This window comes from Ptychodera flava, unplaced genomic scaffold, assembly GCF_041260155.1.
Source record: "Ptychodera flava strain L36383 unplaced genomic scaffold, AS_Pfla_20210202 Scaffold_159__1_contigs__length_68620_pilon, whole genome shotgun sequence".
Taxonomy (NCBI): Eukaryota; Metazoa; Hemichordata; class Enteropneusta; family Ptychoderidae; genus Ptychodera; species Ptychodera flava.
Window position 1 is genome coordinate 1 of NW_027248341.1, and position 68,656 is coordinate 68,656.

The window sequence follows — 68,656 nt, forward strand, 5'->3', positions numbered from 1 at the left end:
CCCCCCCCCCCCCCCCCCCCCCCCCCCCCCCCCCCCCCCCCCCCCCCCCCCCCCCCCCCCCCCCCCCCCCCCCCCCCCCCCCCCCCCCCCCCCCCCCCCCCCCCCCCCCCCCCCCCCCCCCCCCCCCCCCCCCCCCCCCCCCCCCCCCCCCCCCCCCCCCCCCCCCCCCCCCCCCCCCCCCCCCCCCCCCCCCCCCCCCCCCCCCCCCCCCCCCCCCCCCCCCCCCCCCCCCCCCCCCCCCCCCCCCCCCCCCCCCCCCCCCCCCCCCCCCCCCCCCCCCCCCCCCCCCCCCCCCCCCCCCCCCCCCCCCCCCCCCCCCCCCCCCCCCCCCCCCCCCCCCCCCCCCCCCCCCCCCCCCCCCCCCCCCCCCCCCCCCCCCCCCCCGCTGAAAAATAACCAAAACCCATATGTCAAATTTACCCGCACGGTTTTGATATGAATTCCGGTACGTGGCGCACTTTATTCGTGTAGCAGAGATGAAAGTGCACAAACTTCTCAGCCACATCCATGCAAACGTCTGTTAATTAGAACGACTGTAAGGCAATTTTGAACTTCATTTCCATGGACAACTCATGTCTATGGACATTGTACAAAGTAAACTTTATTTGAGTGGTTCGCCAAAGGCAGCCCTCCGGTTAAGAGGGTCATGGGCCATTACATAAAGTCAACTTTATTCTAGTGGGCAACCAAAGGTGGCCCGCTGGTAAAAAGAGGGTCGATCATGGCCATTGCACGAAGTAAACTTTACTGACCATGGCCGCTGAAGGCGTCCGATGGTCATGCGGTATTACAATAAAGTCAATTTATTGTAGTGGGCCGCCGCAGGCGGCCCGCCGGTAAAGAGGGTCGATCATGGCCATTGCATGAAGTAAACCTAATTGGAGTGGGCCGCCAAAGGCGTCTGCCCGTTAAGAGGGTCATGGGTAATACATAAAGTATATTTATTGTAGTGGGCCGCCGAAGGCGGCCCGCCGGTAAAGAGGGTCGATCATGGCCATGGCATAAAGTGAACTTTATTGTAGGTATTATGTTTTTGAAAATGTGGTGACCCCCCTTTCCTACCAGTGAAAAAGTGATGACCCCCCCTTCGTGGATTCCAAAATTATGATGACCCCCCTGGATTTGCCGCCCCCCCCCCCCGGCCGTAAAAACTGAACGGTCCCTTAAGATGATTGTGTAACTTATCATTTCATATGGTTAAGGTAATCTTGTATGTGCTTTGTAACTTTCCTAGTGACTATTCACATCAGTAAATCCAATGATTATTATATATCTGTACCACAGTGAGGGCGCACAACATTCAATGTGCCATTTGTAAAATCAAGATGTCTTTGGTTTATTTCACAGCTGAAATAAAGCCAGACAGTCAAACAAAGACGATAAGCTGGGGAGATGATGTAACACTGACAATGACGCCCTCCGTGTCAGAAGCCTCATTAAAATGGAGACATAATGGAATGCAAAAACCGGAATGGAATGGCAGAAGTAGTATTACAATATTATTTGCAAAGACCAGTGATGCAGGAATTATGAATGTTACAGCGATGAAACACAACGAAGTGACGGAAAAAATGGATTCATGAGACTCATTGTTAGAGGTATGAAACACATCATCTATGGTGTTCTTTCTGTTGTTCTTTTGGTAATAAGATCCACTTATTTTAATTTCGTGACATGCGTCAGTTGTCTAACCTATGTACAGACTCGAAGATGACATCATATTTGTGGTTGTTTAATTAGGGCCAGTTGCTGGTCCAGGTATGTTTTGATGATTTGTTCACAAAGTTTGTTCTGAATGTTCAAGTGCAAATTCTTGCTCTACACCCAAAAGCGTGGTGAAACACCTAATAGTATACTATTTTAGCTTGTCGACGCAGCTTGTACTGATATGTGTGTTAAACACCCTGTTGTAGTTAACTGTTAAATTCTTCTAGTCCTGACCAGAATTCATCAGTCAACAATAACAATGCAGTATACACACATACAAGGGTAGTTGACAAGCTGAGTTATTGAATACTGTGTGTCTCGACATACTTTAGGGAAGAGAATAAGATACTGTTGTTAAGGTTGAAAACAAAAATAGCAAAAATAGTGAAAAAAGCATCAAAAGTAATAACTGCTGGCCCTGTAAGGTACTTATCCTCTTAATTTGTAATTTTTGCAGAAATTCACTGATGCACTGTTCTGCAGAAGTTTAGTCTCATATGTCATATTTGTAGAAGTCTATTCTGGGCTTGTTTTACCATACATTCTCAGTGTTCTGCCGAGGCCGCGGCCCTTGCGCCATTGCCGCAAAAATAAAATTGAAGACCCCAAAAAAATCAATCATCGGGTCCGCAAGGCGCAGCGCGCATCAGTCCCACTAAAACTTTCGGTAAAAAAAATACACTTATTTACGTACTATACGCGAAAGGCCAAACGCGGAAGTAGACATTCCACGCTGCTCATGCGTGCATGCTGCTCGTGAGAACATGAGACGTGTTGCTTCCACCAGTCCGGGTCAGCTCCAAAATTGGAGACGCTATACCATAATATTTTCCCCTCTCATTAGCCAATCAGCGGCCAGCGCGCCATCAGTAAAAATTGTATTTCCTGGCAACCTCCACATGCGTCCTTCGTTACGTACGCCATACTGTGTCGAACTCCCGCGCCGTATTCTGTCATAATGTCGAACAGTTGTGTGGCCACTCTGTCAAAACACAATTTCAAAATCGCGTACCAGTTTTATTCTGGCTAAGACAACCAAACCCCATATATCGCTGTGATTCCTAGACTCTGGCTTGAAGTCCTGCGAAATATAAATCGTGTACCTACACAGATCGTTCAGAATACCCCATTTGTATCGGAGATGGCAGCGATACAAATTCTACCGTATGGGGAACAGTTGTGTGGCCACTCTGTCAACACATTTTCAAAATCGCGTACCATTTTTAGTCTGCGTTTGACAACTACAAAACAGGTATCGTTTTAAAGCTCTGACATTGCTCTTCTTTCTTGCAAAATGTTATACGCGTACCTACACAAATAACCTTTATAACAGTATTTCTAATAGAGATGACGAACATCCACAAAATGATTCTCGGTACTTGAGCGAAATCGATAAACTGGGGGTAGAAATGAATCGTCAATATTTCGAATATTTGTTCACTAATCGGACTCCTTGTTGGACATGACCTTCTGCAGAACACGTGGATTATGTTGACTGTCGAAATTCGTCGAAATTCACAAGACAGGGGCTTAATAAGCGGCCAAAAATGCCGATCACACTTGGTGGGTAATTTGTGACCCAGCGTGACCTGTACTTTATTAATGATGTAATCTGGTCGATGATTGGCTGAATGCCGGAATACATTATCATAATGAGTCTCCAATTTTGAGCTGACCGGGACTGTCCATAGCAACCTTCAGTGATTTTTTATTTGCATAATCGTGAACTAGGTTTTCATCGGCTAGATTCAAGTCAGCCAGTCAGCGTCTCTGTTAAACTCAATGCCTCACACTCACAGTACTCTCCGGAAAGGAAAATTGCTTCCGTGAATAAATCAAAACACCGAGGCAGAACAATTCTTAGTTTTTTTGGACCAATTCCGCCCTAAAAAGGCAAATCCAACAACCGGACGAGTGAAGACAATACGATCGAACATGACATCGTGTCTCAGCTGTTTACATCCTCGGAAACTGAAAACCAATGCACGCCGCTGCCATCCACATCGGAAACGCATCAGTCAGAAACAGAGCAGTCTCAAAACATTGAGCAGCCATGCATCGGAAACTCAGCCTTCATTGAGGCAGGCCAGTGTTTCCGTTAACGCAAAATCCTGCGTATTTTACGCAAAATTGTTCTGAAATACGCAAAAAAAATCATGACTGCGTAAACTAATACGCATTGAGAAATGCCGCCCCATGACACGACGTACTTGCCGCACTGCATGTATTGCATTGTATTGCCTGAATGTGGTTCAATGCAGGACAAAATTAGAACATATGCACCTGCTTGCAAGTGACATTTATCATGATATTGCAACATTTTAGATTTTAGCAGACCGCAGCACTTTATGCAACATTGTATTTCATCATCACAAACGTCACGTCAATCAGTTCTGTACAGACGATGGCACTACAGATGCAAAAATTTCGAGAATCGATCGAGTCTACGTTGTTGGTAACACAATACAGTTAATGGTCATTACGTCGCATGTTATTTGGAAAGTGTTTACGGATGACCATTTAGAATCTGTCGGGTTGCATTCTTGAGAGGTCCCGCTGGACTTTGAACAGTATCTGCTTTTTGTTGGCCCTTTGAAAACACTAATTTCACAGTCAGAAGGTCTTTTCTTTGAACATGAACTCATTGGGCTGCTCAACGATCATATACGGGACTTGCATCACGGCATGGCAAGCGTTCAGCTACACCTTGAAGCCCCCCAGGTTGTTGTTTTTTATTAATAGAGCATGCGCATTACAGGAACCCTCCAAGTTCTACAGAAAAGACTGCCCAACTCACATCAGATACTGATTCCTTAGCCGTACGCATTTTGAATACATTTTACGCAAATAAAAACTCAGTTGCGTAAAATCATACGCAAGTTTTGAAATTGTCACGCAGGCATGTTCGACGTCTTCATGAAAAATGGTTACGTGATTTCAGCTGGCTCCACTACGATGCCAAAAACAACCAAATGACTTGCAAAGTATGCATAAAGCATAATAATAAACGAAATACGATGACCCGAGACAACATGAATTTCCGAACGAGTACACTTACTCGCCTTGTAGACTGTAGGTAGGACCATAAAACCGCAGCACTCATGGAATCTGCGAGTTCGAACTTCGAAACAACAACACGGGTATGGCACGTAATAAAGTGTATAATTGTCTGAGAATGACCCCTTTTTTCAACAGCGACCCACTTTTTGAGCTTCCATGGGCCCTCAGACCCCACTGATGCAAAAGCTTGGCAGAACACTTGCATTCTACCAACAGAGTTGAATGGGGCAGTATTTCGGTATGTTGATGATAACGTTAGGTAAACGATAAGGAGAAGCTGTGAGATGAAGCTTTGTATTAATGGTATCTCATGTATAATTAAACTAGTGAACTAGCAGCTGATACAGCTCCACTGTGTTATGTAGAGAATAACTATTTGTGACACGTGTAGATGAAGAAGGCGGGCATCTTTGATAGCTCATTAGTCCCCCGGACACCGTCTGGGGAGACTTAAAGGTTTGGTAATGTCCATGCGTGCATGCGTCTGTGCATCCGACCGTTCTTCTGTTCACACAGATATCTCAGAGATGCCTGGAGCAATTTAATTTGAATTTTGTACAAGGATTACTCCCTATGTCATACCTATACATGTTGATTGGTTTTTGATCAATCAAAAATGCCGCCTGATGGCCATTTTTGTTTCCTTTATTTTATGTCGGTGCGTCTGTTCACGCAAATTTTTCAACAGTGCCGGGAGGAAATTTCATTCAAACTTGATAACATGGATTACCCCTATGTCATACATGCACATTGATTTGTTTTGTGATTGGATCCAAAATGGCCGCATGACGGCCGTTTTGTTTCCTATATGTGATCATCATGTCCATCCCCAGGGGCTCCAGGATCCATCAACTGGGCTCCAGGATCTGTTCATACAGATATCGCAGACATGCCTGAGCCAAGTCTTTTCAGACTTGGCGCAAGGATAATACACTATGGCATACATATGCACGTCCATTTAATTTGGTTTGGCATGCATAATTAGTGCTAATTTGCATAATTAGTGATTAGAGCTCTGTTTCTGATGCGACTGTGCCAAATTTGATGAAACTTTGTACAGATGTTGGTCACACAGAGTTCTAATAGCACACAATGACTTATGTCAGTATTGTGTCAATTAATTGCTAATTTGCATATTTGATGAATTTTTGTAATTAGGGTGATATGTCTTGAAATACTGCAACAAATTTAATGAAACATGGTACAAATCTTCAGCACACAGTCCTACTATAGTGTACAAAGACACTTAGCAGTGTCATGTTAATTAATTGCAAAATTGCATATTTAATGAATTTTGCTAATTAGTGAACTGTGAGAACAACATACAACCAAGTTTCATCAAATTTGATGCAGTATTTCTGGACATTTCATGCTAATTAGGAAAGTTCATTTAATATCCAAATTACATCGGGAAATATTGAATTCAGTTTTATGTAACATGGTACAGATTACAGTGATATGTCTGAAAATGATGCATCAAATTTTATAAAACGTGGTACAGATATTGATCTTCCAATAATGTAATGATGTGCAATAATATGCAGCAGTATCATGTCAACTGCTGATTTGCATATTTAATGAATTTTGTAATTAGGCTATGTCAAGAAATGTTTCATCAAATTTCATGAAACTTGGTACAAATGTTGAGCTTACATTGCTTTAACAGTGAATAAAAACGTTTATCACTGTCATGTTAAAAATTTTCATTTAAATATTAAATGAACTTTCCTAATTAGCGTGAAATGTCCCGAAATAATGCATCAAATTTGATGAAACTTGGTTGGATGTTGATAATGCATAATGCATGTACGTTAGAACGTCTGTGCCCGATCAATGTTGAAGTTTTTCAGCTCATATTTGGTATTGATATAAATACCAAAACAAGCTTATATGATGAGTCTGTGGCATCTGTATGTCTGTATGTATGTATGTGGTTATGCTGGGTTTCCTCCGGGTTTAAAAAAAATCTTAGTAAATTTACGAATCCCAGTTTTAAATTATTAGCAAATTTGATAAAATATTAGTAAATGCTATTCCGGTGGTTAACCAGTCTTTGGGCAGTGTCAATGAGCTTCTCCAAGACGGTTGCAAAGACTGGATGTGCTACTAATGGACATACCAATACATGTAGATTTCGAGCCAATCATTAGTTCCAGAGACCAGCTCTGGAACTGTTAGTTTTTGCTCACTTTCCTTCTTTCCTTCTTTCTTTCTTTCTTTCTTTCCTTTTCTTTCTCTATTTCTCGTATTGCTACCATAGATCATGCTATATACAAATTTCATTGCCCAGAATGCATTGCAACATGCTTATGACGTCATCCCTCAGCTCGGACGGGTTTCACGGGCATTCTTTGTTTGTTTATTAATCTTTTTTTATTTTGCATTGCACCAATATCAAATTGCGTTCAGCTTTTGACAATTCTAGCTTTCATTTGCTTTGTTTTTTCTTGTTTTTATTTTATTTTTTCTCTAAATACCCGCCGTACGTGGCACTATACTGTTACGTCATACGCCTTCCATACTGGTCTGGCGGACATGTTGAATTTTTGCTTTGCGATGACTCTAGCATAGAGACTGTGCCTGATCGTTTAAGAGCTTCGATATTGTGACCTTTAAGAGTGCGATCGCAGTTTGAAGATAGGTTTTATAACTTTATTCTAAGTTTTGCCGAAGATATTTGTATACATATACGAGGCTTTCTTTGTTGATTGTCCGGAGCTGAGTGGGTAGCCATGTGGCCTCGGTTTTCAAGTTCAACGGCCTAGGTCCGATGTCTCCCCTCGTCTGATATACATTTCCGTGCGTTGTCGCCCCCGTATGTATCTGTTGCGTTTTTTTACCTACATGTAGGCATTTGTAATCTGTGTACTGTAATTCCCTGGACTGCCTTGCTTTTAGTTGTATTCTGTTGTTACCGCTATGTATCGTCACGTACTTAGCTGCAATGATTGTAGCGAGAGGTCGCTCGCTGAATTTTACGTTGAACGCGAACCCTACCCAAAGTAGGCGATCGCACTGTTGATCCCTGGTTTTGTGGCGAAACCAAATGGTTTCGGGAAAATTGATTGACCAATCGCCCATGGCATAGGGCCTTGTAGCAGCGTAGGGTTCGCGTTCAACGTAAAATTCAGCGAGCAGCCTCTCGCTACACAATCATTGCAGCTACATTGTACTGTAGTGAGTCCCCGATTGACGCTAGATTGCCTTATTAGTCCCCGCGGACGAAGTCCGGCGGGGACTTATAGATTGGGTCCCGTCTGTGCGTCCGTCCGTCCGTCCGTCCGTCATCAACAGTTTCTCAGACACTGCTGAACCAATTTCGTTCAAACTTGGCACAAAGGCATAGCACTATGACCTACAGATGCACGTCGATTTATTTTGTGATACGATCGAATTTGGCCCGCGAGGCGGCCATTTTGTTGCGATTTTTCATGTCTTTGGACCATAACTCAGACATCCTTGAGCAGATTCTGTTCAAACTTGGCACAAAGGCATAACACTATGGCTTTCATATCCCTGTCAAATAATTTTGTGATATGATCCAATATGGGCGCGAGGCGGCCATTTTGTTGCGATTTTTCATGTCTTTGGACCATAACTCAGACATCCTTGAACAGATTCTGTTCAAACTTCGCACAAAGGCATAACACTATTGCCTACATGTGCATGTCAAATTAGTTTACGATACGATCCAATATGGCCGCGAGGCGGCCATTTTGTTTGCGATTTTTCGTGTCTTTGAACCATAACTCAAACATCCTCGAACCGATTCTGTTCAAACTTGGCACAAAGGCATAACACTATGGCCTACATGTGCATGTCAAATTATATTGCGATATGATCCAATATGGGCGTGAGGTGGCCATTTTGTTGCGATTTTTCATGTCTTTGGACCATAACTCAGACATCCTTGAACCGATTCTGTTCAAATTTGGCACAAAAGCAAAACAGTATGCCCTTCATATGAACACCAATTTATTTCGTGAAATGATCCAATATGGCTGACAGGCGGCATTTTTTTGCGATTTTTTCATGTCTTTGAACCGTAACTCAAACATCCTTGAACCGATTTGTTCAAACTTGGCACAAAGGTAAAGCACGTACTATGGCATGCATTATGCATGTATCAATTAACCTTGCGATAGGATCCAATATGGCTGCAGAACTGCCATTTTGTTGGAATTTTGCATGTCTTTGAAGCGTAATTCAAAGGTCATTACACCCATTTTGTCCAAAGTTGGCACAAAGATCAAGCACTATGGCATACATGTCAATTTACTTCGTGACATGTTCCAATATGGCTGCCAGATTGTCATTTTTTTCGGATATCGCTGCCCGATGGTCATTTTTGGATTTTTCATGTCTTTGAGGCTTAATCATATGCAAATATTCCTTAACCAATGTTGTTGAGACTTGGTACAAAGATAAAGTACTATGGCATACATATGCATGTCTACTAATTTTGTGCTATGATCCATATGGTCAATAGACAGCCATTTGATTTCAATTTTGGTGTGATTTTTTTCATGTCTTTGAAACATAAACATAGGTCACTGTCTCTCGATGGACTGATTTTGTTCAAACGTGATACGAAGATAAAATACTATGGCTGCATTCTTGTGCACATTAATTTGTTTCATTATATGATCCGAAATGGCTGATGGCTGATTACAACAACATACCCGATCCCATAGCACTTCGAAAATTTCACCAAACCATGTGTACAGTATGTGGCCGTCATGACACTAGAGGCAGTGAGGGCATCGTTATGTGTGATGTATTCAAAAGTTCCTTCAGTGGTCATTACCGGCAGAGATGAGTCATTTATTGAACGTTCCTCAGATTACTTTACTATGCAAGTCACAGGCCTGATGCACCCCTTGCATCAATGTCATTCCACAGCGACCTAGACCACAGCTACCTAGACACCAAAGATAATAACAAAATGGACAAGCGGGGACTGTGTCATCAATGATGACTTGTTTCTTACAGCCTTTAGAACTGTTCATATTATCGCTGTTTAACGTGTTGTCGTCTCGCATCAGTTCCGCGACTGATGCAAGCATTGCTTTTTTTCCCCGCTGCTAACATGCTGTCGTTGTGTAATGAAGTGTCAGTACCGCGACTTGGGTATATTGTCTCGCTGTCATTGGCAATTGTAACTTTGGTTTAGGGAAATTAAATTTGTTAATTCATTTGAGTCTCACAACTGTTTCCATCTTTACACAGCAGGATAATTTGTCCTTTTATGTCAAAGATGATAAAAAAGCAGGTGTATATGATATTCTCAGTATGCCACATGTAAAAAACTTATTTTTCAAAGTTTGCTAAAGTAGCACCAATCTTCGTCACACATTCTCTTTTCTTCCGCTGCTGCCTTCCGCTGCCTTCTTGAAGTCAAAATTTACCAATATTCCTCAGAAATGTTGCCTCTATTGCAAGTGTCATATTGGAACTAACTGTGCTAACTTTCAGCCTAGCCCTGGATTTGTTTTTATTCTGTTGTACCTGAAAAAGCCCCTTTCACAAGCAGCAGTGTTTGTTGGCAATATCAGACCAATTTTGAATAATGTACGCAGGTTTGGATATATTTCATCAACTTTCTGATACAAAAGTATGCCCCTTGCATCTTGATTCAGAAATGAAACAATTTTCACACAGAATTTCTTGACAATACTCCACTCATATTTTAGTCTTTTAGAATTCACAATTGGGTCACTATGCTCACCCCCTTTAGCAGGGCTCTCTCCAGAGTTCCAAGAGTACTGAATGGTTCATTAATATTCATGAGCATCAGTATTCATGAAAAACTGTAACATATGCTTGTATGTTTACTTAGGGCTTGATGTACAAATAATAACAGCCATTTTCACTGTGCCTTCAAGGTATTTTTTCAGTTTTAACTCAAAGAGGGGAAAATATTTTTTTCAATATAAATGTGAAAATATTTCAGTGACATGAATTTAAATATCTTTTTGGATATCATTTTAGTATTCTACATGCAAATACCTTTCATTTGATATATCACTCGATAGTTTTAAAGTATGTTTAGAGTAGTTAATAATAAATTTCTAATATTATATCCCAATTATGCAAATTGGGTATCCATGTGATTTATGCTAATTAAGGGCCAAGGCCCTACTTGACAGCTAAATACTTTGCATTTTCTTCAAGTAGAGACAATAAGCTTTCAAATGATGTATGATGTGGCTGTATGATGTGGCTTTATGTGTTTAAAGTTTTAAGATATTGTTATTCAAAAGGGGAAAATAGTTTTTCAATATAAATATGAATATATTTCAGTGAAATGAGTTGTAATATCTTTTTGGATATCCATTTCGTATTCTACATGCAAATACCTTTCATTTGATATATCATTCGATAGTTTAAAAGTATGTTTAGAGTAGTTAACAATGAATTTCCTAATTTTTATATCACATTTATGCAAATGGGTAGCTGTGTTAAATATGCAAATTAGGGGCGTATGGCCCTACTTTGCAGCTCCACATCATCAATTCCTTGAAGTAGAGATAATAAGCTTTCAAATGATGTATGATGTGGCCGTATAGGTGGGTACATTATATAAATGTGAAACAGGTGAGCCTGCTGTTACACAGTAGGTCTGCACGATTGGCATGATAGAATTTGACTTATCTTGAGACCCCAAAATGTTATACATGTTAGACATATTAAACACGTGAGATCCGTACACATTAATCAATCATGCCAAGCGTTCATACCTTTCATGTAATTTGCCGAGCTAATATGCCCTACACACCTAAGGTGCCTAAAATGTCTAACGTGTATACCATTGTAAGGTATAAAAATAACTCAAATTTAATCGTGCACACTTGCCGACCTAACGTGTGTACCAACCTAACGTGTCTAAAATGTCTATCATGTATGTCATTTAAGGTATAAAAGTAAGTGAAAATCTATAATGCCAATCGTGCAAACCTATCGTGTAATGTGCCGACCAAACGTTTACGGACCTAACGTGTCTAAAATATCTAACGTGTATATCATTTTAGGGTCTCAAGTCACATTTTATTTTATCCTAACGTGTCTAAAATGACAGACTTTTACAGTGTGCAGTCATACACGTTTGACTTACATGTTTGGGTTCTATAATGCGCAATCGTACACAATTGCCTATAGCACGTTAGCTTAAAATGAATCATGCATTTTCACCAACTACTTGCCATGGCATAGCTCACAAGTCTTGGTAATATCCTTCAAAATCTATGTCTGGGATTTCTGTATATGCCTTTGTTTTTTCATTATGCACTATTCAAGGTGTCAGAATAGGTGCTTTTCAAGGAATTGTAATTGTTGCGCGATATGATTTGAATGGAGACTCTGAGAAAAAAATCGCGGACATGGATTTGAAGGATATTGCTAGAGCTTGTCAATGCATAAATTTCAATCGGAAATTGGGCAGCGTGTTTGCTAAAGGGAAGGAAAAACAGATTTTTGGAAAGTTTGGCAAAACACTTGTCACGTGACTATTATGCAAATAATGAATGAGTACCGTGCACGGTCGGATTCCCAATATCAAGGCTTTCAGAAAAATAATTATACTTTATTGGGTTTGGGACTTCTGTAACCAAGAAAAAAAAAAAATCAGAAAGTGTCTGTAAGGTATGTAGCTACCTTAAAGACTTTTCATTTGGTAAGGCTAAGATTGTACTGTCAGTGAGAAAATGTAACTATCGACAGTTAATATATATGAAGCAATAAGTAGAATCTGCTAGCTTTTGCCATGTAGACAACATTTCTTCCTGTATTTATACTTTGTTCCCGAAAACTACGTAGGCCTTTTGCTCTGGATGTGAATCCTTTTACATTTATGAACACTGATTGAATGGAGTGTCTGTGATACTGGTATGTCTAAGTCAAAATATGAGTGAGTCATTTGCTCAGGCACTATTTCATGTGGTGCTTTCCTGGTGCATGCCAAATACTTCTACATCAGAATATGAATACAAATCATCACATCAAAATAAAAATTTCACCAAAAGAAGTATAGTCATTCAATTGGATACAGATTGTTAAGACAATTGTTATTTCAATTATGAAACATTTAATTATCAAGAAGATGTGGTTTTTTCTGCTTCCAGTAACAAAACAACATAAATTATTGCCAGTGTTCCTTTTGTGTGCCTGTCTTTAATATCTTGCTGGTGCTAGCTGTAGGAAATGTTGAGAAGTTACTTTCTACATTGGCACTTGCAAATGTGTAATTATACCTGAGAAAAAAAGCAAGAAGGCATTATGTGTCATCATCATTGGGGAACTAGTACAAAATTATTTTATGTTGTCATGTGTAGGTTGTTCAAATGGAAAATGGAGTTTACCAGATTGCCTCTCATCCTGTCCAACATGTTACAATGGAGGTATATGTGACTCAGACACTGGAGAGTGTATCTGTCCACCAGGATTTCAAGGGACTAAGTGTCAAACTGGTAAGTGACCAACCTCACTACTAAAGATGGAACAGCAAAATACATATTAACATCTGATTTTATTGGATGACTTTTGAATTGTACAGTTCAATTATGTTCTTTTACATCAGATGTAACACATCATAGCTGCTATGTACTATAGTCCTCATTTTTAATGGATATTACCTTAGAGAGCGTCAGAAAGACTGATGGCATGCCAAAAGGTGAAAATCAGCAATATGCATGAGTGGTGAAGTTGGTAAAGAGATGGGTGCTAAGATGGACTCATATCTGCAATGTATTTGAGTGAAAAGTTGACGCATTATACAGGAATTGACAATCATGCAGAGATTGAAGCATGGTGTGGCAGCAGTGCGGTGAAGATAATTGTAACAAAGCTAAAGGGTCTCAGAGTCGTTGACCGCGCTCCTCACCAATCTCTGCTGCAGGCAAATTTCTAAATATTCCAAACTAATCTCGAATTATGCAAATTAGAACTAATTATGCATGCCACACCAATATAGACCTGCATATGTATGCAATAGTGTAGTATCCTTGTACCAAGTTTAAAAAGAATTGGCACAGGAATATCTCAGATACCTGCATTCATGAGCCCTATGCATGGATACAGCATTAAAATTAATTTCATCCTTGAACGCCTGTGGATCATACCCGGCTACCCTGTGGATGAATATCAAATACAGGAAAGAAAACGGCCGTCACACAGCCATTTATGATCGAATCATTACAAAAATCGGCGTGCATATATATGTGATAGGGATTAATACATGTACTAACTTTCAATGCAATTTCGCCCGGCATCGCTGAGAAATTTATGTGAATGAACGCACAGTTGTCAAATATAGGAAACAAAATGGCCGCCACGCAGCCATTTTAGACCGGATCAAAACAAAAATCAATGTGTATATGTATAACATATAGAGTAATCTATGTACCAAGTTTGAGTGGCATCACTGAGAAATTTGCGTGAACATACGCACCGACATCAAATACAGGAAACAAAATGGCTGCCAGACGGCCATATTGGATCGGATCGTAAAACAAATCAACGTGCATATGTATGGCATAGGTGATAATCCTTGTACCAAGTTTGAATGAAATCACTCCAGGTGTCTATGAGATATCTGCCGTGAACGGACGGACAGACGGACGCACACACGCACGCACGCACGGACATGAGCAAACCTATAAGTCCCCCCGGACGGTGTCCAAGGGGACTAAAATGATACGTAAACTTCTATAACTTGACATTCGTGTCTGCAATACTGACATCTGGTGGGGCATATATTTTGAATTATCGATTCACATCCATGTAACCTAGAGCAAGGTCTATGTTTTGCAAGTGTTCACGGAATCGAGGATAGATATTGAAACTGGTGTATTTTTCACTTATCTAATTTTTTTTGGTCCGAAGTATTATATGTATAAAGGACAGAAAATGTATATCATTGAAGATGTGGATTACCCAAAATGGGTGAAAACCATCGCCTGTGGCAGAGATCAATGTGGCTGCTGCTGAGACCCCCTAGCTAGATTATAATTATCCACACGCGCACAATCTCTGTTTGGAGATTGAGGAATTGAGTGCCAGATAAAAATGTAGACCACTCTAAGCCTATTGCACACCACTTTGTGAACCACAGCAGTTTATCTTATGGACGACATATTGGGTACTGATATGGTAATTTTTCCTGAAGAACTTGCTTATAATAACAAATCAAAAGGTATAAGTTCACTCATGATGAATATACAGGTATTATGATGAAACATATTAAGATTAGAAAATAATTATTTACGCATATAGCAAATTTGCTATAATATGAAGTGCCAAAATTTGGAGCGCTCGGTTCTGTGTGTAATTCATTTCCAACCAGAAAGTGTAGCCTTTTATAGAAGGCAGAGTTTAAAGTTGCACAATCCTTACTACCGGTACCACCAGAATGAGGCATCATTTAATCATTGCAAATAAAACAGCAACTTTATGTTATCAGTGAGTTTAGAATTAGTGCAGTAATGCAAGACATGCAAAGCCAACCACATGATTATGCTGTTGCCTTGTACCTTTGCAATTCGTAGATTCAAAGAGAGGAGAGGTAAAATAAAAAGGGAAAATTCAAATAGAATTCATTAATTTTGATTCCACCAGAGTAGCACCAGCAGAACAGCAGTTTTCTATGTCTTCCTTTTTTTCGAAGATTGCATAAAGCAAAGTCTCTTGTTCTAGTGCATTTACTTTTCTTCAGACACCATAGCTTTACACTCAAGTATGGTATCAAAGCTGTAGATGGTTAAAAAATCATTAAATCATTTCATCTTTGCCAGTAATGATAAGAATATCATAGTTGATTGTCCTATGAAATAGATGTTTGGCAAGCTGACTAAATTTTCAGGAATGACTGTTTTCTGAACAATACGTTCACAACAAAGTATATCAGAGATGAAAAAAGTCTCAACAAATCAAAACATTTCAACTTGGCTAACATAAAAAAATTCTTAAAGGATAAACTTCCATATATTCTTTCATGGATAGACTTCACTACATAGCATTCTATGGTGAAATTTATCACAGATATCAAGATTGCGTATTGTTCAAACAGCCTGAGAATTCTTGCAATGATTCTGTGACAGTTAAACATACAGAAGGAGCCTCACAGTGAAAGTCATTTCATTCATGCCTTCTAGGTTGTGGTACAAATAGGTGGGGTATGATTTGTGACAGAAGGTGTTCAACTGGCAATCCTGATGGATGTCGTAGATCAATGTACTGCCTAGCTGATCCCTATGGATGTTCATGCAGTGCATCCTATGGGGGACTGGACTGTGCAACTGGTAAGTGACACTGTGAAACTATTAAAAGAAAGTGTGTTGTTGCATAAATTGTGTACTACCATTTACTGCTGAGCTTACTACTACTGTTTGTCCACTCAATCCTATGGAGACAGTAAACTAAGCTGTTTAGAATTGTAAACTCCTGGAGCAGTAATACATATATTTCTGTGTATTTAAATGCTTATTCATAGGACTGAACAGGTATGTGAAGGTACCTGGAAGGCCAATCTGGGACTCCCTGTAGGTAACCAGTCAGATACTCAACATCTTCTTCTAAGCAGGCCCACTTCTTTGAATAAGCCTCTGTAGCATCCATGATGATTTTAAAATATAGTGGGTGATTATGGCTTTGCTATAATTATTGTTAACGTCTGGAGGGACACAGAGAAAAGGGTCAGTAGACCTTGACATGTATGGGTCACCATGGGTCGCCTACTCTACCACTCACTGGATGCACTTGAGACGTAACCTAATCCACCAACTGCCTCATTTACCGTTATCCAAACAGTTACTTGCATCACCCTTTCCACATCATTTATCCATGCACATGTCAGTTCCAGGGGGGTACTGTCATGGCCTGTAGTGGGTGCCTGGTAGCACGTTGCCTGATGCACAGTACTAGGAGCCCGGTACCGCCGTCCAGGCCGTCACGACGCCTCGATGCCCCCGCCGTGGTAGTACATGCATTACCCCGGATTTCGGCCAAACACTTGTCTCCGTGTCGTTCCTTTGCGTTAATTCCAGTTTATATTGGGTGCCTCACAATACTTAGGACCAAACTGGAACAGCTGCCGAAGTTTATCTTTTGTGATGATGTTTACGTTACCGGTTATTATAGGACCATTAGGTTTGTAACAAAAAGAAGATGATATGCAATTACGGTAGAAATAGTGTCCGGGAAAATCTCCAGTCTATACATCCCCAAGACTCAGTTGTAATTAAAACTGTTCCTCCTATAATAATGAATGTTTCAACAGTAGACAGTAGTGATTTTAGGTATATGCAAGGAACATCGAAACTCCATTCTTATTTTGTTAGAACGTAAAGGTTTGTTTAGCAAGGGTAAGAGATCACTAAACTGTGGATTTCTGGTGCTGTTTACAGTTCTATGACCATGGCTTTGTCGTCTTCCCAGATGAGAGTTGAAGAAACCCATGAGATTGACAGATTTTCCCCTAGGACTTGATAGGTTAATCACTGTTGATATGTTGTCATTACAGTCATAAGGCATTCCCGTCCTGAGTCCAGTAATCCAATAGTGTTCACGTTGTTTGCGATAGCTTAGTTTAGAACTATTGAAAGGATGGTAGATTTTTTCAAATGTTGTAACTTTCATATTTAAACTGAATGCAGAGAATTAATAATTTAAAAGTGGGTTGTGTAGGCAGGTATAGGCAGTTTGTTATTGATGTCTGTATACCCGCATATCGCCTTGAGAGTCTTCCTGTCTCTCCCACATATATTTAGGCCACACAAAGTGCACTCTATGCCATAAATGATGTTGTTAGATTGACAAGAGAGTGCTGAAATACCTTTGTGTGGTTACTGCCTTTTGGACGGATTACTGTGTGTCACAGTGTCAGTAACTAGAATATTACAAGTTTTTTAGTCCCCACGGACACCGTCCGGGGGGACTTATAGGTTTGGTCATGTCCGTCCGTCCGTCCGTCCGTCCGTCCGTCCGTTCACGCAGATATCTCAGAGACGCCTGGAGCGATTTCGTTCAAACTTGGTACAAGGATAGTACCATACCTCATACAGATGCACGTCGATTTGTTTCACAATGCGATCAAATTTGGTCGTGGTAGAGGACTTTTTAGTTTTCACCTCCATAGACTCCCATGTATAAGGCAGTCCATAGACTCCCATGTATAAGGCAGTCCATAGACTCCCATGTATAAGGCAGTCCATAGACTCCCATGTATAAGGCAGTACATAGGCTCCCATGTATAAGGCCAAGATAAATAAAAATTTAGTTTCTCATCGTATTCATATTGCAAAAAGGATGCAGTGACAGAGTTTTTAGTCCCCACAGATAAAGTCCAGGGGGCTCATAGATTGGGTCATGTCAGTCCGTGAGTCCATCCGTTCACGCAGATATCTCAGACACTTTGACAAAATGTCATGTGACCTTGGTGACCTTTGACCTCGAATATACATATTTGTCCATAACTCAGTAACCACAAGTGGTAAACCTTTCATATATGGTATGATGGGACACCCTATGACGCCACATATTGTACCTCATTAATTATGTACATATCTAATTTTGAGCTAGCCAATAGAGCTAGAGGTCTGATTTTTGGTATATATGGATAACTTAGCAATACAATTTTTTTGACAAAATGTCACGTGACCTTGGTGACCTTTGACCTCAAATATACATATTTGTCCATAACTCAGTAATCACTAATGCTACACCCTTCATATTTGGTATGATGGGACACCTTATGACACCACATATTGTACCTCATTAATTATGCGCATATGTAATTTTGAGCGAGCCAATAGAGCTAGAGGTCTGATTTTTGGTATATAGGGATAACTTAGCAATACAATTATTTTGAAAAAATGTAATGTGACCTCAATGACCTTTGACCTCAAATATACATATTTGTCCAAAACTCAGTAACCACAAATGCTACACCCTTCATATTTGGTATGATGGGACACCTTATGACGCCACATATTGTACCTCATTAATTATGCACATATCTAATTTTGAGTGAGCGAATAGAGCTAGAGGTCTGATTTTTGGTATATAGGGATAACTTAGCAATACAATTTTTTTGACAAAATGTCACGTGACCTTGGTGACCTTTGACCTCAAATATACATATTTGTCCATAACTCAGTAACCACAAGTGCTACACCCTTCATATATGGTATGATGGGACACCTTATGACGCCACATATTGTACCTCATTAATTATGTGCATATCTAATTTTGAGCGAGCCAATAGAGCTAGAGGTCTGATTTTTGGTATGTAGGAATAACTTAGCAATACAATTTTTTTGACAAAATGTCACGTGACCTCGGTGACCTTTGACCCAAAATATACATATTTGTCCATAACTCAGGAACCACAAGTGCTACACCCTTCATATTTGGTATGATGGGACACCTTATGACGCCACATATTGTACCTCATTCATTATGTGCATATCTAATTTTGAACAAGCCAATAGAGGTAAATGTATGATTTTTAGTATATAGGGATAGACTATAGGATAGAAATTTTTTGACAAAATGTCATGTGACCTCGATAACCTTTTACCTAAAATACACGATTATGTCAATAAATAAGTAACCACAAGTGCTATGTCCTTTATATTTAGTAGGATGGGAGACCTTATGACAACACATGCTTTACCTCGTTAATTATGCCCATATATAATTGTGGGCAAGCCAATAGAGCTAGAGGTCTGAATTTTGGCATATATGGATTAATTAGCAATACAATGGTTTTTTTTTCAAAATGTCATGTGACCTTTGACCTTGAATATGCATATGCATAACTCAGTAACCACAAGTTATTTACGCTTCAATTTTGATAGGATAATAGACCTTAAGATGTCACATCTTGTACCTCATTTATTATGCACATATGTATTCTTGGCTGGCCAATACAGCTAGAGGTCTGATCTTTTTTCCCGATTTAGAACCATAACTTAGACATGCCTCTTGTTTCAAATTGGGAACAATGACATAGACCTCTCTGTCCATAGATCTGAACATATACACTCTAGTGATACTTCTTAATGACCTCATTTCCCTGCTCCCTCAAGACTACTACTCCTATTACAAGTGGGGACTATGTCATTGTCAATGACTTGTTCAGTACGTACTGCACTGTGACACATAGACTTGGTTCAAGTCTGTGATTTGTGAATGTTTGAGTGGGGTGAACGCGATGATTGTGTTGACTGTTTTCATGTGAAACGCGTTGATGGGTGAAACGCTATACAGGGAAGTTTCTCCCGGAATCACAGACTTGGCTTTCCTGCACGATTTGCATTGCTATAAATTATTCATGAGATGATGTTTGTATTTACAGATTTATTATTCATAAGATGACATTATTGTATTTGGCATATTGGGAAGAGGTACCTCTCGATCTCCCAAGATATGTGCATAAAACTCACATGGCGTTGTTGATTAAATGTCGAGTGCGATCAGTCCCATCAAAGCAAAGTCAGCGCGACCTTTGTTCATCACTGAAATCATAATCGAATCAGCCTTCCACTATGCAAGTCATATCGAGTTTCTGGTCGCTGATGTACACAACTTTCAGTCTGTCCGTTCAGTCCTCTTTCGTTCAACTTCTAGGCTTGTGCCATCATTAGAGCATATGTGGGAGAGTTCAATATGTACAGGTTAGCCTGTTCTCGTACGTGTCCGAAGCGATGAAAATCAGAACAATGTGGGGCGACTTCATATGTCAGTGATTTTACCGCTGCCAGTTGGTGCGCAGACTAACACATTTTAACAACGCTTCCTCTATCACATGTTGACAGCTTTTCTCTTGTAATCTCATATGATTTGCAATAGTCAACCAATCAGTTTTAAAATGTGGTCTACAGTATGTGCGAACTTTATGCCATATTTGCTAGGCGTTGTATTTATACTTGCCCTTACGAAAAAGTCCCATAGGACCCAAGTGGGATTTACCATGGTCCAATAGGAGTACCACAGGAACGGTGTAGGACCAGGCTGGTCCTATAGGAATGATGATTTTAAGTCCTATTGGACAATCCCATTGTAAATGAAATTCCAATAGGAACTTTGTGGGACCATGCTTGTCCTATGGGAACAATCCCTGAATGTCCTACAGGACAATCCTTTTGTAAATGACATTCAAGGAGGATTTATTCAATTCTGTCAGAATCATTAGCTTTTGCTGTTGCTCTGACAAAATTATTCTTACCATTCTCAGAGAGCAAAATATTTTGCAAATTAATTTGCAATTAATCTTTGGACTGGTACTGAAGGAAACATGGTTTGTAAAAATGTTGCATTTTGCTATTTCTAGAATTAAATGAAAAAAAATATACAAGCAAGCAAAATACATAAATAAATAAACAAACACTTAAGTCAATAAAATAAATCAATAAATAGGCCCAGCAATCAAGTTTACATGCTGGCTCATGCATACATAACACATAGTTACAATATCATTGAGTTTCCACAGACTGAAGACTATTACAACTACCAGCACTTCAAATTCATAAATGAGAATCAATATCACCTCATTATCTTAGCTATGTCTGATCAACACATATTTTGTACACCTTTTTAAAGTCCTATTAGACTGTCCTATTGGAAAACCTAAGCCCAGAATGCATTTGGGCGGCTGCAGTGCATTATGGGCTAGCATCATCAAAACAAGATGGCCGCTGCAGAACAGACAAAAGGGGTCAGTTGTAGCTCTGAAAAATGACTGTGTGGCAGCATAACCGGGTGTTTTACAGCTTTTATATCACTGTAGTACAGCAAAGTTAGGTAGGACAGATTATTATATGTCAGTGTTTTCCTTTTAAAGACTGAATAGTTACGGAAATAGCCAGGTTTACAACAGTCCTTTGTCTACTTGCCTGCTCATGATCCAGTGTATACCCATTGTGTGACTTCTAGCTTGTTGACTAGGCATTTCAGTCCACACAAAGAATATAAACAGGAGTGAAGTTTAAAGCCAAGGTAGCAATGTAGTTAGTGATTGGATACATATGGTCAAAATGCATTGATATTTATGTGAGACAAACGAGCAATGGAACAATGGGGTTGGACCCCCTGTTACATAACAAACAGGAAGTTGATATCTCAATGATTTCTACTCATGTATTGCCATCATGAAACCTGAATTCTTTCTATGCTGATAGAGCTCATTTGGCTTTTGAATTATTAAAATTATGATACTGAAAATTAAATGTTTTGTGTAACTTTTGGATACATTACATAGCAGCATCAAATTAACTTATCACCTAAAACAAGAGCCAGCCATATAAAGCTGCAACTCAAAAATTTCATGAAGGCAGACCTTAATTTCTATGTGAATATGCTTCTGTAGTCTCAGCCATAATAGTTTAATTAGATAATTGTTACACACAGCTTTGTATAATATTTTTCTGATTATAGAAATAAAGTTTCTTTGTTCAAAAGTATATCCATTGCAAGTTCTTCTTTGCTCCCTAATGAACATTGAAACACCCACTATATAGTTTGTCTTCTTAGCGTCTGTATGTGTTAAATGCAAATGTTATTGTTTACATTTTAATTCTAGTCCAGACCAGAATTCATTCCTCAACAATAACAATGTCTACACATGTACAGGCTGAGTTCAATGGAACGTTCTAATGTTCCAATTGGATTACCATAGGACTGTCTAAAAGGACATATTATTATTAGACTACCATAGGACTGTCTAATAGGACATGTCTAATGTTCCTATTGGACTACTATGGGACAGACTTGTAGGACAGGTGTTGCATTCCTATTGGACTACTATGGGACTGTCTCATAGGACAGGTGTCACATTCCTATTGGACAACTATGGGACTGTCTCATAGGACAGGTGTCACATTCCTATTGGACTACTATGGAACAGACTTGTAGGACAGGTGTTGCATTCCTATTGGACTACTAGGGGACTGTCTCATATTACACATGTCGCATTCCTACTGGACTGCCATGGGACAGTCTCATAGGACATTGCCTCAAAATACTATTGGAAAGTCACATTGGACGGATTCCTATTGGAGTCCAATATGACTTTTTTGTAAGGGTGATGTTGAAGTGGATGTGTTCTTCTTATCGGCCAGAATAACCGGGCAAGGGCTGTCAATCATTTTGTGTTTGCTTTATGTCACTGTGTACACAGTCTGTCTAGCCGCCAGTACTGTGCAAGGAGTCCAAATCAGTGAATCTGGCAGAAGCTAACTCACTTCTATGCAGACTCAAAGGTAACGCGTTCAGCCACTAGGAAAACCTGGCCTGGGCTGCCAAATTCCATACAGGTGTAATAGGAGAGACACAAGAGAAACCGGTACAAATGATTTTATATTTTAGAAATTCACTGACTTGAACCAAGTCTATGTGACACAGAGCAACAACTCTACATTTTCTTTAAGAATATCTTTATCCTACTGCTCTGTTCAGTAATGAATTGTTAACTTTAATTTCCTACAGCTTGCAATAGTCCAAAATATGGCTCTGGATGCACACAGACATGTCACTGTGCAAATGGTTGTAATGTAGAAACAGGTGTATGTAAAGGTGGTGGTTGTTTGCAGGGATAGAGTGGACCCGAGTGTTGTAGTAAGTACCAGTGTGTGTGTTAGGTCACACAACACACTCATTTCATAGCTTGTGATATACATGTATGCAGACATGTCAGTGCCAATGGCTATGGGTATGCACTGCTATATGCTTGATGAGTGATACAATGTGTATGATGAATTACAATTTACACCTGAATAGACATAAAATGTGAAATTTAACACACTTTTCCAAGCAAAATGTTTCTGAATGTAGCACTTGTGATACAGAAATGAAGTATTAACCCTTTGAACCCGGCTCGGACAGAAATGTCCGATGACGTGATAGAGTACCAGGGGGTCAGGGTGCAAAGGGTTAAATGATCTCAAAAGATATTAGTCTATATATTCATCAGTGAGGTTGAGGACTTGGAGGTTAGAGAAACCCAACACATTGCAGGATACCTGGCCAGTTCTTGTGTCATATTGGGCCTGTAAAGAGAAGTGGTATATAGGGCACACATATTGACTTGCTACATTATGAAGGTAACAGCGTATTTATGTTCCACAATAAGAGCTGTTAGTCACCCCAAAACTGTTGGTATCACCGGGCTGCAGACTGAGAGCAATGTGAGGGACCTCTACACCAGTCCACCCATACTCATCTTTATCACAAACCAACAGTCAGACTTCATACAACCACATTGCAAGCATTGATCACATACCTAACTATTTCTCAAATGACGCTGACTAATTCTTTTAATAGTATCATACATCAGACACCAACTTCACATACACATCAATGCAACATCTTCTTCACCATTGTACGGAAATCTGTTGACCAATATTACTTGATCATTATTTCTGTCAGTGGTTTCCAATTTTATTTTTAAACCAAGTTGGGACTAAGTCATTGACAGTAACTTGTTTTTTATGTGATTTACATGTTCTTGTCCCTAGGGGGTGATGCAGAAAAATAGGTATAAGGTTCCTTAATTTGTAATTCATTCACCATTTCAGTTCCTGATTCATGTCCTGTCGGTTTCTACGGTGAGCTGTGTAACTACAAGTGTCACTGCAAAGACAATGCAGCATGTGATAAGACAACTGGGTGGTGTCCAAATGGAGAGTGTGCTTCTGGTTGGGTAAATGTGCATTTAGACTGTCAACAAGGTAAGTTTTTAAATACTGGGTAGCATAAAAATTTTGTGATGAAGTCTTTAATTGTTCACAGGCAAGACAATGTTTTTGCAAGGACAGAAATTAGTGATTATCCTTTTAAACTTGGCAGAAAACACCAGTTTGGGTCAAGACCTGATCAAATACCCTGCTAGACCATTGAGGTAAAATGGTTATTACTAACTGGACTTTACCTGAAGAGAATTTTCTGAGCTACTTCGAATTGAAAGAGAACATCAAGTGTGACTGCTTTGTTACCCCATGTCATACAAGGAATTGCAAAACCTGCAAAATTCGCATAACTGATAACTGTGATACAGACCAACATATCCAGGAAGAAGTACTACACAATGGCTTTTAAACAACTTTCTGGCCAAACAAAAGACGTTATATCTGGCATAGAGTGTACTTCATGTGGTCTCACATACACTGGAGAGACCAGAGACAAACTATCTACGAGAATGTGCAGACATACATAGATCAGGCATTAATTGTAATGTATAAATAAATTTATATTCCTTTTTGTATTCACGTTCTTTTATCATTGTCTTCTTTACTTTTTTGATTTGGGCCTATGTATGGCTGAAATAAACAACACTAAACAACAATAATAATAATATGAGATTATTACGAAAATGCCGCAAAGATGCATGAGGACATTGGCTCAGCGTATCACCTGATATGTAGCGGAGGGCGATGTGCGCGGCGCCAATGTCTGAGTGCATCCTTTGCGGTATTTTTCAGATATCCTTATTATTATACATCTTACATTTGTGACCGGCGCATCATATTGTCGGAGTAGTGACTGTTTTTGTGTAAGGTCAACAATTTTTCTTCTAATTTATAGTCCAAGTGTGAAACACTATCTTGGATGCACTTCTGCAAGTTCTTGATGTGTGTGCACTACACACATGGTAGGCACAGAGCGCATGAGACATGTTCTGGCACTTATCCAATGAGTCCCGTTAAACCGTTCAATAGTGAACACGCAGATTCAGCTGCTGGGATGGGGTGCCTGGAAACCGTACATGTTATGTAACGGGCGTTCTGTACGGCTTTTTAGTGCACGCAAAATTCTATTGTTCTCAACGATAGATGCATAATAATAATTATTATTGCATATCCACCTGCTCATACACTCATTTTACCGGGTAACCGGTCCGCAACATCCGATTTTTGAGATGACAGTCAAAATATTGGAAAAAAATCCATCGTCCTTCAAATAATTCTACACGTAGTAAGGGCTACCCCAAACAGTGTTAATACCATCGGACTTTACAGAGACATATGACACAGGACTGTAATAATCACATCTTGGGAGTGGGAAATTCTTAAGGGGGGTGATGTGTCAATGTTATATGGGCCTTTTTAATTTCCATGCATAAACATCAAAATGATAATATTAACAGTATTCCCAATTTTAGTGATCTCTTACACATACTCAAGCAGCTTTAGGTGTTCACGATATCAGAATGTTTTTAGTTGCTCTTTGTGCTAATTGATATCATTACTGTTGAGCGTTGTAAACTAATTCTTTGGTTGATCTGAAATAAAATGCCTCACAGTATCTTACACAGAATACTGGTATGTTGTACGTGCTTGGCATGCAGACAAATCTTTCAACATTTTTAGCTACTATAGACTATAGTCTATAGAAGCTATTGGGATGGGTATCCGTCCGGCGTCCGTCGTCAGTCTGTATGTATGGTATGTATGTATGTATGTCCGTTTGTGAGGCGTCCGTCCACTCAAATATCTTGAGAACCGCAGTACTTACTGATTTGTATTTGTTGTGTAGATGAAAAATATGATTTTGAGAAACATTGTTTTTAATTTTTGATATTGTTGAAAATAGGCAAATTAATGCCAAAAAAGGTGTTTTTGTAAAAAATCTTCTTCTTCATAACCGCTGGTCAGACAGCTTTGTAATTTGGTATACAGGTCCCTAGGGATAACCCTACTTAGATTTGTTCAAATTGTGATGAAATATGCAAATGTGTATTTTTAAGGAATTTTTTTGTCATTTTTGGTCAAAATTTGACTTACATTGTATGTAATTGTTGTACTGTATAAACCCTATCAATTCACCCAGACAAAAATAATTAATATGATTTAAATAATTGAATTAATAGGAAATCATCAAAGCCAAAATAATTTTATTTTGGAATTATCAGAAAGTTCAACTTTTTTTTGACAGTTCATAGTGAAATGCTTACCATCTTGGAGGATTAAAACATGTAAAGGCAACTTTCCTGAATCCCAACTTTGATATATTCTGAACCACCATTTATGTTATCTAAAAGAAATTGCTCATAATAGTTTGTCATGATAGGGTGGTCAAATAAATAGAGATAGAGAAAGTTCTAATTTCCATTTATGGTTGACTTGGTAAGGATAAAATAAGATTACTTTTTGAGGAAAAAAATAGAGTGGTCAATTAAAAGAGTGGTCAAAGTGATAGGGTTTTTATGGTAGAGCTGGGCTGTAAGATTCCTCATGTGCTATTTATAGCAATTATGCAATCTGTGTAAACAGTGCAATGAAAGTGTAACATGATTCCTTATAATGCTTTTGATGACCTTGAACTTCTTAAGTTACAAACATTTGTCTCTTCAGTGTGCTTTCTCTGAGTACGTACAGTCTCAACTTATTCAACAGAACTTACTTACAATGTTAATTTGAAAGTTAAAATGTGCTTGGTTAATGGGATAAAAATACTGATATGAAAAAACCAGCTCAAGATTCCTTATAACCTGACAAATATGCTGTTTTTATGACGTAAATCTTGATTTAAGCAAGTCTTGTTTACTTTAATTAGAATGTAATTAACTCTCGTTTATTTGCTATTATTGACTAATATAGTCTGATGAAATATGCAAATCTGTATTTTTACGGAATTTTTTTCCATTTTTGGGCAGGCCATCCTGAAATGAGCTATCAAAGATATCCACCTTCTTCATCAATACATGTGTCACAAAAGGTTATTCTCTACATAACACAGCAGAGCTCTGTCAGCTGTTGAGTTGCTTGTTTTTTCAAAACCGCTGGTCAGACAGCTTTAATATTTGGTTTACATGTCCCTAGGATGACCTTAGTGAGATAATTTCATACAGTCAGGAAATACTTAATTTTGTATCCATGTCTATAGTAGCTTCAGGGACTTTGGCCCTATGTTTTTAAATTGGCAAGTATCTTTATATTTGGACAATGGTGTTATACAGTAGATGAAACTTTATTCTGATAGAGTAATGCAACATACTCACTTAATTCTATCCTGTCTGATAAAGAAATTTTTTTCACCCCTTGTCTGTACTAAATGAAATATTGCATTGCACTGAAAGAAAGTGAAGTATTCCCTGCATTATATTGGATACAATTAACTCCATAAACAATGTTTTACAGCAGGATCCACTAAATGCACAACTGAACAAAGACATGGTGCTTAATTTGCAAGATAAGAAAACCAAGTGCAATATCAGTACATTTGACTTTTCCACCCTATATACCACCATAATCTCCACTATAAACTAAGAATAACTCTGTCGTCACTTGTAAAACAAGTGTTCTGCAGAGAAAATGGCAGCAGAAGGTATCACTACATTGTTATGAGGCCATTTCAGTAATGCAAAGCAAAAAATATAATGATAAATAATAAAAATTATTAATTTCATAATTGACGATATAATTATAAATTTGCAAATTAAACATTACAACAGATTGTTGACATACCAATTGACAGAAACTGTGCACCCATTCTTGCTTACGAATTTTTGTACTCACTGAATACTGAATGTGAGTTCCTTCAATTACTATTAAAGTCACTAGGGAGTGAAGACACATGCAAGATGTCTCAACGGCACCTACAGAGACTGTATAACAATTGATTATTAAACATGCCTGGATTAGATAATCCGGGCATGTTTAATAATCTCAATCATGTTTATCAAGATGAGAGAAAGATTACAGAAACAGCAGAGTACGAACTTGGATCTGACATGTACTGCTCTCATATTGATACAAAAGGGTGATTCACAAAGCTATAAGACAATAGGGATTTTGAAATCATAAAAAAATAATATTCCTCATTGCCAGCTTTTGGTATGTGTGTTTCTTGGCTTTTGAGGGCTTGTGATTCATATGAAGATTTCTGAATACGACATTTGCATTAGCATCTAAACTTGTGAGACAGGGATATTTGGAAAAGTAGGCTGATACCATGATTAGACCTTTCAAAAAATTCTATGCTGGATTGGAGATATTGTGGAGGAACACCTTAGGACACTGATAATGGGTCAATCTTATGGTGAGTGAGAGGATAGCTAATGACTTAAAATTGTCCAGTTGGGCCATTCTTGATGGATGTGGCATGCAAGCAGCTAGTATGCATACCTATTCCTGACATCTGGTACCACTGCTAATACAATCATAGGTACAGGAAGGTCCAGCTATTGTAAATAATTTGTAATGGTAATGCTTTACCTTGAATGGATTTGATTTGCAGACTAGTTTCAATGTTGTATAGAGTCAGCATGTTCATTGTATTTTAGTGATTCAAAGCTGTCTCTGAAGTACACAACTGATCAAGTGCATTTTACTTACAGATGGAAGTCTTAAAATATGGAAACTGTACAATGTCAAAGTCAACCCAGGTGAAGAGACCTTTGTTATCTGCGAGGTTGGCAGAAACCCAGTTGCATCAGGTGATGATGTGACACTAGTTGATCAGTCAGGTTCTGCTATTACACGTACAAGTGTTTTTGGCAGAGGGATGTATATTTTAATAAGCAATTATAGCAGTACAACTGATGTTACTAGACTACCGTACACATGTAGAGTTGGTGGACCAGTCAAAACAACTGACAACTTTCGATTTATATGGTAAGGAACTACTTTTTCTCAGTGACTAGTTTCCTACAAGGATAAAATAAAAATGATGGCGAGTGCAGTATGCTGTTTTTTAGCTACTATAGACTATAGTCTATAGAAGCTATTGGGATAGGTATCCGTCCGGCGTCCGCGTCAGTCTGTATGTATGTATGTATGTATGTATGTCCGTTTGTGAGGCGTCCGTCCACTCAAATATCTTGAGAACCGCAGTACTTACTGATTTGATATTTGTGGTGTAGATTAAAAATATGATTTTGAGAAACTATTTTTTTTAATTTTTTGATATTGTTGAAAATAGGCAAATTAATGCCAAAAAAGACGTTTTTGGTAAAAAATCTTCTTCTTCATAACCGCTGGTCAGACAGCTTTGTTATTTGGTATACAGGTCCCTAGGGATAACCCAACTTAGATTTGTTCAAATTGTGATGAAATATGCAAATCTGTATTTTTAAGGAATTTTTTTGTCATTTTTGGTCAAAATTTGACTTACATTGTATGTAATTCTTGTACTGTATAAACCCTATCAATTCACCCAGAAAAAAATAATTAATATGATTTTAAATAATTGAATTAATTAGGAAATCATCAAAGCCAAAATAATTTCAGTGTAGAATTATCAGAAAGTTCAACTTTTTTTGACAGGTCATAGTGAAATGCTTACCATCTCGGAGGATTAAAACATGTAAAGGCAACTTTCCTGAATGCCAACTTTGACATATTCTGAACCGTCATTTATTGTGCCCTGTATGTTATCTAAAAGAAATTTCTCATAATAGTTTGTCATGATAGGGTGGTCAAATAAATAGATATAGAGAAAGTTCTAATTTCCGTTTATGGTTGACTTGGTAAGGATAGAATAAAATTACTTTTTGCGGAAAAAAATAGAGAGGTCAATTAAAAGAGTGGTCAAAGTGATAGGGTTTTTATGGTAAAGCTGGGCTGTAAGATTCCTCTTGTGCTATTTATAGCAATTATGCAATCTGTGTAAACAGTGCAATGAAAGTGTTACATGATTCCTTATAATGCTTTTGATGACCTTGAACTTCTTCAGTTTCAAACATTTGTCTCTTCAGTGTGCTTTCTCTGAGTACGTACAGTCTCAACTTTATTCAACAGAACTTACTTTCAATGGTCAGGCCATCCTGAAATGAGCTATCAAAGATATCCACCTTCTCCATCAATACATGTGTCACAAAAGGTTATTGTCTACATAACACAGCAAAACTCTGTCAACTGTTGAGTCGCTTGTTTTTTCAAAACCGCTGGTCAGACAGCTTTAATATTTGGTTTACAAGTCCTAGGATGACCTTAGTGAGATAATTTATACAGTCAGGAAATACTTAATTTTGTATCCATGTCTATAGTAGCTTTAGGGACTTGGCCCTATGTTTACTGAATAAAGGACTGAATTCTTGTCAAAACTGCTAACTAAATGTATCAGGTATTTGTACATCACAAATGCATGCTAATGCTTTTGGATGATTGCTGCATGGAGACTTAACTTTGCTAAATGATATTGAATGATGCCATTGCACAGATTGAGTGAAAATATACTTTTGTGACCCATCTTGTGATATAAACAAACAAAATTACGGTTGACTTTCTTCATGAAAACAGTTTGTTGATACTTGAAAGTGCATTGCAAACACTGACAAAATGCTGTGAAGCACTGTCCTTACTGAAATTTTAGACATCTAGTAAAATCTACCCCACAACTTGACCGCAACTTTGCTATTATCTATAATTTAAAAGAAGAGAAAGAGAATCTGGTGTGAATGTGACCTGATAAATATCACAAAACAAAATAAGAATATAATGACAAAATAGCCTGAATTTCCAAATCATAGATCTTTTACTAAAGTACTATGAGGTTACAGTAAAAACCAACTAAATGAGTAAAGTGTTTGTGTTTCAATAAAAATACCGTCTAAATGTGAAGCAATAGATACAGTAGATTACTCCTGCTGCACTTGAACACTGTGCACAAGTGGTAGTCAAATTTCGTCAAAATTGATATTTTATTGCTTTCACTAATGTCATTTCCAACAAAAATCTTAAAAAAGCAGGCATACCAGTATGATCACTCATAAACTCTAGAAAGCTTGTTTGTCATCATGATAGTCAAAAAAGAAGCATGCTTTGAAATTCCTCAAATTTAAAAATTCTACCTGAAAGAGTAGTCTCACAACTTCTCTGTTGTGTTTCAAAAGTTTCTTGAAGTGATGCTGAATCAATAAAATCCATGAAGGTCAAAGTCAGCTGCCCACAACAATTACTTGCTCTGCAATTATAGAAGGAAGTCATTTGATGGTACCTCAAAAGTTTCCAAGATGGTGCATGCTAAGCTAGGGGTACATGTAAGGATTTGATTCAGGAAATAGTGTAGAAGCCAAAAAGTGAGATACTCAAAAATATGATAAACTCCAATGGACCCATACTACATAGTTTTAAGGGTTTAGTTTGAAATATCCTACACTCTGCCTTTATGTTCCAAAATTACTAATTTATAAATTGTAAACATGCCTGAGTACGCAGACACCACAAATTTTTATTGCTGTTTTTTCCTTACCCTAGTAGTCGAAATTGAGGAATGTAACTCAGGGGTAACTTTGGAAAGTTTTGAGAGCTGTAGGATTAGGAAAGCCTAGAAAATTTACAGTCTCAAGTGAATGACAAATAAGAGGAACAGTACTCTCATTATAATGACCATTGTCAGAGCATTTCAAGTACCTTAAAAAGTGAAAAAAATTACACAATAAAACTTGGTAATAATAATTTATACTATTCAAAATGGTACCTTTAATTAATTCACTGACATGTTTGTTTCAGTGTTACCAAAATTTGTTGGAAGCAATAAGCCAGACATTACACCTCAAGCAACTCAAGCGACTGTCAATTGGAGAAATGGGAGGAAGGGACTGACGAAGGTGAGGGACCTGTTGAGGCTTACAAAGTGTACTACAAGGAGACAAGCAGATAGTATTTGGACTGAACATAATCAGAATTTTCCAGTGGTTGATCCAGATCAGACAAGTTACAGTACAGACATCGCGGGTCTGGATTGGTCTACTGAGTATGATTTCACAGTGACTGTCAAGAGACCAGGACCAAGAGGAGAAGGCAGCAAGAAAACCTACTCCACAGCAACTACATTGTGTGACGGTAGGTAATTGATTGCATTACAAAGAAAGCACATCAAACCTGAAGATTCTACAAAAACGTTGTTTGAAGTTTCAATTTTTAGTACTGATTTTTATACAAATATGTTTATGGTAATGGCTGTTCAATATATAAATTATATATATATAGCATTAAAACTGAACCCTCCCAGACTTATTCAGATCCAGAAAAGTGTAAAATGTAGCAAAATCTGTGCATGGTTACAAAAGATAAAAAATAGGAATTAAACTAGTAAATAAATATCAAGAAACGAGTAAAAAGGATCAGTTAAAACAGATAACAAGTTACTAACCTTTCTTGCATCATTTACGAATATTAGTATCTGAGCAACAAATATCTATCCTTTTCAGTACCCGAAGAAGGACCAACAATTACTGATGCAACATCTGATGATCCCCATAAACTCCAAATCACTGTTACGGTGAGGCTGCAGTCATCATTTCATGAATTTAACTTTCACCTTTTATTTTAGTTATACTGCATCACACCAGTGATAAAGTTTTGGTAATTTTACTCGTCATTCACATATTGAGAGAACTGATTACTTGGCCACAGATCAAGGAGACAAAATGGGAATGATGTTCAGATAAATGTCATAGCAAGTTAGTACATGGAAGGTGTTTCATGCATTGAAGATGCATGTAACATCCTTACAGCTTTCTTATCACAAGCCTATTGACTGTCATTAATGAACATCAAATGAAAAAGAGCTGATCAAAGACTGAAATAAACATTTGTCTTTCATCCTAAATCTCAAATTTATTCAAGCTGTGTTACTATGTCATTGCTGCATGTTTTGGCCAATTTACTTAAGTTATGGCCAAATAACGCAATGTTGCACCCTGCTTTTATAAAACATGGATTGTTTGTGTTCCATGACATGTTGGAACAGTGACTATAATTGTGCTAATGTCTCTCATGGCATTATGAAATTATATGTATCAAATACCAAAATACACATGTTCAAATAGTTGATGTTTGACATGTCAAGTTTTGAAATAAATTTATTCAAAAACAATTAGTTGGTAAGACAGAAATCAATATTTTATCTCAATTATAGAACATGGGAATAATCTTATAGGAAAATTCCACTATTTTGGCCAATGTCCACTGATCTTCTTGCCTGTAAATTCATTCATTATGATGTCTGTTTATTCATTATTATCACATGCAGCAGCATAGTATGTCATCTCTTGACAAATGATAAGGGATTTATTCTTTGGTCATTCTGCATCATGACAACCCACATCAATGTCATCAATTTTCACTCATCAGAACTTTTATGTGCTCTGCAATGTAAACGGAGTATATGGTGGCCTATATTTCTCCCATGATCAAAATTAAATGCATCTGACATTAAAATTATGAAAAAATACCGCAATTATACGGTGTCGCTCACATTTGATCAGAATTGGTACATACCAGTATGGGTACCAATTAAAGATCAACAATAAATATGTTTCATCTGTTCAGTGGAGGAAAATTCTACGTCAATGTTATGACAATGATTTCTGCACAGTACAACCAGAAAAATAACAAGAAATATTTAAACCAGAAAAACAAGAATGACAAAAATTGGACATGCTGCTACAGAGAAATAGATGTTTTGATCAAAAAAGGGCAAAAATTGTCCTAAAAACACAAATATTGAAATTTCACCACATTTTTTGCAAACAGCTTCTCAGCTTGTCAAAAGATGATCTGCAACATTTTGCGAAATCTATCAGCAATATAAATCACTAGGCCATATGTATGTTGTAGTTACAGCACGCAATCTTATTTGCGCTAGTGATATGGATGTACATTGTATCCTCAGACAGCGTCGAACTAAAAAAAATTATAAATCTGAAAATTTACTCAGAAAAAAAAATTAGCACAGCTTTTCTCATTTGGAAAAATTTTTTTTAGAAATTTACAATTGTAAAAAAATGTTCACAGTTTCATTGTGACCACCCCCTCCACCTCCCAAGATCTAATGGTCCGTCCCTTAGTTAGAGCAGGTCTGTTAATATGTAACAGTTCATAAACAATGACAGGAAATGACTCAAGGTCAGTGGAGTATCCTGTTTCAGTCATTGGCATGCCACCACTCCTGAACATTTGCAGAATTTCCCTTTTTCTTACCTCATTTGCACATTTTTGACACTGACGTGTTCATTTGAACAACGTCACATCTCAACCCCTGCATCTACCTGTACACCAAATACTGAGATGGTAGCTTAGGTGGTATGGGAGCTTTTGCGTGTGATGGACATACATCCGCACATACATACCCACGTACATACATACATACAGACACCACCTACTCACCATATTAAGCTCTTTTTGGTATTTATATAAATACCAAATATGAGCTAAAAATCAATCATAAATATTAGTCTGACAAAATACATCCTCTTTGCAAATTTTGAGTCTTTCTGTTTAGTTTTATTGCTAGTATGGGGATTCATATAATTTTGTATATCTAGATTCCACCACTGCCTGAATTTATGAGCGTTGTATGCTCACATCTTCAAGCAAAAAGTTATCGACAAACATTTGAGTTAATATAAAAGATGTAAAAAGTTATAATACTATACATGGGTCTGTAGCCTACTGACATCAGATTTAAGGATTTTGACATACACAGTAATTTCAACTTACTCTAAGTATTGAAGTCACAATTCACGGGTACTCTGAATGCATCAATTTTGATCTGTTATTTTCAAACACATAGAACAAACTGTCAAAAATGTGCAACAGTAGATGAAAAAAGACATAGTGTGGTTGCAATACTGTATCGTTTCTGTAAGTATTTATCTAATTGTTTGGGATTAACTTCATTATGTATAGAGGGATTCAATTCTTAAAAGGTGGATTGAAATTTCAATGAAATCAGTATACAATAACAGAATCTCTGTACAGTGCATTGTTTTAGCACTAAAGATGAGAATGGAAGAGCATGTGCCTTTGAGAGTAAATGTTAAAATGAAATTAGCATCATATTATTGTATAGCTTGTCGAAAGGGAAACCAGCAATGACAGAAAGAATGGTAGTTGCTTGCCAAGTTCAACCTTTATATTTAAAATAGACACAGTCTTCATATTATTGAGATGGTATCAGATCACATCGTAATAATATGCTTAAGTGTCTGTCATTACCACTTACACTCTTCATAATTTTAATCATTGTGTTTAGGCTTGAGAATTAAAGTTCATTTTATATTTAATGAACCACAGATACAATTTTCATGAGTTTTGGCATCATTGATAAGATGATGAAAATAAAAATGCCAGCTGATACTCAAAATGATAAATTTCCACGGATCTGCAAGAAGAAAGATATTTGACTCAAACACAACGAAGTTCAGAGTATAACCAAGGGATGATGTCTGATCTCTTAATAATGTCAACCTTTCTTCAGAATTTTGCATGTGATATTTAGCATAACATTTGACAGTATCACCTGCTTTTAATTTGCTGGAGGTATCTTGTTCCATATGATGCTTTTTAGTCCCCGCGGAAGCAGCGATACAATCAAATATGGCTGCCGGGCGGCCATTTTGTTGCGAATTTTTCATGTATTTGAACCATAACTCAAGTGTCCCTGAACCGATTTCGTTCAATGTTGGTACACAGATAAAGTACTATGGCATATATATGCACATCAATTTATTTTGCGATATGATCCAATATTTTATGGAATCAAATATTGTTTAAATGCAATGCTGTGCACCAATAATCCTCGAACATTTTCATCAAGAAACTGTGACGAGGTCTCATGACAACCCAGGACAAATTTATGTTCATATGTGTTATAAACCAAAGCAATCCGACTTGTAAAGTTTCTTTCATTAATGATCCCTTCACCTCTAGCTAGCCAGTACAGAAATTTTCGAGAACTTTGCGAGAAAATGGACACTTTCTTGTTTTTTTCCGAGAAGTAAGCGAGAGTACAAACTTTCTCACAAACGATTGACGAGAATTTAATGTTCTCGCAATCAGCTGGCAAGAACTGTGTTTTGTCGCTCAGCATCTCCGAGAAACTGAATTCTCGCAGTCAATCTGCGAGAAATTAGTTTTTTCACTCTGCATCTGTGAGAAATTGTATTCTTCTCTATAAGAATTTCACAAAAATTTCACAATTTCTCGCAGATGCAGAGCGAGAAAACATAGTTCTCGCTGATTGATTGCAAGAATTTAATTTCTTGCAGTTGCAGAGTGAGAAAGTACAGTTCTCGCAGCTTGATTGTGAGAAAGTATGTATTCTCACTTACTTCTCACAATAAAGCGAGAAAGTATCCATTTCTCACAAATTTCTCACAAATTTCTGTAAGTGAATAAGATTTAGTGATTATTTCCTACAACCGAAAACTTTCAAAATTATCTAAACATTATCAATTGTCACAGTAGATTCATAGAGCAGAGTGAATAGTTTATTTACCATCCCTGAGTACAGCCATAGGCTGATATGAAAGACAACATTCTACTATGGTTGCATTAACATTGTCCTGTATGTCTAACTACATTGTTTTGATCATAGTGGTTTTATTGACGGAATCATGATGCATACAGGGAGAGTAATAAGTGGAATTCTGTTTTTACAATGGATATTGGCAGTTAGTTCTATCTTTGATGATATATTGAAGAAGCATAAATAGACCTGGGTTTGTAATTCATACAGTACAAGAAGTTTGGCTGCGATACAGAGGAAAAACGTACACATTTAGATAATGTTGTTCTGAATTTAAATGTAAGACTTATCTGTGAGATGTAAGAAATGTTACAAATGTGATTAGGGTGATGAAATCTGAAAATTCTGATTGTTTACAACAAAATGAAGGTCAAAACCAAATATGGTCCCCATAAAAGATTCCATAAGTTGTATGAGGTCTGAGGTTTTGGATGATTCTCTTCATGATATGATGCATCCCCATAACCACTCTTCTTGAATTCCAGTGTTTTCGACTTACAATGAAATTAAAACTTTAGTGTTATTTGAAATAATAAACTGCCCCTTTGAAAGATATTTGATGGGTAGTCTTTGCCTCCTACCCAAAAGCAATTGCAACTTCATGTAGTTTGTTAGCATTTATTATACATCCCCATTGTAATTTGGCTTCACACTCTATGAATCCCTGAATGTCGTGTTGCATACCAAACTTAAGAAATTTAATCATTTGAATTTTATGTAGGTTCCTGGGCCATCAAAGATAAGATGTGACAGTAATGGATTTATCGAGAGGTTCAGTATAAAATACAGGAAAGCAGGCACACAAGAAGAATATGTTGAAAAAACTGATTCAGATGGCAGTGCCCGATCATTTGAAATTACTGGGTTGGTAGCGTATACAGAATATGAAGTGGTGGTATCATATTTAAACAGAAATGAACAAAGTCCTTTGAGTTCACCAAAAATAGAAAGAACAGATGAAGATGGTAAGTTGAATTTTTTGTAGTTTTAATTTGACACCAGTAGATTACTTGACTTGTGATTTTTTCAGTTGTCTGTATTTACTGAACGCAAACAAAGTCAAACACAGTAATTTTGTGCTGTCAAGATGAGCTACGTCATACTTTATTAGGACGAACAAAAAAACTTGTGCTGTTCTGATAACCTGACCTACCCTACATGTATTTTTTACCTGCTGACCCTAAACTTTTTAGAACTACGTAAACATAGAAGTAAACTAAAAGAAAGAAAAAAACCCAGTAAAATCACGCGTTCGTTACTTTGCATTTGATTTTTGCTTGAACGAGGATGTCTTTTATGTTTTTTTCCTTTTATATGTATGATACATTTTTCTGGAAATGTTGTGGCCAGTGTTTGACCGCCCTGAACCCCTGAAAAATGCATATTTAAAAATAAAAATATTTTGGGAAAAAAAATCCTGCCGACCTACCTACCCTATTTTTGAAAACCATGTTATCAGAACAGCACAATTTATATTTTTTGGCCTTACCACCTCAAATTCTTGTTTGAAATCTTGTGACAGCTAGCTTACATAGTAGAATGGTGGTACACAAGTACCCCACAAACAGTATCCTTCATAAACAGCAATTACTGTCTCATGCTTCCAATAATTGTTTTCAAAACTATTTTTGCTCTGAGGATTCCCTGTTGCATGGACCAGTGGATTGACCAAGAGTGACATAATTGGGAGAGCATTCTTCATAACTGATCAAAACCTTTTTTCAATAAAACAGATTATTGACAGTATATTAATGGCGCAATATGGTGAGCACTGTGATTGCTTGCGACAAAAAAATAATGTTTTCTTTTGATATTATATAGCACAGTTGGAATGTGCATTTATATTTAGGAAAAAATCATGAAACAACAGCTGAGCAATGAAATATTATCTTTATGTTGATACATATTGCCACAATTAGAATAACTAGTGATGAAGTTGTTCGTGGATTAGTGTATCTATTGGTGTTTGGTTGCATGTGCCCTGAATGGTTATCAGATCAGTAGGTCCTTGCATGAAGTTTGTTAACTCTTATACTCATTCTTTCCTAATCCATCCTACACGTCCAACATTAGTCTGGCACTCGCGTTCTTCCCTGTCAAGCAGTTGGAACACGCGCGCGCCCTTCACAGACGCGACGCGGATCCCAGGTCTGGACGTTCTTGCAAGCGACCGGTCGGATTTCTGCCTGATCCGGGTACTTTATAGAACTCCACACATCCGTCATCAGAAACAAATGACAAGTACCATTGCCAAATAAAATTTAAAAATGACAAATGAAAACATACCGCGTATATAGGTCTACTAGCTACTAGTATAATATCCTCTCCGCCCAGTAAGATAGGTATTTCTTTTGGTGGCACTACCTTATGAATATTCATATCCTTGCAAGAACCGACAGTCGCTGTGTCTGGCAGCGCGTCGTCAAAGCGTAGCCTTCGAATGCAGGCCATCGCGGCGCACAAAACAAGGCACAGCGACTGTGGAGAGTCTAGTCCAACATGAGCATGACCATGTTTTGCCATTGCTAATTGAGGCCGGGTAATAAGTTATATCAGCTTACATGTACCTAATTGCTGCCATGTTGTTGCATAAATATTATGTGATTCAGCCTGTTGATTTTCACTTCTGACACAATGTCAAGACTGATAGACATTATGTACTTCGTAAAAACAGTTTATGGCTGCCAGAATTCATACATTCACATGATATTGTATTCCTCCATCTCAAAAGGTTGGATGTATCTGAAGCAAAGGGAGCTGTATGTAGGTGTTGATAAATCAAATTTTATGATGAAACATCTGACTTTTACTTTCGGAATTGACAGAAACTTATGTAAAGCAGTGTATGACTGAGACATTAGACAAAGTCTTCAATGTTCACACAGACATGTAATTCCGCCCTGGCCTGAGTCACAGGCAATGGATATTCTTATTTGTTCAGTGGCAGAGAGACTACTAATAAGTAAAATGTCAAATTTCAACGAACTCACTGGAACGAAATATTTTGACCACTATCAGGCTCATACATGTACTTTTCTTATCGTGTACAGAAGAAATTCATATCATGTGCTTATTTTTGTCATGGATGGAGGCTTTATATGAGAGCATAAGTCAGCTTTCTCATTTTATATTGTGTCATTTACGATTATCAATAATTTTCAAAATGAGAATATATGAGAATATATGAAATTTTTTCCTGAAATTAGTGTTATGATGCGGTAAGTTATGTTTATTTAGTCGTTTACGTACATGGGTCACCTCCATGGATAATATTTTTAGCTCCCATATATGCGTATGTATATATACAAATGTGAGGTATTCTTATAAGGTGGCAAAATGGTGTCTGTGTGTATGTATGTCTGTTAGTCCGTCCAGATCTAAAACTCCTAAACCGCAACGGCTGCCGTCTTAGTATTTGGTGTACAGGTGCACCTAGGGGCGGAGATGTGAATTTGTTCAAATGAACGTGTCAATGCCAAAAGTATGCAAATGAGTTTAAAAAGGAAAAATCCTGCAAATTGCTTAAACTCTGTAGACGTCAGTCAGATTGGGTTGAAACTTAGTACGCAGATTCTTTAGGTATTCTAAATTATGTGTGCACAAATTGGGGTGAAATTTGCATGCTTGTATTTTTAGGGTATTTTTTTCCGTTTTTAGTCAAAAAATCTAATTCTCTAAAATCGCTTGTCTGATCGCTCTGAAAGTTAATATTCATATTCCTCAGGATGACCTCAGTCAGGTTTGTACGAATTGTATTGATATTTTCATATTTGTAATTTTGGGGCAATTTCCCAATTTTTGGTCAAAAAATTTTTTATTAAAACTGCTGATCTTATAGCTTTGATATTTGGCATAAAGGTATCTAAGATTTATCTCATATAATGTATTGAAGCTAGGTTGAAACTGGCGATTTTTTTATTTTTGGGGCAATTTTTGCCTTTTTGGTCAAATTTTTTTTTCTCCTAAATGTACTATTCTGGTAGCTTTGATCATCAGGTTCCTAGGGTTTATGTTAATAAGATATATTGAAATTAGGAGGCAATCTGCAATTTTTTATTTTGGGAGCAATTTTCTCATTTTTGGTCAAAAAAATTTGTTACTCAAAATTTACCAGTCTGATTGCTTTGATATTTAGTAAACAGGTTCCTAGGGTTTATGTTAATATGATATTTTGAAATTAGGTTGAAATCTGGAATTTTGAATTTTTGGGCAACTTTGCGAAACTGTCAATTTTACAGGGATATCTTTCATTTTGTATTTTTAAGATATTTTTGGGGGTAATTTTATACCTACTGGAACTAAGAGCAGTGTTCGCGGTGACTTTTTTCTCCTAGCGTACGGCATACGCATTAGTCTGCTAAGATTGCGTAATGGCTGGATTTGAGTGCGTAATTTCACTTCCGCACTCGATTGATGAAAAAACTGACAGCAAAATACAATGTGCCGTTGAATAAACCTACACTACATATTCGGATTGTACGATGTAACATTATTTTAATGAAAACAGTTTAACGAACAACTTGAACAATGTTGAAACGTAACAGCGTCAAAATACATTGGGCAACCCAAAAGTTAGAGTTATGGCAGCTTATCCAGACGGTTTCTGGACGTTTCGTCACCAAGTCGTTTCTGCACAAGACGTTTCAGCCTTTGAATTTCAGGCCCCAAGTCCGACGTTTCGGCACCGCAACCCAAGACGTTTCGGCACCGCTGAAGGCTACCTGTGGGAACTAGTGCTGGAGCATAATGTTACAAATCAAAGTACTAAAAAGTATAGAGTCAACTAACATTCACGTACATGCTTTAATCCTTGTGAGAACATGGGAAGAGACCGTACGAAAAAACTTCGTGTCATTATGAAATCTGTGACACAAGTTTATCGATATCAATAGCCGCCGACACGGCAAAAGTTTGAAAGCGGTGACGAAACAGCACGGCAAAATTCACACAAAATGCACATTAAGTACTGGTCAGAACGCAAAGGTCACGCTTAGGAATATGACCGATCAGTCAATTACTGAATAGTTTGAAAAAAAAATCGAAACACAGATGCCGAAACGTCTTGGGTTGCAGTGCCGAAGTGACTTGGGCCGGAAATTGAGAGGCCGAAACGACTTGGGCCGAAACGACTTGGTGCCTGAACGGCCAGTTACCATCCAGACACTTCTGCAGTGTTCAAAATTTATTTGGATTCCGACGAGCTCTACCGATGAATCATTTTTTTCACGGACTCGTAGAGCAAAGTTGAAAGAAAACAGATTTGTCTGCTTCGACGCCATGCTGCATGTATGCTTGATCAAAATTGGGAACAGCGAGACGCGATGATCGTGCACGGTCGGCATTTATATAATTTGTCGCAACATTTCTGTCAATCACTCACTTTCAGAAACTATCGCTCGCCTGAAAATTAGCAACGTAATTCATAGGCACAGCTGACATGATAACGTGCCTAACGTGATAACGTGTGGAATAAGATGCCGATTTTTCAGACAACGCCAAGAGAATCCGAAACTTTCCACACAACATGAGTGATTGACAGAAATGTGTTGCAACAAATTTCGTCTGGTTGTCGCCTAAGGTCAGTCGTGGGGAGTGCTTTCGGTGTTATCCTTTGCGTATAGAAAACGCAAAACGATGAAGAAAATGCGTAGAGAGTCAATTTCAATGCGTAAATACGCATGATTTTTGCGTAAACGCGAACTCTGTAAGAGTATATAATGTGGTGAGTTAGTAAGCATTTGATATGGTAAACTGTATTCGGTGATGAAATGCAGTAAAAAATTCATTAGAAAACATAGATTAGGTGATTTTAGCAAGTTTAGTTTCCAACAAATATATTCCAAAATATTTTTAATGTTTAAAGGTGGAGTCTCCCTTTAAAAGGGCGCTACGGAAGCTATGGCGGCGTTCATTGTGTAAGTGGACACCAAACAGGCAACACTCGGGCACATGCTCCAGAAAATGCCACTTTTTAGTTTTTTCTGGCCACAAAAACGCAGACAGACTGCCAAGTGGTCAGCACGAAGCTGCTGCCGATCGAACTCTGTGGTTATATTCAAATTCTAACGCGACTGGAAGACGATTTTTTAAGAAATTCGAGCGTTGGTGGTGGGAAATCAATGACCGTTGGCGATTTGAACCGAACGTCAATCAAACGCTTGTATAAACTCTATTTGCAGGATTAGCAAAAGGTTGAGATCAGTTTTTACCTTCTCGTGTCTATTTATAGACAGAGAAGGTATTAGAGTTGAAAACAGTATGCTGGTGTCAACTACTTCCGTCTGTCAATACTTCCGTCTGTCAAGATCCGTTGATGTCATGCCATTGTGATGGGTCATATCATAAACTGGTGGGGGTGTTCATGGTTCAGGTTGAGATGTGGGAGAACGATTTGAGCTGTGACAAAAATCAAAAGGGACTGAGCGGCATAGCCACAGTGTTTAAGCCTTTCTCCAAGGTTCTTAGTTGACTACGATCTATTACAGACTACACTGAGCTGACATTAGGGGTACTCACTTTGTGTTTGCTCACTCTGTGTGCGCTAGTGTTTGGTACTGAGTTGCGTGGATATCCCCTCATGGCCTCACGTGATATGGGCCTGTTGCATAATCTGCAGATGATCATATGCGATATGCCTCTGAGTCTGAAAACAGTCATTGTATAAGCCTGTCGGCATTTTCCTTGCATTTTTTCTCATTCAATTTTGCAAAATATCGGCAAGTACCTCAATATTTCAAGAAAACTCTTTCTTCCCAATCGTTTCCTGGAGTTTGAGAGTCATATGAACGAAAATGAGTGAAAGTTTTACACAGGAAAATCAGACGTCGGCCATGTTCAATGTTTACAGTACAATCAGAAGTTTATGTGGAGGAAATAACTAACAAACACTGTTCATGATGCCCGCCCTCTAGAGGCAGACCTTCCTTTATGAAGTACCACATTTGATGCTTGTGGAAAGCTTGACCACACAAAGGAGCATTTTAACTTTTAGAAAATGACAAATTGAATAAGAAGGTATTCTGAAAATGTCAAATACTGAGGAAAAATTCGCAAATATTCAAAATAAACAGATCAGCTATAAAAAACAATGAAAATGTTTATGATCAAAAGTTTTTGAGATGCGCACATTTTAACAAATACAGAAATTATTAACATTATAAATATAAGACCAAACTATTTTTTCAGGGATGGGACAGGTTGGAAATGAGGGGTGAGAGACAAAGGCACTCCTATTGCTGCATGTGGATGCAGCCACACCATTTCATTTACAGCATACTTATTCACTGTGTTGTGTTCAAGTTCCATATTGTACTGACTGTCATACAAGGATAACATAAGCAAATCAAATCAAATTAGAAAAGGATCAATGCTGTTGTGTGGATTTTGCTGAACATGGCTGATTTTAATATTTTGCCCTATATATTTGGTATCCAGCAAAGGCATATTTTGATGTAAAGTCAAAATTAACACTACATTGCTGACAATATATGTTACCGTTTCTGCATGAACTTTTCTTTTTTAAATTATAGTATAGTAGTACTTAGAACAGATTAACAATTATCGTGATGTCAACCATAATTTACATCACAAAGACTGTAATTCTGCCAATTTTTTTTATTTTTCAGTCATTTTATAAATTTTGCACTGCACAAGATGATTGAACAAATTGCAATGTTTGAATTTGTAAACTCAAAGAATAAAAATCCTTTGGTCACAGATCAAATTATTTTTGAAAATAAATTTACTCTTAAACACTTTTAGCATATATTCTTTACACGGTCATGTATTTCAAGGAAAATATGCCTATTAAAAACAGTAATTTCTTCACTTTCAATTTTTTTCAATACTATGACAATTATCAGCCATGAAGTTTTACAAACACAAGACCAGATAAGCGTTTTTCATAATTTCCACAGGACTCTTTGGAAAATCCATTAAAAACACTTAAAAGTGACTTAAAATGATCACTTGGTATACATTTAATTTACAGATGCCAGGTTGTGTATATCACATGCACTCAGGTCAGTAGGGAAGTGCGTCATTACTATTTTGGACTGTTAATTCTTATTTCTGAATTATTTAACTTTTTTCCACATTGAACTATCTTTAGGCAATTTACTGTAGCTTAGAATTTTTTGATTGATGTATTTAATCATCTTTTGGGTTCTTTGAGTCCATATCCCACCTCATGCCCCTACATCATCAACTATTTACCAACAACTCCATGCCAACAACCAATTACCTGACCTGGCCACACATTAGAGAAGGTACAGCGTCATTGACGGTATTTTATAATTATTGTTATAGAAATCAAACATCGTACTGGCCAAGTGTTTGACTGGGAGGAGAACTCCACTAATGCGAGAACCAGGGATTGAAAATTGCGGCTTTAAAGAGTATCAAGGTTGTAAATAGTTGACACACTTCCTGCCATCTGGTCATTGTATATCTCATGCAAAGATGGTCAATACAAAGGGGTGGACCATTTGATATCCTGGGGGGGGGGTTCCTGGCAGATTTTGAAAAAAATTCCAAACAAATGTCAATAAAAAAATCAGCCAGAGAAGGTTTGACAAAAAGAAAAGGTGGGAGAATGGGAAAAAAGAATGTACAATGGATCGGATAAAAAAGAAAATGTACCTCATCAATCGAATCTTCCAGATAGCCCTCCCCCCCTTCATCAAATGGTCCACCCCTGATGTATTTTTGTGCGCAATTAACCATGCAGTGTATTTTAGTTTAAGATGTCAAGTTAGGTAAGGATTTGAAAGGAATAGTCAAGTTCACCACAGTTAAATTTCTTAACTCATATAGTGGTGCGGCATAGCAAACCAATTGTGCATTTTGTGATAAAAGCACCAAACTTGCCTCAGATGTGTCTTAATATGTGCTGAACAAATTCAGATACCGAGCCACTGAAAATCTACCAAAGCGTTGCCATGGCAACAATTTTCTCAAAATGGCTGCCAGACAGGTATTTCTCACCTAGTAAATGTCAACTGCAGAAGTTGTTGGGTAACTTTAGGTTGGATATTTTCAATAAGAAACTGTGAAAAGAGTTATTTGAAAATTCTTTTAAATTTTCTTCACCACCTGACTTGTTAAACGGGTAAATACAGACAAAAAACACAATTCTTATGCATAAAATGCACGGTATTAGATCCTATAAAAGGATGACGCTATGTCAGCAGTCAAGAAATATTAGGCCGTGGGCTAGAGGGGTCTACTTGCACCCCCAGGATAAGAAACCTGTCTGCGCAGAAGCCTTTAATTAGGATCCCTAGAATACAAAACAGAATTTTGACAGAAAAAATATAGGGATGCAATAACTGTTATGGTCGACTTTTGAACGGTACCGCAAAATAACCATTTTGCTACCCACGTGCATTTTTCTTGTAGTACTTGTAAGTCATCTGCTAAGTTTTTTTTTAACATAACCTGACTTGTCGGATATCATTAGAAGGAAATTTATTCCTCTTTAAAACGACATATGTAATATGCAATATCTTCGATAGAGTTTTTATGAAATGGGACCAAAACTTACCCAATACCCCAAAAATCTGAAATTCTACCAATTTTTTACCTTGGCATTACACAAAAGGCAATGCTTTGTATGACATCTGTTTATTTGCTACAGGGACTTGTCAAAATGTGAAATAGACTTTTGATAGGAAAGATATTGTGATGCTATAGGTCTACCGGTCATACTTTGAAGGGTTCCGTAAAATTACAGTATTGCCAACTCGCATGCATTTTCGTTAAACCTTTCTTCTTGTAAGTCATATGCTGAGCTTATTTTTTTACATAACCTAGCTTGTTGGTAACATTGGAAAGGGATTTTATTGTTCTTTTAGATGACATATTTTAATATGCAATATCTTCCATAGCTTTTATAAAATATGACCAAAACTTACCCTATACCCCAAACTTTATATTGCAAATTACTGTCACTGCTTATCTCAAATTCTACCAATTTTTACCTAAACATATTAAAAAGGCAATTCTCTGTATGAAATCTGTTTTATTAGCTCCTCAAGGAGCTATTAGAATTGAAAACTAGAAATGGCGGCGTCAAGTTTTACTTCCTTCTGTCAAGACTTCCTTCTGTCAAGATTTGGCCAACTAGCTTCCGTCTGTGTGACCATGTGTCATGTGATAAACTGGTGGTGGCCAATTAGTGTGAAATTTGATAAAGCTGCAGAACTTCATTAACCAAGGTGTTGTTTTAATAGATGTGTATTAGCAATTTTTATGACATTAACACAGCAGGGCTTTATGTGGTCTTGTTACATCTTTAATCAGCTACATGCTCTCAGTTACACAACACACCAGGGCCACATCCATGAATGTCAGACAGAGAAACATAAACAAATCACCACACTTTGCAATGTCATGTATCTTTCATTAGCTACTATAGATTATAGACTATAGTCTATAGAAGCTATTGGGAAGGGTATCCGTCCGGGGTCAGTCTGTATGTATGATGTATGTATGTATGTATGTATGTATGTATGTATGTCCGTTTGTGAGGCGTCCGTCCACTCAAATATCTCGAGAACCGCACTACTTACTGATTTGATATTTGTTGTGTAGATGAAAAATATGATTTTGAGAAACTACTTTTTAATTTATTGATATTGTTGAAAATAGGCAAATTAATGCCAAAAAGGCGTTTTTGGTAAAAAATCTTCTTCTTCATAACCACTGGTCAGACAGCTTTGTTATTTGGCGTACAGGTCCCTAGTGACAACCCACTTGGATTTGTTCAAATTGTGATGAAATATGCAAATCTGTATTTTTAAGGAATTTTTTTTGTCATTTTTTCATCAAAATTTGACTTACATTGTATGTAATTCTTGTACTGTATAAACCCTATCAATTCACCAGAAAAAAATAATTAATATGATTTTAAATAATTGAATTATTTAGGAAATCATCAAAGCCAAAATAATTTTAGTGTAGAATTATCAGAAAGTTCAACTTTTTTGACAGTTCATAGTGAAATGCTTACCATCTTGGAGGATTAAAACATGTAAAGGCAACTTTCCTGAATCCAAACTTTGACATATTCTGAACCGTCATTTATTGTGCCCTGTATGTTATCTAAAAGAAATTGCTCAAAATAGTTTGTCATGATAGGGTGGTCAAATAAATAGAGATAGAGAAAGTTCTAATTTCCATTTATGGTTGACTTGGTAAGGATAAAATAAAATTACTTTTTGAGGAAAAATAGAGTGGTCAATTAAAAGAGTGGTCAAAGTGATAGGGTTTTTATGGTAAAGCTTGGCTGTAAGATTCCTCATGTGCTATTTATAGCAATTACGCAATCTGTGTAAACAGTGCAATGAAAACCCTACATGATGCTTTTGATGACCTTGAAGTTCTTAAGTTTCAAACATTTGTCTCTTCAGTGTGCTTTCTCTGAGTACGTACAGTCTCAACTTATTCAACAGAACTTACTTACAATGTTAATTTGAAAGTTAAAATGTGCTTGGTTAATAGGATGAAAATACTGATAAATATAAAACCAAATATGAGCTAAAAAGATAACCAGCTTAAGATTCTTTATAACCTGACAAATGACATTTGATATTTGATATTTGTTGTGTGGATAAAATATATGATTTTGAGAAACTCTTTTATTAATTTTTGATATTGTTGAAAATATGCAAATTAGCACCAAAAAAGGCGTTTTTGTTAAAAATCTTCTTCTTCATAACCACTGGTCAGACAGCTTTGTTATTTGGTATACAGGTCCCTAGGGATAACCAACTTAGATTTGTTAAAATTGTTATGAAATATGCAAATCTTTATTTTTACGGATTTTTTTTTCCATTTTTGGTCAGGCCATCCTGAAATGAGCTATCAAAGATATCCACCTTCTTCATCAATACCCCTTTTCCTGCCAGACAATATCACTTCCCCATCCGCCAAGTCAGTAAAAAGCGGTTTTGAACCAAAACACGACGTATTTTCACCCACTTGGCTTGGTATGTTATAGCATCTTTAGTCCAAAAATATCAAGTTTACAGTATTTATGTTTTCAACAGCCCTCAAATGTACAGTATTATGTTAAAATACACTATATGGAATATGTTGTGTTTCATTAATTTTAATCATCTTGACCTGATGGTGAAATATGGACTTGGCAGGAAAAGGGTTAATGTGTCTCAAAAGGTTATTCTCTACATAACACAGCAGAGCTCTGTCAACTGTTGAGTCGCTTGTTTTTTTCAAAACCGCTGGTCAGACAGCTTTAATATTTGGTTTACAGGTCCCTAGGATGACCTTAGTGAGATAATTTCATACAAGTCAGGAAATACTTAATTTTGTATCCATGTCTATAGTAGCTTCAGGGACTTGGGCCCTATGTTTTTTATTTGTGATAAACAGTGAGCGTGAAAGTTCAGGTAGCTTTGGTAATTGACCGGCTAGACCAGCATCATATAAACTTACATGTTCAAAATACATTTGTAAATGTATTCGTGGAGTTCCTGATTGGACTCAATGGTGCACTGCAAGAACCTTTTAAACATAACGATTCTAATAAAACGTAAAAAAAGACAGTTTGTTACAAGGCATCCTTTTCACTGAAAACACTTGCAAACATGATTATGATGTGTTCTATTACTTGTACTTCATTTCATTATACCATTTAGACAAATTTTCACTATTGTTTCTATTTTTAGCTTTAAGGTATTTTTAAAGTTGTAACAGCTCTAGTACTTTCTCTTTCGTTCTGTTTTTGAGGTATACTGTGATGAGAATGTTCCCTCACAGTATTTCATGATTCGATTCATTTGTAAGAACTAGGATTGCAATGATTAGACCGTTGTAAGCAACAGATAACTTATCATTGTGTCCAATCGTCAGGAATTCCCAAAATTGTTTAATATGTAGATTCACTGAGACTGGACTAGCGAAAATTTCAAAACCTTCCTGAACTTTCAAGCTCATTTGTTCATCACAAATAAAAAAGAAAGATACATGACATTGCAAAGTGTAGTGATTTGTTTATGTTTCTCTGTCTGGCGTACAGTGGAGTGGCCCTGGTGTGATGTGTAACTGAGAGGTGTAGCTGATTAAAGATATAAACAAGACCACATCAAGCCCAGCTGTTAATGTCGTAAAAATCGCTGATACACAATACCTTGGCTAATTAAGTTTTGCAGCTTGATCGGATTTCACTCTAACTGGCTGTCAACTTCAATCTGTTTTTGGTACACAGAAAACTATGGGAGCAAAGTTTTTCGACAAAATGTCACATGACCAGCCACTTCCTGTGTTAATTATACACATACCTAATTCTGGGCTTAATAATAGAGCCATAGTTCTGATTTTTGGTATGTAGGGATAACTATGGGATACAATTTTTTTGACAAAATATCACGTGACCTTGATGACCTTTGACCCCAAATATACATATATGTCCATAACTCAGTAACCACAAGGGCTACACCCTTCATATTTGGTATGATGGGACACCTAATGATGACGCATCCTGTACCTCATTAATTATGCATGTATCTAATTTTGGGCCAGTCAATAGAGCTGGAAGTCTGATTTTCGGTATATAGGGATAACTATGAGATACAATTTTTTTTTACAAAATATTATGTGACCTGGATGACCTTTGAACCCAAATATACATATATGGCCATAACTCAATAACCACAAGTGCTACACCCTTCACATTTGGTATGATGGGAGACCGTATGGTGCCATATCCTGTACCTTATTAATTATGCACATATCTAATTCTGGGCAAGCCAATAGAGCTAGAGGTCTGATTTTTGGTATATAGGGATAACTATGGGATACAATTTTTTTTGACAAAATGTCACATGACTTCAATGACCTTTGAGCTCGATTACACAAATACTACTGTAGCCTTTCATCTTTTTTGCATATTTATTTCTCTATTGCACCTGTGCAGACAGAAAGATGGTAAACATTTTGCAGAATTACTTAATCGTCTCAGAGTTGGCCAATATACACAAGAAGATATAAACCTACTTCAGCAAAAGGCTGATGAATTTTCTGGTCAAGCAGATCAATGTGAAATGCAATTCAATTGTAATGTATACTACAAATTTAAATGTTGAAAAACACAATGACGCAATTTTTACTAGAGTGCTGACAGAGAAATTACGTTGGCTCTCCTGCATTCCAATGCAGTAAATGGCGCTTACTCACTTTACTAGTCGCCTAATAATAAACCGCCACATACTCCATCTGGATAGATTGATGTTAATGTATGCAACTTATTTTTAGCTACTATAGACTATAGTCTATAGAAGCTATTGGGATGGGTATCCGTCCGGCGTCCGGCGTCAGTCTGTATATATGTATGTATGTATGTATGTATGTATGTATGTATGTCCGTTTGTGAGGCGTCCGTCCACTCAAATATCTTGAGAACCGCAGTACTTACTGATTTGATATTTGTTGTGTAGATGAAAAATATGATTTTGAGAAACCTCTTTTTTTAATTTTTTGATATTGTTGAAAATAGGCAAATTAATGCCAAAAAAGGCGTTTTTGGTAAAAAATCTTCTTCTTCATAACCGCTGGTCAGACAGCTTTGTTGTTTGGTATACACGTCCTAGGGACAACCCCACTTAGATTTGTTCAAATTGTGATGAAATATGCAAATGTGTATTTTTAAGGAATTTTTTTGTCACTTTTGGTCAAAATTTGACTTACATTGCAGAGTTCGCGTTTACGCAAAAATCGTGCGTATTTACGCATTGAAATTGACTCTCTACGCATTTTTTTCATTGTTATGCGTTTTCTATACGCAAGGATAACACCGAAAGCACTCCCCACGACTGAGCTTAGGCGACAACCAGACAAAATTTGTTGCAACACATTTCTGTCAATCAGTCATTTTGTGTGGAAAGTTTCGGATTCACTGGGTATGGCGCGTAATCCATGCCAAAATTAATACCTTACATTTTGAGCCAAACTTCATTCAACTCTCGCTCAGTGCGACCCAACTGTGGCCACCTTCATTCGGCTCTCGCTCAATGCGATTCAACTCTCGCTCAGTGCGACCCAACTGTGGCCACCTTCATTCGGCTCTCGCTCAATGCGATTCAACTCTCGCTCAGTGCGACCCAACTGTGGCCACCTTCATTCGGCTCTCGCTCATGCGCGACCCAACTGTGGCCACCTTCATTCGGCTCTCGCTCAGTGCGATTCAACTCTCGCTCAGTGCGACCCAACTGTGGCCACCTTCATTCGGCTCTCGCTCAGTGCGACCCAACTGTGGCCACCTTCATTCGGCTCTCGCTCAGTGCGACCCAACTGTGGCCACCTTCATTCGGCTCTCGCTCAGTGCGACCCAACTGTGGCCGACTTCATTCGGCTCTCGCTCAGTGCGACCCAACTGTGGCCAACTTCATTTAACTATCGCCCAATTCCATCCAATATTGTCGCCAACCTATCCACTTTCACGAAACTCAATGCGACTCCTGTAATGCATTCGCTTTCCGCCGCGACTCGTTTGAATCATGCTCCCTAGATTACCTTTGAAGCTCAACTCATTTGATGACTCTGCCATAGTCCCTCTGACTCTGCATTCGTCTTGCTTTTTGAGCTGAACGCATTCATGTCGGGGGATATTCCGTGTTTGGGGGGGGGGCTTGGTTGGGGCGAACCATTTTTGAAATGGGCGCCACAGCATGCGATTCAAATGAAGACACTTTTGAGTTGAAACAAATCACACGTGATTTAGAGTCCATTGCATTTACTTTACTTATGTGAAGGTGATTCTATGTTATGTTATCGACTCTGATTTTACTTCAAATTGACCGTGCCAGAATGTGGTTCATGGCAGCCAACCCATCATTAAAGTGACCAACTTTGCCATACTACACGAGACGTCACAGGGCATCATAGTGACGTCACATGACGTCATTAATATATTCATATGTTTTCTGTCATTGTCCTTGGGGATCCAAATATTCAACCCAAAAGTCTGTTGCGGAAGTCCAGATTTACAGTTCCAACAAAGTTCTTGTTATCACGTCGTCTAGCTATATAAATAATTCTGTTGTCTTCAATGGATTAGGAGTTCGTTCGCGCAAATATTGTTTCCAATAGCAATACATTAAACCAAGCGACGGTATACCGCTCAATTTCGACTAGATCCCTTTTAGAAAAAATTTAACTTATTTTTGTATTACATTTTTATTACCACAAATGTGATGTAAATTCTCCATTTACAAGCAAACAAAATTATTATTATTATTATTATTATTATTATTATTTTATGCTCTCGCTATCACTCGTGCATATGTCGTGAATTGGTCAAAATCTCGATGTATACCGTTGCTGGGTGTGCTTTATTGCTTAAATATTTAATACCGATTATTAGCTAAGAATAAAATGATGTCATTCTTCCCATACCCGTTGTATTTACCAGAGTTTCTAATTCTGTTTTGATTTTTTTGATTTTTCTCCCTTTACAGTAATTTTTACCTCGCGTGCGCATGCGCGCAGCGAGGTTATGTCGCAGCGATGTCTGTCTGTCTGTCTGTCTGTCTGTCTGTCTGTTGGTCCATTTTCTCAAAAACGGCTGAACGTATTTCAGTCAAATTTGGTAGACATCTTCAGAATTCAAATGGCTAGAACTGAAAAGGTTTTGGTGGGCGTGGCTTGGATATTAATGAAGTTATGAAAGTTTTAATTTTTCTGTTACGCCGCGTATGACAAGTGAAAACAATCGACTGTTTGAGGGCGCTGTGAAATGTGCTTGTCCAGGTTGGCTACAGCTGGATAGCTCTGGTTTCAACCACGGTCCCTCCGTGTTTCAACCTCGTATTGAACATTAAAAATATGATATTTTATTACTCATTCAACTCACTATTCAAGATAAAATATCGTTTAGCAAATTAGCTTCATCCTTGGTAATTGATTGTTTCCCTCGCTGCTCGATCGCCAGAAATGAGTACATACGTTCTTAGCCCTGCGTACGATGCTGTGTGTTCCGCTACAGCTATTAATAGCCCCGCTCACCACAGCCCTGCAAAGACCCGTACGTAGAGTTGGTGACTTCAAATCCATTTTGGACTTGACGTAAAAAGCCAAATTACTGCCGAAATTCAGCGTTCTTGGGCCCAAGTCGTATCCCTGCCTACCGCAGCTACTCGATCGCTTCCAAAAATGCCAGTCTTTTATTCTTTTTTCGTAATAACCGTCGATGTCGGCAACTCTCTTGCTAGCCCTGCGTACGTACGCAGTGTACGCTGTGCATTCCCTGTGTGCGTTCCTAACACACAGCGTACACTGCGTACGTAATACGTTCTCTACCTAGCCTCATGGCATGGAAGTGCTGATGAATAATAACTTTGGGTCAAAGGTATTGAAGTGTCCAATCAGGTTCGTGCACAGAGTCCAAGGCCATGACCTACTTCATGTACTGCTGCACTGTTTTGATTTTGCTTCGCCAAGAAACGTATTCGTCATTGTCCATAGAAGTATGTTTGCTCTCCTTTGAGGTTGTTTGTGAAACAAATTCCGGGATAGGCCTTGGAATGCATACGATCGGCATCGCGGCAGTGCATGTAGCTAGCCGTACGAGTATGGCGAGAGTGTCCGGCTTTGGCTACGCCGCCTCCCACCTCCGGTAGGCGGCGTAGCCCCCGGCGTAGCCAAAGCCGGACACTTTTGCCATACTCGTAGGGCTATGCATGTAGCGTACCATGCTTGTGTAACTGCCGAGCTCAACGTGCATTCACGGTTGATACTCGTGTACAATCATGATGTGTTCAATTCTGATGAAGATTCATAAGTCTTAGTTTTGCAGTCTTTTTTCCGTACGATAATCCTGACAATACGTGTTACTGTTAGACGAGGTGGCCATTTTATGATAAGTTTCAATACTGCACAGCTACATAGCGTCACTATCGTGTGATCGAGGTACAGCGTTGTTGAACGGGATACAGAAACTCTGCAGAGGGAGAAACGATCGTTGACATGAACAGTCAATGTACTTCAGCACGTAGTCCGCAGATAGCGGATCGAGAAAATAAACGTGTCCCAGTAAATAACGGAATATTTATGTACATTAACTCGATATAATCAAATTTCCAGCTCATCGCAAAAAAATGTATTGCAAAGATTAATTTGTCACTGACAAATACTGCACTGTATGGAAAAAACAGTCTGTAGAATAGTTCAACTTCAACTGGTAGGCATAGTATTACCCGAGACAAACACTTGTGTTGTCAATTTTGATTTCATTTCATAAACTTCATACTTCATCGAGTATCGTGTATTTCAGCCTTGTGAAGCCATTTTATTGATATTTTCAATTTTTGTCTTGGCTTTGTTGTTGAACATGTTGAATCGTCTCCGTGGACATGTACGCAAAAGTGTGACGGGGTCGAAGTGACTTGGGTACCTGGGGCCGACCAAAACCAGTGTGAATTACTGGGGTCAAAGCGGACAGCGGCCGGGATGACGTGTTCCCAAGCGAGCTACCTTCAGAAGTCTGTTTCATCGCAACTTTTAAAACCCGTCATTTATTTACTGATGTTATTCTCAGCATCACAAACATATACGCCTCTGCTATGTATCACAGCAAATAGTTATATTTGAGCGCCCCGTAAATGGGATCCTCGTTTTTTTGCGAACCCGGAAGTGTGTCTTGCTCAATGCATTCCTACCCATAGCGAGGGAAACTGCCCGCGTTCCCATGCTCCCATGCACCCTTTTTCAATGCCAGTGCAACGCCATCTGTGCAAAATTTGTGGTGGTATGGTCCCGTTTGATGGAAAACCTCTCTTATTCTAACAATGACGTAGTTGACTTTGGACTTCGATTTCGTAAATGTGATGTCCATGCAGTGAGTTTGGGTTGGCGCGCTTATAATGTAGCTCTGCATGGCAGGGCTGTGTGTTACCGGCGTTACACGGCCTCCCACCACAGGTGGGAGGCCGTGTAACGCCGGTAACACACAGCCCTGCCATGCAGAGCTAGCTTATAATGCAATCTTCGCCCGCCTGCGGTCCGATATCCCGCATTTATTAGCGATATTTATCTGTTTTGACTTGACCAAAGTTGGCAAAACTTGCTATGTACGTTAAAGATACTATGATACAAGATTATTGAAAGTCATTTGACATTTTTTTCAGCCAATTCCCAATATGCATATTTAATGAACCTTCCAAATTAGGGATATATACTGGCATTTACTTGATAAAATTTGGCGAAACATGCTGTGTACATTGATCATTATACCAGGTTATAACAGTATTGAAAGTCATTTTGCATTTTCATGTCAGCTAATTCATAATTTGCATAAATAGCTAACAAGCTTTCACGGTTTGGCATATAGAGCTTGAAGGACTTGACCAAAGGTAATTACACATGCTATATTGTGATACAATGACAGTACTCAAAGAAATTAATTATTTTTTATTTCAGCTAATTACATATTTGAATACTTAATGACCTTTAGAATTGATCTGTGGTGAAATTCATGTGTTGATCATAACACTTTAAATGTAGCAAAGCATGTAGCAAAGGTTCAAACTTGCACATAAATGCAATATATAATGAAACACGTGAGCATTTTCAGTTCATATCTGGTTGTATAATAGCGTGTAGAACAAAGATGTTATCTGTAGTACAATGGTTCTTTCTGAAGCCAGCCTGACAATCTGAAATGATATTTACGTTATCAGACCACTTAGTTAATCTGTCATTCAGGATCGCAGTAAATATTTTTCCTAATGCGTTGAGAAGAGAAATACCCCTATAATTGTTCACATCTTTTCTGTCACCCTTTTTAAAGAGCGGGATAACAATAGCGATAGTCCATTCTGACGGGAAAATTCCAGACTCAAAAATACAATTAAAAAGCTCAACAAGTAAAGGTAGAATAATGTCTGAGGCATACTTGTAGAACTCATTTGGAAGGCCATCTGGACCTGGGCTTTACCTGATTTTAATTTTTTCAGACATTTTAACACCTCATTTTTACCTCGCGTGCGCATGCGCGCAGCGAGGTTATGGTTTAGGCGTTTCTGTGTGTGTGTGTGTCTGTCTGTCTGTTAGCACGATATCTCAAAAACGGCTTGGCAGATTCCGATCACATTTCGCACACAATTTGTTCTTCAAATTTGCAAGAACTGATTAGTTTTTGGTGGTTGTGCTTTGCGAATTTATCAAGTTATGAGTAAAAGAAAATTTGTGGCCTGTATAAGTCTATCGGAGGCTAAATAAGTATGTTTGAGGGCGCTATACTAAAACATTTTACACAAAGTGATTTCTGAATTCAGTCACTCGGCCGCGCTGATCGCTAATCTTGAGTTTTGACTGTTGATGTCGTCGTGTCGACGTTTGACTTAAGAATCGTGTGGGTTACTCTGGACATAGCGAACCAAAAGCTAGATTATCGAAGGTTAGCGTCATAATATTTGATCAATGCATTTTTCTCTGAGAATGAGATGTAGAGTGACACTTTTCAATCTTGTGTGTGTGTCAGCGAATTTATATTCCGGCATGGTTCCGCTGAGATCAGCATAATATTATGGCGACGTATTGACAGTCTGTGTCTTTTAAGTTGCTTTTCAAGATTGTATTAGCTACAGAACCAACAATGACAAATTTTTCATGAGATTTCCATGTTGGCATTGATGTTAAATCAGGAGCAGTAGCCTAGCTCCTGCCATGCTCCTGCGTACAATAGGTCTGCGTTTCCGGCGGTACGGTGGTAGGCCGACGGCTTGTACCACACTGTCCACAGGACAGCACGTGGTAGAGGCCGTGTGCACAACCTGTACGCAGAGCTTCGAATACACTAGACAGAGTTCGTGTTTCCGTAAATTAGGCATTGAACTTGACAATATAGGCAATAACCAGAATCATCGACCATCGCCTGACAAGTGCACCATAGTCAGCTGTACATGAGTTGCGTGGCGTGGTGAGCAGGTTCCCATTGGTATTTATTTTTGAAACGCGTACTTCAAAGGTCACGAACTCATTTTGCTGCTACACGGCGCGGCACAGATGATTGTATCGTTTTTGGGCGCATTGAGATACTGTGAAGTAGGTCAACTCGTTCTACATGGCAATTATATGTGAAATATGCAGAATTTATACGCAAACGCGACCTCTGCCAGTTAAGAGCCTGCTCAGCCATTTGCACTTGCATCGACAGATATTGTTGGATCATAATTTTTCAAATGGTTTCTTTTCTTTTTTTTCATTGCGTAATACAGTGGGGATAATGTCAAATTTAGATAGATTGGATTAATTTCGGGAATAAAAACAATGTAATGTCATAAAAGCCAATACCCCAAGAAGTACTTTACAAAATGTGCACGCGAGCAATTCAGTTCATATCTGGTATTCTCAATGTACTATTTCCCTAACCAACTGTAGGCCTACTGTGTAAGTCTTCTCATTCAAAATGTCCTTAACTTCATAATATTAGATGACCCATTTTTTGCTCACGTGTTCACACACGTGAGCATATGTCGTAGCGATGTCTGTCTGTCTGTCTGTCTGTCCGTCTGTCTGTCTGTCTGTCTGTCTGTCTGTGTGTCTGTCTGTCTGTTGGTCCATTTTCTCAAAAACGGCTGAACGTATTTCAGTCAAATTTGGTAGACATCTTCAGAATTCAAATGGCTAGAACTGAAAAGGTTTTGGTGGGCGTGGCTTGCATATTAATGAAGTTATCACAGTTTTAATTTTTCTGATACATGGTAGTCTATGGGAAGCCGGTATCTGTGGTTTGAGGGCGCTATCCCCACGTTACACTCTGCTAGACGATGCTGAAATTAGACTCGGTTTCGGATTCGGTTTCGGATTCGGTTTCGGATTCAAGAGACTGAAAGAAATTTTATATTTTCAGCCAATTGTTACACTGTGGAATACTGGATTTCCTTACTTTCCCTCGACCCTTTTTCAGCTAAAATAATATCTAATCACACTAAACAAAGTGAAAATCAGTATATAGGGATAACTTAGCAATACAAATTTTCTGACAAAATGTCATGTGATCTCGATGACCTTTGACCTTAAATATGAGTATATGTCCATAACTCAGTAACCACAAGTGCTACACCCTTCATATTTGGTATGATGGGAGACCTTATGACATCACATCCTGTACCTTATTAATTATGTGCATATCTAATTCTGAGCCAGCAAATAGAGCTAGAGGTCTGATTTTTGGTATATAGGTATAACTTAGCAATACAATTTTTTTGACAAAATGTCATGTGACCCCAATGACCTTTGACCTCAAATATACATATATGGCCATAACTAAGTAACCCCAAGTGCTACACCCTTCATATTTGGTATGATGGGAGACCTTATGACACCACATCCTGTACCTCATTAATTATGCGCATATCTAATTCTGAGCGAGCCAATAGAGCTAGAGGTCTGATTTTTGGTATATAGGGATAACTTAGCAATACAATTTTTTTGACATGTCATGTGACCTCGGTGACCTTTGACCTCAAATATACATATTTGTCCATAACTCAGTAACCACAAGTGCTACAGCCTTCATGTATGGTATGATGAAACACCTTATGACGCCACATATTGTACCTCATTAATTATGCGCATATCAAATTTTGAGCGAGCCAATAGAGCTAGAGGTCTGATTTTTGGTATATAGGGATAACTTAGCAATACAATTTTTTTGACAAAATGTCATGTGACCTCGGTGACCTTTGACCTCCAATATACATATTTTTCCATAACTCGGTAACCACAAGTGCTACACCCTTCATGTTTGGTATGATGGGACACGTTATGACGCCACATACTGTACCTCATTAATTATGCGCATATCTAATTCTGAGCCAGCCAATACAGCTAGAGGTCTGTATTTTGGTATATAGGGATAACTTTGCAATACAATTTTTTTGACAAAATGTCACGTGACCTCGGTGACCTTTGACCTCAAATATACATATTTGTCCATAACTCAGTAACCACAAGTGCTACAGCCTTCATGTATGGTATGATGAAACACCTTATGACGCCACATATTGTACCTCATTAATTATGCGCATATCAAATTTTGAGCGAGCCAATAGAGCTAGAGGTCTGATTTTTGGTATATAGGGATAACTTAGCAATACAATTTTTTTGACAAAATGTCACGTGACCTCGGTGACCTTTGACCTCAAATATACATATTTGTCCATAACTCAGTAACCACAAGTGCTACAGCCTTCATGTATGGTATGATGAAACACCTTATGACGCCACATATTGTACCTCATTAATTATGCGCATATCAAATTTTGAGCGAGCCAATAGAGCTAGAGGTCTGATTTTTGGTATATAGGGATAACTTAGCAATACAATTTTTTTGACAAAATGTCACGTGACCTCGGTGACCTTTGACCTCAAATATACATATTTGTCCATAACTCAGTAACCACAAGTGCTACAGCCTTCATGTATGGTATGATGAAACACCTTATGACGCCACATATTGTACCTCATTAATTATGCGCATATCAAATTTTGAGCGAGCCAATAGAGCTAGAGGTCTGATTTTTGGTATATAGGGATAACTTAGCAATACAATTTTTTGACAAAATGTCACGTGACCTCGGTGACCTTTGACCTCAAATATACATATTTTTCCATAACTCAGTAACCACAAGTGCTACAGCCTTCATGTATGGTATGATGAAACACCTTATGACGCCACATATTGTACCTCATTAATTATGCGCATATCAAATTTTGAGCGAGCCAATAGAGCTAGAGGTCTGATTTTTGGTATATAGGGATAACTTAGCAATACAATTTTTTTGACAAAATGTCACGTGACCTCGGTGACCTTTGACCTCCAATATACATATTTTTCCATAACTCGGTAACCACAAGTGCTACACCCTTCATGTTTGGTATGATGGGACACGTTATGACGCCACATACTGTACCTCAATAATTATGCGCATATCTCATTCTGAGCGAGCCAATAGAGCTGGATGTCTGATTTTTGGTATATAGGGATAACTATAGGAGAGAAATTTTTGACCAAATGTCATGTGACCTCGATGACCTTTTACCTAAAATATATGTTTATGTCAATAAATAAGTAACCACAAGTGCTATGTCCTTTGTATTTAGTAGGATGGGAGACCTTATGACAACACACGCTTTACCTCATTAATATGTACACATCTAATTCTGGGCAAGCGAATAGAGCTAGAGATCTGATTTTTTGGCATATAGGGATTAATTAGGAATATAATTTTTTTTGAAAATGTCATGTGACCTTGATGACCTTTGACCTTGATTATACATATATATGCATATTTCAGTAACCACAAGTTCTATACCCTCCAATTTTGATAGGATATTAGACCTTAAGATGTCACATCTTGTACCTCATTTATAATGCGCATATGTATTTCTTGGCTGGCCAATACTGCTAGAGGTCTGATCTTTTTTCCCGATTTAGAACCGTAACTTAGACATGCCTCATGTATTTCAATTGGGAACAACGACATAGACCTATGTGCCCATAGATCTCAACATATACACTCCAATGATACTTCTTAATGACCACATTTTCCTGCCCCATCAAGACTAGTACTCCTATTACAAGTGGGGACTATGTCATTGTAAATGACTTGTTGAGTTAATGGTTGTATCACAGTATTCGATATATCTAATTCTGTATTTTTTCCATTTTATATTCTGAATAATTACATTAAACATATTTCACTGTCTCCAGTACATTTCATTTAAGTATTTTCACTTCATGCACTTTATCCCTTTCACACATGTTCAAATATCTGACCAGAGAACAAACACTAAATAGTCCAGGATGGGAGCTACAGTGTCATTGACGCTATTTTTACTTCAGCCAATTCCTAATTTGCATATTAAATGAATTTTCATACTTAGGGATATTCATCTGATTGACTTGATCAAAATTGATGTAACTTGCTATGTACATTTCAGACACTGTAATACAATATTATTGAAAGTCATTAATCATTTTCTCTTCAGCAAATTCCTAATTTGCATGTTTAATGAACTTTCCTAATTAGAGATATATATCTGAATTGACTTGACCAAAGTTGACAAAACTTGCTACATATATTGCAGATACCATGATACAACATTATTGACAATCATTAAGCATTTTTACTTAAGTCAATTCCTAATTTACATATTTAATGAACTTTGCTTATTAGGGATATATACTGGGATTTACTTGATCAAAGTTGGCAAAACATGACAACATTGATGATTATACCTGGTTAAAACAATATCGAAAGTCATTTCACATTTTCATGTCAGCTAATTTACAATTTGCATATCTAATGAGCTTTCACAGCTCGGCATATATGGCTTGAAGGACTTGGCCAACGGTAATTACACTTGCTATATAAATGACAGCAGTCAAAGAACTTTAATATTTTTATTTCAGCTAATTACATATTTGTATACTTCATGACCTTTGAGAATTAATCAGTGGTGATTATTGTTCATTATGTTGATCATAATACTTTCAATGAAGTTGCAAACATGTGGCAAAGGTTCAAATTTACACATAACTGTATGAAACACGTGAGCATTTTCAGTTCATATCTGGTTTTAATGATATGAATATTGTCTGTTAATTATAATAGAATCATAGTACCAAAGATATTGCTTTGAAAGCTGTTTCCGAAGTTACGAGTCGCATTGAGTTTCGTGAAAGTTGGATAGGTTGGCGACAATATTGGATGGAATTGGGCGATAGTTAAATGAAGTTGGCCACAGTTGGGTCGCACTGAGCGAGAGCCGAATGAAGTCGGCCACAGTTGGGTCGCACTGAGCGAGAGCCGAATGAAGTCGGCCACAGTTGGGTCGCACTGAGCGAGAGCCGAATGAAGGTGGCCACAGTTGGGTCGCACTGAGCGAGAGCCGAATGAAGGTGGCCACAGTTGGGTCGCGCTGAGCGAGAGCCGAATGAAGGTGGCCACAGTTGGGTCGCACTGAGCGAGAGTTGAATCGCATTGAGCGAGAGCCGAATGAAGGTGCCACAGTTGGGTCGCACTGAGCGAGAGTTGAATGAAGGTGGCCACAGTTGGGTCGCACTGAGCGAGAGTTGAATGAAGTTTGGCTCAAAATGTAAGGTATTAATTTTGGTATGGATTATGTGCCATACTCTGGGCGTTGTCTGAAAAATCGGCATCGTAGTCCACACGTTATCACGTTAGGCACGTGATCATGTCAGGTGTACCTATGAATTACGTTGCTAATTTTCAGGCGAGCGATAGTTTCTGAAAGTGAGTGATTGACAGAAATGTTGCGACAAATTTATAAATGCCACCCGTGCACGATCATCGCGTCTCGCTGTTCCCAAATTTTGATCAAGCACACATGCAGCATGGCGTCGAAGCACCAGTCCGTGAAAAAAATGATTCATCGGTAGAGCTCATCAGAATCCCGATAAATTTTGAACACTGCAGAAGTGTCTGGATGGTAACTGGTCGTTTAGGCACCAAGTCGTTTCGGCCTCTCACTGCAACCCAAGACGTTTCGGCATCTGTGTTTCGATTTTTTCAAACTATTTAGTAATTGACTGATCCGTCATATTCGTCAGCGTGACCTTTGCGTTCTGACCAGTACTTTAAGTGCATTTTGTGTGAATTTTTCCGTGCTGTTTCGTCATCGCTTTCAAACTTTTGCAGTGTCGGCGGCTATTGATATCGATAAACTTGTGTCACAGATTTGAAAATGATATGAAGTTTTTTCTTACGGTCTCTTCCCATGTTCTCACAAAGATTAAAGCATGTACGTGAATGTTAGTTGACACTATACTTTTTAGTACTTTGATTTGTAACATTACGCTCCAGCACTAGTTCCCACAGGTAGCCTTCAGCGGTGCCGAAACATCTTGGGTTGCGGTGCCGAAACGACTTGGGGCCTGAAATTGGAAGGCCGAAACGTCTTGGGCCGAAACGACTTGGTGCCGAAACGTCCAGAAACCGTCTGGATAAGCTGCCATAACTCTAACTTTTGGGTTGCCCGATGTGTTTTGACGGTCGCATGTATACCCTTCGCTGTTACGTTTCAACATTGTTCAAGTTGTTCGTTAAACTGTTTTCATTAAAATAATGTTACATCGTACAATCCGAATATGTAGTGTAGGTTTATTCAACGGCACATTGTATTTTGCAGTCAGTTTTTCATCAATCGAGTGCGGAAGTGAAATTACGCACTCAAATCCAGCCATTACGCAATTTTAGCAGACTAATGCGTATGCCGTACGCGAGGAGAAAAAAGTCACCGCGAACACTGCATTGTATGTAATTCTTGTACTATATAAACCCTATCAATTCACCCAGAAAAATAATTAATATGATTTTAAATAATTGAATAATCATCAAAGCCAAAATAATTTTAGTGTAGAATTATCAGAAAGTTCAACTTTTTTGACAGTTCATAGTGAAATGCTTACCATCTAGGAGGATTAAAACATGTAAAGGCAACTTTCCTGAATCCCAACTTTGACATATTCTGAACCGTCATTTATTGTGCCCTGTATGTTATCTCAAAGAAATTACTCGTAATAGTTTGTCATGATTGGGTTGTCAAATAAATAGAGATAGAGAAAGTTCTAATCTTCATGTATGGATGACTTGCTGAGGATAAAATAAAATTACTTTTTAGGAAAAAATAGAGTGGTCAATTAAAAGAGTGGTCAAAGTGATAGGGTTTTTACGGTAAAGCTGGGCTGTAAGATTCCTCATGTGCTATTTATAGTAATTATGCAATCTGTGTAAACAGTGCAAAGAAAGTGTAACATGATTCCTTACAATGCTATTGATGACCTTTAACTTCTTAAGTTTCAAACATTTGTCTCTTCAGTGTGCTTTCTCTGAGTACGTATAGTCTCAGCTTATTCAACTGAACTTACTTACAATGTTAATTTGAAAGTTAAAGGGGAAATTTACCCTGAAAATTAATTTTGGAATATTAAACTGATATGGTCATTGAAAGGCTTTCGAGTCAATTTTATTCACTTTCACTCACTGGCTAACGAACAGCAGTGTACTAAACTTACCGGAAGTGACGTTGTAAACTTGGTCATTGAAGCAGTCGACGTGTGCAACTGTAAGCTTTTCACTTACAGTGTATAGAATGGCTACAGAATATAGGGGTCAAGCACCAGGTGTCTATGTTTAAGTCGAGCAGAAATAAAGTTTTCTGCGAATACCACTTTGAGAAGGGCTGCTTTTAGCGAAAGTTGCAAGTCCAACTACTGAACTACAAGCCTAAAAGAAAACTGCCCGGGGCATATCCAGCCCAAAGTGCTTTGCTTGTACATATGGGACTGTGCGTACGCTCAGGCACTAGAAACGGAACGCTGTAGACAGGACCGCTGGTTCTAGACTAATCATGGCTACATCAGGGTGTTCTGTAACACATTAAAAATGCTTGCACTTTTAGAATTAATGTCGATCTCTTTAGAGCATTGGCATTACTTCGGTGTCGGCATGATTTCACAGTGATTGGGTTGACAATGACAGGCATGATTGATCGCCGAGAGGAATTTGAACTTCGTCATCGGAGCTAGAATAGTCACTTTCCGAACTCGAGTCGCTGTAACTTTCTGACGATGTCGGTCTTGGATCATCGATTGCTCGTTCAGGTTTGAAGTTATTACCGATTATCTTCGCCATTATGATTTTCAGTTGAGCGCTGAGGTTTGCGTGCCGCGTACTTCACTTGGCGTAGAAGAGCTTTGTTATAAGTGGCCTCGCTTTGAACCCGCTGTGACTAGCAAGTTTGATACGTCACTTCCAGTTTCCGTGCGTTCAGCTTGTGGCCACTGCGCTAATACGCGCAAGTGAAAGTGAATGAAACCAACGCTATTTTGTTTATTTTTCACTAAATAAAGACCTGATTACCTAAGAAAGTCTGGGTAAATTTCCCCTTTAAAATGTGCTTGGTTAGGATGAAAATAACCAGCCTCTGATACTTTATAACCTAACAGATATGCTGTATTTTTATGACGTAAAGCTTGATTTAAGCAAGTCTTGTTTACTTTAAATAGAATGTAATTAACTCTCGTTTATTAGCTACTATAGACTAATATGTATGTACCATATGTACATGTATGTATGTATGTATGTATGTATGTATGTATGTATGTCCGTTTGTGAGGCGTCCGTTCACTCAAATATCTTGAGAACCGCAGTACTTACTGATTTGATATTTGTTGTGTGGATAAACTATATGATTTTGAGAAACTTGTTTTATTAATTTTTTGATAGTGTTGAAAATATGCAAATTAGCACCAAAAAGGCGTTTTTGCTAAAAAAAAATCTTCATAACCACTGGTCAGACAGCTTTGTTATTTGGTATACAGGTCCCTAGGGATAACCCAACTTAGATTTGTTCAAATTGTGATGAAATATGCAAATCTGTATTTTTACAGAATTTTTGTTCTATTTTTGGTCAGGCCATCCTGAAATGAGCTATCAAAGATATCCACGTTCTTCATCAATACATGTGTCACAAAAGGTTATTCTCTACATAACACAGCAGAGCTCTGTTAAATGTTGGGTCACTTGTTCTTTCAAAACCGCTGGTCAGACAGCTTTAATATTTGGTTTACAAGTCCCTAGGATGACCTTAGTGAGATAATATCATACAGTTAGGAAATACTTAATTTTGTATCCATGTCTATAGTAGCTTCAGGGACTTTGGCCCTATGTTTATATTAATGCGACCAAATCATGCCGTATATACAATTAAATGTATCTAACACAAATCTTGTGTATCCCGTATCCCAACCCCATGCCGCCGCCAAGTCAATACTGCTTACCAACAACCAACTACTTCAACTGGCCTCACACTTGAGGAGCTTCAGTGTCCTTGACGCTATTTTTTGCTATAAGAACCTGTCACAAATATGAAATAGACTTTTAACTGAAAAAATATTGGGACGCAACAGCTGTCACAGTCATGTGTTGAAGGGTACCGCAAAATCACGATTTTGAGACCCATGAACATTTTTGTTAAACCTGTCTTTGTTTAAGTCATATGCCGAGCCTAACTTATACATAACCTGGTTGTGGGGTATCATTAGTAAAGCGATTTATTTTTCTTTAAGGTGACCTTTTGTACTATACAAATATCCTTTACAGTTTTCATGAAATAGGACCAAGACTTACCTAATACCCCAAAAGAATACATTTGTTTTTGCTCCACACAATACAGAAGGCAATATAATGCTTATATGAAATCCGTTTTGTTTGTAACAGACATATGTCAAAATATGAAGTGAACTTAATATGATTTAGTCGCCACTGGGTTCATATTTCTAGGGGTACACAGATACGGCAAATTTCCTGAAACAAATAAATTTTTGTCAAACACGTCTTTATGAAAGAAGTCAGTCAAAATCATAGTCACTGATGATCTCAAAATATTATCAGCATCGTATATTAAATTATTTTGTTTCAAGTTTATTTTGTAAGATTTAACCTGAAAAGTGCTTATATGGAACTCTAATTTAATATTTTTGGCAGAGCAAGTTTTGAAAACTAATTATGGTATGTGTTCTACTCGCTGTAATGGAGATGAAAAAAGAAAGGCATTATACTGAATTATACAACCAACTGAATGACAAGCAAGGTGCGGAATTGAGCCTTTAAAGGTTTTGTTTTCTAAACTGTATCAATGAGCACAGCTAAGGACTGGTCAGTTTCTTCAGCCTGGGGGGGGGGGGCGGTGGATTCATGGGGGGGGGTGTCACCCTGTTTTTGACTTTGGTGATAGGGGGGGGTCACCATGTTTTTGAAATGCCCAATAGGGGGGGGGGTCAGTGTGTTTTTGAATTTTGACACAGGCTCATCATTGCCTAAAATGCTAGTGTCAGCCACAAAATTCATCATTCAGTTGTATTTTTTGGCGCGCCCTTCGGGCTTAACTTTAATAATCAGTCATATTTTTCAGCACGCCCAACTTTAACATATCAAGCATACATACATCAGAGATATCTGTATGTTCAATATTTTTCAGCGTGCTCTTCAAGCTCATTACTTTAATATATCATACATCTTTCAGCATGCCCTTCAGGTGCATGACTTTAATATACAAGGCATATATATCAGAGATATCAGGATGTTTCATATTTTTGCGCGCCCTTCGGGCGCCATACTTTCAGAGATATCTTGATGTTTGCTAAGTGAAAGTGTACCATTATGAAATCTGCATTTCATATGAAAAGGATGACAAATTCCTGATACTTTTCTGTTCTCTCTGTGAGAATTCAGTATGAGAAAGCAACATGCACAAATATTTCACAATATATATTTGATACAGTGACTTATTTTAGAGATAGAAAAATGACAAGATATCTTTCCTTCTCATTGATGCAATTATTTTCCTTTGTTTCATAGGTTTTCTGTAGAAAGATGCTTTTTTATGAACAAAACAGTTAAAAAAGGCAGTTTTTGTCATTATTAGCTGTGCTTTTATGGTTTCAATGTTACACAAGAAAAGGTCCTCTCAGACACTGTACACATCAGATTTGGCTAAAAAAGCTCTCTATGGCTCCTCAGTAGATTCAATTGGATGGTTGGCAAGTCTTAACACCCATCAAAGTTTTTGATTCACTGCTTTTTCCTCTTTGATA

The 68,656-nt window shown here is 38.0% G+C and overlaps 2 protein-coding genes across 2 annotated transcripts; both read left to right on the plus strand.

Annotated features, from left to right (window-relative positions):
• Nucleotides 1-1,345: 1,345 nt before the first annotated feature.
• LOC139126911 (receptor-type tyrosine-protein phosphatase mu-like) lies at nucleotides 1,346-38,463 on the plus strand. The gene is made up of 9 exons (XM_070692830.1): nucleotides 1,346-1,598; nucleotides 13,098-13,232; nucleotides 15,915-16,061; nucleotides 23,248-23,376; nucleotides 24,336-24,488; nucleotides 29,096-29,372; nucleotides 32,211-32,543; nucleotides 32,912-32,982; nucleotides 37,736-38,463. Exons 6-9 carry the CDS (start codon nucleotides 29,300-29,302, stop codon nucleotides 37,997-37,999), a joined length of 741 nt encoding a protein of 246 aa, XP_070548931.1. The 5' UTR covers nucleotides 1,346-1,598; nucleotides 13,098-13,232; nucleotides 15,915-16,061; nucleotides 23,248-23,376; nucleotides 24,336-24,488; nucleotides 29,096-29,299; the 3' UTR covers nucleotides 38,000-38,463.
• Nucleotides 13,098-17,247, plus strand: LOC139126912 (angiopoietin-1 receptor-like; the record flags this gene model as incomplete). The annotated part of the gene is made up of 4 exons (XM_070692831.1): nucleotides 13,098-13,232; nucleotides 15,915-16,061; nucleotides 16,253-16,262; nucleotides 17,166-17,247. Coding segments are annotated over 4 exons (374 nt in total), but the record flags the coding sequence as incomplete, so codon positions are not given.
• Nucleotides 38,464-68,656: the final 30,193 nt, after the last annotated feature.

Bases quoted from the DNA above. Each gene is read 5' to 3' on its own strand.
- LOC139126911 (XM_070692830.1), top strand. From the start codon at position 29,300: ATGTTACTAGACTACCGTACACATGTAGAGTTGGTGGACCAGTCAAAA. The intron at 29,373-32,210 runs GTAAGGAACTAC...TGTTTGTTTCAG, and splicing joins GACAACTTTCGATTTATATG to TGTTACCAAAATTTGTTGGA. The intron at 32,544-32,911 runs GTAGGTAATTGA...TATCCTTTTCAG, and splicing joins AGCAACTACATTGTGTGACG to TACCCGAAGAAGGACCAACA.